The sequence below is a fragment of the Leucopleurus acutus genome (assembly GCF_964270905.1).
Source record: "Leucopleurus acutus genome assembly, chromosome: 20".
NCBI classification, from domain to species: Eukaryota; Metazoa; Chordata; class Mammalia; order Artiodactyla; family Delphinidae; genus Leucopleurus; species Leucopleurus acutus.
Window position 1 is genome coordinate 51,517,055 of NC_139162.1, and position 68,352 is coordinate 51,585,406.

Here is a 68,352-nt window from a genome sequence, read left to right on the forward strand (position 1 = left end):
TGGCCCTTCTGTCTTCTTCTCAAACAACCTGAACTTGTTCTCAAAGGCCTGTGCATGTCCTCTCCCTGCCCCGCATTCAGATGACTCCCGTCTGCAAGTCTCAGCTCAGATGTCACTTCCTCAGAGAGGCCTGGCCAGATCACCCTTTTAAAGTAGCCTCCCATCATTAGCAGTCTATTTTATTTCCTTCAAAGCCTTTATCACTATCTGAAATCTATCTTCTTCACTGATGTTTTGTCTTTATCGTCCCTCTCCCTCAACTAGAAGGGAAACTCCATAAGAGCAGCAGGGCTCCCATCTGTTTTCTTCATTATTAACTCCTGGTTCATAATAGATGTCCAATGAATGTTTGATGAGGAAAGGAATAAACATGTTAGGTGTGCTAGTGTACTGGTATTACCTTATTCGTTTAGAATAAGTATCAGAATTATTATCAGTATTAGTATATTGTCAGTATTATGAGTAGTATTGTACCCACCTCATAGATTAGGAAACTGAGGCTCAGAGAGTTGAAATAATTGGTCAGGGTCCCCCGGGCAGGAAACAGTAGCCCTGGGTTCTTAACTTCCACCTCCTGCCCCCTTCTGGAGTTCCACACTTCCTCATTTCCCATCCCCTGACCCCCACCATGGTGCCAACGCCACCAGCCCTCACCTCACTCCACGCTGCAGGAATCTGGCCTCATCCCTCAGTCTCCCATCCCTCTGAGGATTCATTCCTAAGCCGCATCAAGGAAAGCAGACATCAGTCTCAGGACCAGTCCCAGAGCAGAGGCCTGAGAATCAAATCCTCCCACCCCTGATGCTTGCCCCACCTGAGGGCCCCAGCTCTGTTCCCTTCCTGCCAAGGACGCATCATCTCAACCGCAGGAGGGAGCCCCAGAAGATGCCTGTCTGGGGGCAGTGGGTGGGGGCCCAGAGAATGAGGAATCCGAGTGCCTGGGCCCTCCCTCTGGCTGCAGACCTCAGCTGGGTGTGGTGAGGGTGGGTATAAAAGGGTCAGTATATATTGAGAGGAGCAGAGAAAGAGAAACCAGGAGAGTGAGGAGAGAGAGGAGGAAGGAGGTACAAACAGTGAGGACAGGACCGAGAGAGACGAGAGGCAGAAGGAGAGAGAGAGGGAGAGAGGGAGACGGGGAGAGAAAGAGAGTTCCGGGATTGGAGGGGAGAAGGAGGGAGAGAGCAAGAGGGGAGAGGGAGGGAGGGAGGGAGAAAGGCGGTGAGAGGCGGGGGCCTCGACAGGGTGGAAGGAGGGAGGAGAAGGGCGGGGCACGGAGGCCCAAGCGAGGGACCAGACTCAACTCTGACTTTTTCCGCCGCGCTCGGTAAGTTTCCAATCCGTTATTCAGACTGGGATTCTTTCTTTACCTGGGTGTGCAGCAGTTTAGAAAGGAGACCCCCAGCTTGGGAGAAGCTTGGAAATCCTGGTAATTTAAGAAGTGATCTCTTTGCACTTGGGGTGGAGACTTGGGAAGGGGTGGAGCCCGGCAAAGTTTGAGGGTTCCCAACAGAGCCTTCCCACCCGAAAACTTCCTGCCGTTTTTTTCCTGTAGCTGTCCACTCCCCCCGAGGACCCTGAGGTCAGGGCTTCTCGTGAGAACAAGCAGAGTCTGGGGACCCTTCAGCCACCTCCCCTCACCCCTCTCCCGCCCTTTCTGGACACTTGAAGGGTCATGGGAAGCTGGCTCCTCCTTCTTGGGCCTCTCCCCACTCCCAACACGGATCTTGTCCACTTTCCCTACAAGGTGTCTAGTAGACACTAGTCTGGCAGCAGGGTGGGGTGCGGACATCATGGGCATAGCCAGGGGCTGGGGTTTCCCTGGTGTTTGGGAGGCAAGGGGGCGAGATGAGTCACCGACCAGATGACTCACCGGGTCCCCCGTCCTCCCCCCACCCCAGGAGAGGAGTGGGGTGACTCAAGTATGCCTGATTCTGGGGGCAGACCCCAGCTTCTGATGAATCTGAACAGGCGGCAATATGAATTTTCAGAACCTGGCCCATAGGTGCCCAGGGACAGGGCTCTGAGGAGATGGGGGCCACATTGCTAGTCTTACTCATTCCCGACCCGAGAGTCCATCCCTGGCCCCCTGCAGGCCCTGGGGAATTCAGGAGTCCGGGCCCCGGGCCCCCAGCCCCCTCCTCCTTCAGACCCAGGAGTCTGGAGCCCAGCCTCCTCCTCTCTCAGACCGGGAGTCCGGGGCTCCTAGCCCCCTTTTCCATTAGACCTGGGAGTCTGGACTCAGCCCCCTTCTCCACCAGAATTCAGACATGTCCCCCGCCCCTGTGCCAACCTCTTGACGTGATGGTCTCCTGACGTCCCCACCCAGGCTTCCAGCGCAGCCATGTCACTCCTCCTGCTGGTGGTCTCTGCCCTTCACATCCTCATTCTCATCCTGCTTTTCGTGGCCACTCTGGACAAGGTAAGCTTACTTGGAGTAGGAGCCTCCCGCTCTCCTGCAGACTCCTGCCACGCCCCTCCGCTAGTCACTCTGGCCCCGCCCCCTTTCCCTAGCACTCACCCTTCTGAGCTCTGCGTCCACCCTACGTGCCTCCCCCCGGCCCCACTTTCCTACTAAATCCATGCTTTCCCATGGCACCTTGCCCTTTTCCTAACCCTTCCTAGTCTCCCTAACTTTGTCCTTGTTCCTCTGTCCATCCCAGTCCTGGTGGGCCCTCCCCGGGAAGGAGTCCCTGAATCTCTGGTACGACTGCACATGGAACAGTGACAACAAAACGTGGGCCTGCAGTAATGTCAGCGAGAACGGTGAGGGGTGAGGGGCATTGGAAACTGGTCTGCAAAAGGGAGGGGTAACCCCAAGTATCCTCCCGGGACCAAGGATTGGGAACCCCCCAAGGTTTGAGTGGGTGGGTCTGGGTCCCCATGCTGAGTGACCGAAGCTGATGTATGATGACCCATCTATCTGGATGGTAGGGGGAAGTATGCTCATATTCTAAAGAGGATGGGCTAAAAGCCCCACTCCCTGTGATTCAGAAGGAATGGAGGCCACATGCTCTAGGTTTAAAGAAAGGGGGAAAAACTCCCAAGATTCTGAGAAGACATGATTATGTTTCCAAAGTTCTAAGGAGACAGGTGTTCTGAAGGGGTGGCTGGGAACAATCTTTCCAAGTTACAATGGGGTAGACCACATTACGTTTCTAAAGAGGTGAGGCTGAATCCTTCTAAGGTTCTAAAGAAGTGGGGCCAGGTGCATCTGAGTTCTAAAGGGGCGGAGCTGCGTCCATAGAAATTTTGAAGTCAAGGTGAAAGATTAAATGCTTTTTGCCTAAGAGCAAGTAAGAATTTTTGCTCTTCTTCTATACAACATTGTACTGCAGGTAGCGAAAGCAACAAGGCAAGAAAAAGAAATAAAAGGCATAAAGATGGGAAAGGAAGAAGTAAAAATGTCTTGATTCCCAGTGAACATCTTTATATAGAAAATCCTAAAGAATCTGCAAACAGCTTCTAGAACTGATAAAGGAATTTAGGAAAGCTACAGGAATTGAGGTCGATATAAGTGATACTACTAAGTATCTAAGGTTGTATGTCTCTAAATGGAAGAAGGGTTGGTGGGGGCAATGACGAGCAAGCAGGTGGAGCTGGAACTCTGGACCTGCTGTGACTTCCACCTCTGTCTCCTATTGCAGGCTGGCTGAAGGCGGTACAGGTCCTCATGGTGCTTTCCCTCATCCTCTGCTGTCTGTCCTTCATCCTGTTCATGTTCCAGCTCTACACCATGCGGCGAGGAGGGCTCTTCTATGCCACTGGCCTCTGCCAGCTTTGCACCAGTGAGCACTGTTCCCTGGGAATTCAAGGGAAGGGAGGAGGCCTGTGAGGATGTGGGGGGGGGGGGGAGGAGCTGAGAATGGACATCTGATGAATGAAAACAATTCTCAACAACCCAAAGACCACCTGAGCTTCCTCCCTTGGCTACCTCTCTGCCCCAGGGACTTAGGGGAGTTGTAGTTTTCAGTGACTTGGCGGTTTGTGGTGTGCAGCTCTGAGTTATGGGGGAACGGGCACTTAGGGCTTCAAGGAGCCAGGGCTGGGGAAGGGGGTGTGGACAAATAATTTAGATCCTAGGGATGAAGGGGTGCCAGCAGGGATAGGTAGCTAATTAATACACCAGGAGAGAACTCTGAATCATAATAGTAGTGTCAGCCAGCTGCTGTTTCTTGTGGACCTACTATGTATCAGACACTTTAGGGAGTTTTATGTACTTTTCAGTTTTTTGACTTCAGGTGCAAAGGACTAAGTTAATCATAGTCATCAGTTTGGGGGAACATTATCTTTCTAGGTTCCCTCTCGTTCTATTAATTCACTATCTGTGCACTTGGCTTGTAGAAAGGTGCTCAAAAGTATTCCTTGAATGGATGGATGGATGAGTAGGTATTTTCGTCCCATTTAACGGATGAGTAAGGGGGGCCCGAAAAAATTAACTAAATTGCCCAAGGCCAGTCTGCAGTGGCCCCGAGACACGGCGCTGGGGGAGCGAACCACAACTCCCAGCAGGCAGCGGTGCTGCGCACTCGCCCTCCCGCGGCTTCTTTGGCCCGTGGGTTGTTGGGAAATGCAGTCTTCTTGTGCGGGTCCTGCGTCACGCGTGGTTCCCATCTCCCCACAGGCGTGGCGGTGTTTACCGGGGCGCTGATCTATGCCATTCACGCCGAGGAGATCCTGGCGGAGCGCGCATCAGGGGGCAGCTTCGGTTACTGCTTCGCCCTGGCCTGGGTGGCCTTTCCCCTCGCCCTGGCCAGCGGCATCATCTACATCCACTTGCGGAAGCGGGAGTGAGGGCCGCGCGTCCCCTCGTCTCCCCAGCCGGCTCCCGGCCCCTCCACCTCACCCCGAAGCCCCCACCCCGCCTCCAGAAAATAAAACCGTTTAACAGCTCGTTCTACCTTTGCCTCCTTCCTTCCTTCCATCTTCTGGGACCCAGGCTGCTCGTGTCTGATCTTTCCTGAATGGGGACAGCCCCCATCAGCAGCAGCTTGGTCTTCAGAACGTCTAGCTCCAGGCCCCCATCTTTCTCTAACTTGGGATACAGGAGCCTGCGGTCCCAGCAGCCCTTCTTCCCCTTCCACAGACCCGAGGCCCCCGGGCCCTCCGGTCTCAAAACTCAGGATTCCTCCCAAGACTAGACCTTCAGGCACTTCTAGGTAAGAACCAGGAATCTGTGTTTCCAGTCCTCTCTCCTTGGCCAAGGGTCTCTCTCAACCAGCGAGGCTGTGTGTCTTGTTCTAGATTGCTGTTAGACAGGCTGGGACCTGGGACCCTTTGCTACCTTGCTTGCACCTGGACAAATATTTCCTCCAGCTACAAAATACAAAGAAACTATAAGGGACTAACTGCGTGCATGTGCACTTGGGGCAAATTCTGGACAACAAGATACGAAGAGACCAAAAAGCCCAACTGCCACTTCTGAAGAACCAGGAGCAAAAGCAGGGTACTGCGCGTGCCCACTGCACACACCACCGAAGAGGTGGGCAAGCCACCTAAGCCACTCCTCTGGCCCAAACCCTGGACACACCCCTACCCTCACCCCATAGAAGGGGCAAGCTCACCCCACTTCAAGGGAAACTGTTGTTTGTTCTCTCTCCCCCCTGCTGCAGCAGGAACCCCAATAAAGCCTCGCCTGAATTTCTTATCTGGCCTCTGGATTAAGGAGGCCAAGAACCGTGGTTGGTAACAGTTGGGTCTCTTTTTTTTCTCCCTCTGACCCTTCCTCTGAGAAGACTCTTTTCCATTTCCCTCTTGGAACCCAACCCCTCTTCTTCCCCCACCCTCTCCAAATGCCGCCTCTAATCCATATGACAACTTAGTAAGAATTAGATGACACCCCCCCTTCTCCAGGCTTACTCAACCCCACATCAAGACACACGTGGGACGGGGAGAGGCTGGCTTTTACACCAACCCGTCTCCTGGCTGTGTGTCTTTGTGCAGTGAACAATCTGTCCTATCTTCTGTGTTCAGAAGACTCAGTCTTTTGGGGAACCAGGGCTCTGCTCAGGGGTCAGGTCCTCCCTAAGATCCTCTTCTGTGACCCACAGCCAGTCTATTTCACCAACTCCAAACCCAGACTCTCTCTAGGACTACAGCTTCCTTTGCCCGGGACCCACCCAAAATGCATTCCCCCAAGACCCAGAGTCTCTTCTTTCCAGGATTCCAATGCCTTCCTTCCCTCCAACCGCTGCGGCTACCCCACTCATCCAGATTTATGAAACATGATTTATTCCTTTGCGAGAGGGGACAGGGGAGAAATTGATAGACCAATAAATATTGCACAGGCCACTGGTGGAGGCAAGATCCAGGCTGAGGTAGTTTCTGTAGAAAGGCTGAGGGACCTGGGCAGGGAAGGCGCCTGAGTTTTGTTGTTGGGCCTGAGTGGACGTGAGCCTTGGGGTGAGGATAGTTTCTGGTTCCTCCTGGCCCAGCTTTCTGCCTGGCACAAGGCTCCCAACCCCTTCAGCCTGGACAAGCTGATCCACAGTTGACCAAATGGCCTGCCTTATAAGTAGCTGCAATTGATAGAAAGATCAGGTCTCCTCTAAAAATTCTGATTGGTTTCTTCCATGCAGGGACAACTGGCTGCCCTAGGTTGGTTGTGCCCAACAGCTGTCATTGGCGGTTTGCCAGAGAACCGGGCTAAAAGGCTCTCATTGGACGTGGGCTGGAGCTCCGCCTCGGTAAACACGATGGGCAGTCTGCCCGGTACAGGCTAAAAAGACAGTGATATATAGCCTCGGGAGGGCACAGTTTAACAGCTGTGCCTGGTGGTTTGTAGCGTTGCACAGCTGTGATTGGCTGGCACCACGTTTAAATGTTTGTGGGGCGGGGGACCAAGATGGAACAGAAGCTGGGCCTAAAAGCTTTGATTGGCTGTTCATCCGAAGAGGGGGGCCTAGCAACAGCAGGCTGCTTTGATGGGCGACTTTGTTTAAGAAAACAGAGTAACGTTAAGTAGTAATGAGTAACTGGAAGTTGTGGAGTGGTGAAGCATCGTAGCCATGATTGACGGCTTGTCGAGGAGGCGGAGCTTAGTTCCCAACCAGCTGGCTGGGCGGGGCGGGACAGAGAGGTTTCGATAAGGGGTCATCAGTGCTGGGTGGTGCGGCCTTGGGGGAAGTGATAGTAGCCAACGGGTCTAGTTTGGGAAAACCCGGGGGCGGGTACATCCCGATGCTGGGGGTCAGGGCTTGCAGGTGGGCCAGGGCCCGAGTTCCGTTGAAGGCCACGTCACAGCCTGACTGGGCTAGAAGCCAGTTCTCCACCTCCGACTGGAGCCACTGGGAGGTCTCTGCAGAGGGAGGCAGGTGTTGTGAGGAGGTCAGACAGACCTGGAAGGACTGAGAGGGGGCAGCAGGGAGGGCGCAGCACAACGAATAAGAGGGGTCTGGGTTTGGGAGAAGCCTAGGGGAGCGGGACAAAGCCTAGGAGGCTCCGCTTTGGGGCTCTCATCTGGGGACAAGCCAGGGACTCTTGCTCAGGGCGCTTACACAGGTAACGGATAAGGGTGTCTTGTAGGAAGTGTTTGGGTTCACGTATAGGAAGAAGCGGGCGGGGAGTGGGGAGTATGCCACAACAGGAGCCTGATCCAAGACTCCTATCGAGGTTGAGGTTAGGAGAGGGAGGTCACCCCAGGGAAGAGCAGAAGCTGGGTCAGGGGTCCCGAGTGCTGAATCGGGTTCACCAGTGCGAGCCGGGACTGGGAGGTGGGCATCGTGGGGATGGTGTCTCACTGGGGCAGGGCCACTTGGGACTAATGGTAGTCTCAACCCGGTAGGGGCAGGGTGGAGTTTGCTCCAGGTGGGGCCACGTCTGAGCCGGGCAGCATTGGGATGGGGCGGGGCCTCGCGGGGGCGGGGCTGAAAAGGGGCGGGGCAGTGTGGGGCCACCTGGCACTCGCAGTCCTACCTTCTTCCGGCTGGCCCTGCGTCCCCCGGGGCCGCCGGGCCAGGAAGCTATGCGCCAACATCACCTCCTTGGTGTGCTCGTCCTGCGCGCGCAGGGCCAGGGCGCTGAGCAGCTCCGAGTTGTTGGACGTGCTGCGGTAGTAGAGCATGTGCGCCAGCTCCAGCGCCTGCACGTTGCGCCGCTGTCCGAACATCTGCAGGCCAGACGAGATCCGGGAGGGTCAGGGCCGTGCTGGGGCTCCACACACACACCCCCCAACCCACCCAGCACGCACCCTCACCCATATACACACCCCTGGGTCACTTACGCTGGTACAGTCCTTCCCGAGGGCTCCAGGGACCTCCCCAGACGTCTTCGGTTCAGGTCCCCAGGACTGGCCTGGGTATTTGGATGTTTAACCCACATGCTCTCGCCCCTGGTTTGCTCATTTGAGCCACGTATTAATGAATGTGTTCGAGGATTTCCGGACCATAGGAGTTTTAGTGTCGGCACTTTTTGTTACAATGATTTTTTTTTTTTAATCCTTATCGTCTAGACACATACTGAAGTGTTCCCAGATGACGCGTGCAGGATCTGCTTCAAAATAATCCAATGGTCGGGGAGGCGGTCTTTAGGTGAAACCTGATTGACCGTTGCTACCTGTTGACGCTGGTGCTGGCTACAAGGAAGCTTATTATACTATTCTATTTCTGCATCTGTTTGCACTTTTCCATAATTAAAAAAAAAGGTTTTAAATGTTAAATTGTCAAAGAGAAGTGTTAACAGACAACAAATACTTGATGAGCCGTTTTCAGAGAAGAAGGGAGGGAGCGCCAGGTCTGCGGCCCAGCTGTCTATTGGCTGCCCCCCTTCCCCACCAGGAACAGCACATGCAAAGGGAGAGAAGAAAAGAGAAGCGGGGGGGGGGGGGGGGGGAGGAGCTACAAGTATATTTTGGTAGAGCTGAAGCTTAGAATTGTGTCAGATGAGGCTGGGGAAGCAAGGTCTCCGATGCCAAGTTGTGAGCAAGGGAGAAGCAGGGCCAGCCCCGGGGCCAATGGGGATGGGCCGGAGGGGACCAACGGGGGGGCTAGGAAGAGGGTCTGAGCTGGAGCCAGGATAGAGGAAAGGAGATGGGCACAGAGACTTGGAGAGGGGGGGCAGGAAGGATGGGCTGAGGACTGACGGGTTGGGGGGCAGGGCCAGGGCGACTTCCAGGGGTCTAAGCAGTGACTGGGGGACAACGGGGTCCACCACAGATGGAGAACCAGGAGGAAGAGCAGGTGTGGGAGAGATGCTGCCCTCCACCTGGCCAACTTGGCTGCTTCAGGCTGAGCACAGAGCACCCCGATCTAGGAGATGATGGGGAGCTGCTTGTGGAAACCACGGAAGTGGACGAGATCTCTCGTGGGTGGAGGGGTGGAAGGAGAAAGAGGGACGTGTATCCTGCGGCAAAATCAGCCTCCCAGGTGTTTGATCTGAGCATCTGTCCCAAGACGGGGAACTCGGGAGGACAAGGGGGTTTAGGGGAAGATGGATGCTGTGCGGGCAGCTGGACAGAGGCCAGGGAGACCCACATTTAAGGCATGGAGGGAGTTCCCTGGTGGGCTAGTGGCTGGGATTCAGTGCTTTCGGCGCCATGGCCCAGGCTGAATCCCTGGTTGAGGAACTGAGATCCCACAAGCCAAATTAATAAATAAATAAATGATAAAGTTAAGGCATGGGGGCTCAGCCTGGGGCATGGGAAACTGTCTAAGGGATGCAGTAAATTAACTAGTGAACTGGGTTAACTAGTGAACTAGTGAACCGGGTGCTTCAGAGCCCAAGAGGCTCAGGACCCTCCATCCCCACAGGCCACTGAGAGGTAGCACGGATGGTCCTCCCTGGGCTAGAACTGTGTATGTCCTCCCCAGAGCAGCTCGGCACCCTCCCCTCTGTTGTCCGTGGTTGCCACACACCCTCTATGCTTACAGCCCTTCCATAGCCCCCTGCCCTGAGGATGAAGTCCAGGGCCACTGCCTTGGCATTCAAGGCCCTCGCCACTCCCTCTGGGGCCTCGCTTCACCACGCTGCACCCCAGACTCCATCACTGTGAGATCCCCCCAAGCTGTGCTCACCCAGCCCCCTGAAAGGCTCAATCCCCGCCTTTCAGAGCTTCCCTCCAATCCCACCGGACCCTTGGTTCTAGGTAGGAAGTGCTCCCCCCACCCCTGCAACCCTCTCAGCCAGCGCAGGCTGGTTATTATCTGTGGGATTTATTAACCAACCAGGCTTCCTACGAGCCCATTGGGATGGCTGAAAACAGCCTGAAAACCAAGGAGCCAGCAAGTAAGTGATCGGGCACAACAGCAACTTCATGCCAGTCCACGTTCCTGGGGCCAATGCCACCCCTGGGGAGAATCAGTAAAAGGCAGCCCCTTGAGGCCACCTCAGCCTCGAGACAGAGCTCGCGGCTCAGCAAGCAAAGCACAAGCTGGAGTCCAACCCCCAGCTGTCCCTTCGGCCACGCATCCTTGGATGGTGAACAACCTGCACAACTGGATGAGGCGGCCCTGCGCTCACATGTAGCGGAATCAGGAAGGGAGCTTGTTAATAATACAGGCCCTGTTCCCAGAGTTTCCAATTCAGTCCATATGGGCTAGAACACAGGAGGCTGCATTTATAAAATAGCTCCCCTGGTGATAGTGTCACCTGGCCAGGATGGGGAAGCCCAGACTCAGGAGACAAGAGCACAGTCAGTAATAACAGTAATAATGGTAATGGCGAACTCTCATATAATGCCTTCTGTACTATGTGCCAGGCTCTGTTCTCCGCACTGTAGTATGCGCATCAATTCATTTACTCCTCACAACAACCCCCACTGTCATCTCCACTTTAAAGAGGCACAGAGAGGTTAAGCAGCTTGTTCAAGGTCACACAGCTAGGGACTTCCCTGGAGGTTCAGTGGTTAGGACTCCACGCTTCCACTACAGGGGAATGGGTTCGATATCTGGTCGGGGAACTAAGATCCCACATGCCATGCGGTGTGGCCACCAAAAAAAAAAAAGCTAAAAAAAAAGGTCACACAGCTAGAACACGGTAGAACTAGATTCAAACCCAGGCAGTCTGGTTCTAAAACACACACCCTTCCCACGTCACTAAGCATGCAGTGAGTGGCCGTGAACACTTGTATCCCACTAGCCACATGCCAGCCCTGTATCCAGTGTTCCTCACAGATTCACTCATTTCCTCCTCACAACAGCCCTACCAGGCAGGTCTTGCTATTACACCCATTTTCCAGATGAGGAAATCGAGGCACAGAGAGATCAAGAAACCTGCCCAAGGTTGTGTTGAGTAAATAAGGAAAGGAAAGGAAGCACAGCATGAAGCAGGAATAATCCACAAAAAGAGAAACAAAACGATAGGGTGGCCTGACCTGGCTGAACACCAAGGAGCAGGCTTGGTGGGGTGGGCCGCTTACCTTGGAGGCCCGCAGGCCCATGAAGGCAGTGAAGAGCAGCAGCAGCAGGGAGGTGGCCATCTTGAGGTCGGAGAGCACCACCATGCCCACATTGACGAAGAACACCACACCCGAGACGACCAACGTGAAATTGAGCAGGGCCCGCTGTAGGGTGGGCGTGCGCACCTTCAGCTCGGGCAGCAGCTGCTCCAGGCCCTCCAACGGTATGTCCTTGAAGCTCTTCAGCACCAAGTGCCCCCGCTTCGCTCGGGCTGCTAGCACCACCCGCTTAAAGTATCTCCTGATGGCCAGAGATGGAGGGGCAACGATGGTCAGGACCACCCCAGGGTGCCCCACTCCAACCCTAGGACACTCTCTCTGGCTCTGTAGTCACATCATCATTTTAAAACCTAATTAACAATGGTGGGAGGAAAGTCAGACATAAGTGTCCAACAATAAGGGATCAGTGACATGATACAATCCCTTATTATTGGACACATAGGTTGCTTCTGATTTTAAGAACTTGAAAAATGAGAGCTAAGATTCTTTAGTTAATTATCTTTTTTATTATTTGTTAATTGAAGTATAGTTGATTTACAATATTGTGTTAGTTTCCTGTGTACAGCGAAGTGATTTAGTTGCACAGGTAGTTTATTACTTTAGTTAATTTTCAGATTCAAATTCTGTACATATTTCAGAGTATCTGCTAGGTGCCAGGGAGTGCTATTTAGCTCTGGAGAGACAACACTGAATTTGTGGAGCTGCCTTTGTTGAGCTTATGGTCCAGCATGAGAGACAGATAATTAAACACAGAGTCTGCGCATATAAGTATGTCCTTGGAATAGATTCCTGGAAGTGGAACTACTGGTTTAAGGGATATAAGAGACTTTTTGTCTTTGTTTTTTTTGTTGTTTTTTTTGTTTTTTTGTTTTTTTTTGCAGTACGCAGGCCTCTCACTGTTGCGGCCTCTCCCATTGCGGAGCACAGGCTCCGGACGCACAGGCTCAGCGGCCATGGCTCACGGGCCCAGCCGCTCCGCGGCATGTGGGATCTTCCCGGACCGGGGCACGAACCCGCGTCCCCTGCATCGGCAGGCGGACTCTCAACCACTGCGCCATCAGAGAAGCCCTTGTCTTTGGTTTTTGTTGTGTTTTGTTTTTGGATTCGTAACTGTATTTGATACACTGATTTCCAGAAGGATTGGGTGATTGACAGGTCCATTGGCCGACTGTGAGAAGGTCTGGCTCTCCTAACCCTACTCTGTATTTGAATATCTATTAAAAACATAATGTTCATCAGAATCCTGGCGGTACCACTTTTTCAGAATTTGGTCTTCCCTCTCTGAGCCTCAGTTTTCCTCATTTGGAAAATGGAGAAAAATGTCCTTACCCTTTCTCTTACCCTGGGAATTGTAGTTCTTACTTCTCCTTAGAAAGAAAAGGCAGTATTTGATTCACCTCTCCCCCTTTCTTGGCTTCCCACCCGGGTCCCAGACACCCAAATCCAGACACTGACCTGTCAGTCCCCTCTCGACTCTAACCTTGCTCCCTCTCGCTGTAGCTGGGGAACAAAGGGCCGCCTCACCTCTCTGCAGGGGGCGACTTGAAGAAGCCATGCTTGAAGCCCACGCTGGACTTACGGGGCATCTGCCCGACTCGCTGGCCCAGGGCCCAGAACTGCATGTAGATATACTGGTCCAAATTTATCGTCACCTGCCAAGGGGGAAGAAGGAAACAGGGGCAGCTGAGCATAAGCTAGGGTGTGAGTGTGGAATACTCGAATTAGATGCCCCTGCCCCCGATGATCCCCTGCCCCACTTCCCAGGCTTATCATCAACCAGTGTGTAGGCAGAACAGCCATGTATGGTTGTTCATGTTGTATACTGCACAAGGGCACACCACCCAAGATGGTGCCATTCACATCACAGTCATCTTTATTACCGTATTTCCTAGAATCTAAGATGCCACTGATTTTAAGATACTCTATAATCTATTATTTTATGAAGCAACTAAAAGGGAAAATATATTGCCAATTAAACTATTTCACACTACCCCCCCCCCTTGTAAGTCACATCCCAATTTCAGAGACAGTAAAGTATGACTTCAGAAAAAAAGCACATCTTAAAAATCACTAAAATGTGGAAATCTGGAAGATTTTAGTATTTTTATTATAATTTTGTTGACTTTCTTTTTTCTTTTGGCCACACCCCATGGCTTATGGCATCTTCTTAGTTTCCTGACCAGGGGTGGAACCTGCACCCCAGCAGTGAAACCGCTGACTCCTAACCACTGGACTGCCAGGGAATTCCCTAATTTTGTTGACTTTAATGGTATTTTGTACTGATATTATTTATTATAGTCAGCCCTCCATATCCGTGAGTTTCACATCATTGATTCAACCAACTACGGCATGGAGAAAAAAATTTTTTAATTCCAGAAAGTTCCAGAAAGCAAAACTGGAATTTTCTGTGTACCACCAACTACTTTACATAGCATTTACACTGTATTAGGTATTATAAGTAATCAGAGATGACAAAGTATGCAGGAGGATGTGCATATATATAGGCAAATACTATGCCATTTCACATAAGAGACTTGAGCATCCGGGGATTTTTATATCCACAGGGGTCCTGGAACCAATCCCCCCCATACCAAAGGACAGCTGTATTGGTTTTCTGGCAAATGGTGATAAAGTCTCTAGTCCTAAGAAGACCTGTATCTTATGATACTTTTCCAACAGATGGCAGTGAAGTGACCTGAGAAAGAGGCACCTTTTTCTAATTCACCAAAGGTGCCACAAGAGCTGGTGCCCTGTGTTCAGGACTACAACTCCCAGCAGCCTCTGCTTCCCAAAGGCTCCACCCCTACCCCAAGGCATCCTGGGAGTTTTGGTTCTCCTCTGGAAGACAAGCACCTGGACCACATCCTGAGGGTGATGGACCACCAGAGCATAGGCCAGGGTGTCCTCTGAGAGCGGGGAGAAGTTGGCCTGGGCCAGCAGGGGCTCCAGAGCCCGAAGCACCTCCTGTTCATTGGACAGACGCTGGGGGTCTGTAAGTGAAGGCTGCTCAAGGGTCTCCCTGTCAGGGTTGATGGGGTCATACAAGGCCTGAGGAGAGAGTCAGAGAGAAGAAAAATGAGCTAGGTCACTGCATGAGGGATTGTGGGTACACATAAGGATGTTCCTGGCCCCATCCTTTAAATGATGGGGTACCCCATGGCTTGATTCTAGGCCCTCTTCCCTTCTCTTCCCTCAAGCTCACTCTAAGTCGCCTTGCCATCCCCTTGCCCTTAAACACCACCTCTGCGCAGATAACTACCTAACCCACATCTCCATTTCGGACCTCTCCTCCAAATTCCAGACCTAGCACCCATTTCCAGTGCATGAGCTCTGTCCTCCCCTTCTGCCACAGTAATAGAGGTGAAGGTGGCCATGGGGCTGCCCAGATGGACTACATTTCCCATCTTCCTCTGAGAGGCTAGGTGTGGCTAGGAGAATTCATCAATAGAATGTGAGCAGAAGTGACAGGTACACCTTCTCCCTCACTTCTTGCCCCCCCTGCACTTTACACTCTTTCCTTGTTCTACCAGCTTAGAATGCTCTTCTGCCTACAACCCAGTTCTGAGCCCACAGAGATGAAGACTGTGCCCTAAGGGGATGGCAGAACAACAAGATGGAAGGAACTTGGATCCCGGCATCATCTCATGTGGAACAGAGCTGCCTATCCACCTTGTCCCACTTACCACAAGGCTGTTAAGTGGAAGAGAAAGAATCCTCCACCTCCTTTAAACTATTGCCTTATGGGGTCTGCTTGTTATAGCAGCTAAGCCTTTATAGGAACTAATACAAACTCTCCACTTGACATTTCTTTAGGGATGTCACAGTTGCCTCAAATCCAACATCAAGCCCACAAAATAACATCCTCTAATCCCTATCTTCCAACAAAATAACCATTCGAGGTGTCCCCTCCCAAAGGTACCAGACCTAAATTGTACCATTGTAGATGCTGCAGACCTAGACATTTATCTTTTCATAAGGAAATAAAGGGTATAGAACAGCGCCATCCAATAGAACTTCCTGCAATGATGGAAACATCTCCATGTGCACTATCCAATAGGTTGCAGCTGGCCACAGATGGCCACTGGGCACTTGAAACGTGATGGACGTAATTGAGGAACGGGATTTTAAATTGTTATTTAATTTCAATTATTTCAAATTTACACAGCCACGTGTAGATAGTGACTATCATATTAGACAGCCCCAGGCTAGGGTAAGGGGTGCTTTCTTCTAATTTGCACAGAGACCCTGGTACAGACATCAAGGTCAGTGTGGACATCCACTCACACAGAACCTCGCCTTCACAGCCTGAATTCATCCCTGCACAGGGGGGAGAGTGTCTGACTCATGACCGTCCCCACCACCCCGCTCTCAGGCCCTCTATGTCCCACACTGGGGTCCTGAAACTCCTCCCCAATCCCCTCCCCCACTCCACCCCACGGTGCCCCCCATCTTCTCCATCTCAGAAGAGGCCAAGCCCATCCTTCCAGGTGCTCAGGCCCAAAGCCTTGGGTCACCCTGGACTTCTCTCTTTCTCCAGCCCATCAGCAAATCCCGATGGCACCACACTCAGAATATTGATAGATCCAGAATCTGAGCACTTCTCACCCCCTGGACTGCTGTGGTGGCCTCAATGCAGGACTCCCAGCTCCCAGCTCCCATCTCCCATCCTCACCCCCGTCTGTTCCCGGTACGGCCACCAGAGGGCGCATGTCGTCATCTAAATCTGCTCACGCCTATTTTCTGCACAGAGCCCTCCCCTGGCTTCCACCTCACCTAGAGTCAAAGCAAAGTCCTCACTGTGTCCCACAAGGCCCTGCAGGATCTGGCCCCAGGTCCCCTCTTTGACTTCATCTTCAGCCCTGTCCCCCTTGGGCACTCAGCTCTAGCCCCACCAGCCACCTTGCTGTTCCTCCTTACACACCATGCACACCCCTGCCACAGGGCCTTTGCACTTACTATTCCCACAGATCTCCATATGGCTCACTCTGGCCTCCTTTAGGTCTCTGCTCAAATGTCACCCCCTCACTGAGGCCTTCCCTGACTACCCTACCTAAAATTGCAAAAATACCTCTGATTTCTTTTTCTTCTTAATTAGGGTTACCAGATTTAGCCAAAAAGAAATAAAATGCAGGACATCAAGTTAAATTGGATTTTCAGATCAACAACAAATAATTTTTTAGTTTAAGTACGTCCTATGCAATATATAAGGATTCTATTACATGGACATAATTATACTTAAAAAAAACTATTCATAGCTTATCTGAAATTCAAATTTAACTGGGTATAGAAGGTTGAATAGTATCCCCTAAATATTCATGTCCCCTTGGAACTCAGAATATGACCTCGGGCTTCCCTGGTGGCACAGTGCTTGAGAATCTGCCTGCCAGTGCAGGGGACACGGGTTTGAGCCCTGGCCTGGGAAGATCCCACATGCCGTGGAGCAACTAATCCCGTGTGTCACAACTACTGAGGCTGTGCTCCAGAGCCCACGAGCCACAACAACTGAGCCCGCATGCCACAACTACTGAAGCCCGCATGCCTAAAGCCCATGCTCCGTAACAAGAGAAGCCACAGCAATGAGAAGCCCACGCACTGCAATGAAGAGTAGCCCCTGCTCGCCACAGCTAGAGATAGCCCGCGTGCGGCAACAAAGACCAAATGCAGCCAAAAATAATAAAAATTAAATAAATTAAAAAAAAAAGAATACGACCTCATTTGGAAATAGGGTCTTTGCAGGTATAATTAAGGTAAGGATCAAAGTGAGATCATACTGGATTAGGGTGGGCCCTAAATCCAATGAGAATGTCCTTATAAGAGACAGAAAAGGACACACAGAGAAGAAGGCAATGTGAAGATGGAGACAGAGATTGGAGTGATGTGTCCACAAGCCAAGGATTGCCGGCACCCACCAGAAGCTGGGAGAGAAGCAAAGGATGGTTCCCTTCCTCCGAGCCTCCAGAAGAAACCAACCCTGCCAACAACATGATTTTGGACTTCCAGCCTCCTGAGCTCTGAGAGAATAAATCTCTTGTTTTACGCCACCCAGTTGATGGTAATTTGCTATGGCAGCAGTAGGAAATGAGTAAACTGGGTGTTCTGTACTTTATCTGGCACCCCTATCCATGGTACTTAGCACCTCTTAACATATTTTACTTCTTTACCTTGTCAAGGGTCTGTCTCCCTCACTAGAACATGACGCCATGAGGCAGATACACACATCTCAGGCTCACCGCTGTGTCCTGGGGGCTGGAACCATTCGGGGGACACAGTAGGTGCTCAGTAAATATCTAGTGAGTGAATTCAATGAATAAATGCGTAGGAGAAAGGAGAAGCAGAGAGAGGTCACCTACCAAGGTCACCCGCACGCCTAGTGAACGACAAAGCTGGCGCCTGAACTGGGCTCTTCTTGTTCTTTGCCTGGTTCCTCAACGGACTTAGGTCACCAGCAAATGGTCACCCAGTGCGTCTCACTCTCCTTTGGTGCTTCTACCCAACCCTCTCAGTGTCTCCATTTAAAATCTGCTGCCTCAGTGAGAATGTCTGTCTTCACTGTATATTCTTTCTGTTTCAATATATTTAAATGTTTATATAATGATATATTTTTAAATAACTTTTTGAAAAAGTGCCCCGAAGAAGAGCTTGGAGGCCAGGAGACAGGGGTGCAAATCCGAGCTCTGCCGCTTGGGACCTGTGTGATCTTGGGCACATCTGGGCCCTCTTGGAGCTTCAGTTTCTGCTTCTGCGAATGGGGCTGATGGCAGCTGCTCCTCGGTTCTGCAGGAAGGAGTTGACGAGCCTGACACAGAGGGGCCGATGTTGCCCCTCATCGAAGCAAAGAGGAGAGCTATAGGGGGGCAGGAGTGGTAAAGGGTTAACTCGGCAGGCCTGGGTTGTCCAAACCCTGCACATTCCAAAGAACTGGTGGGCTCCTGGGAGGGAACCTCTAAGCCCTTGGACTATCCTGCCTGATGGGAGTAGCTTGGTTTACCAGGGGCTTGGGCCACACCTGATAGTCTGTGCTAACAATGTGATTCACGGTGGGGCCATGAAGTAGCAGTGTGACCTCTGGAGGGGCCGGAGACTAAGTAACTAAGATCAGCCACGTAGGCAGTCAGCCACGCCTGCCTGACCAACCGCCATTAAAAACCCTGGACACCAAGGCTCAGGTGAGCTTCCCTGGTGGGTGATACCCTGCGTGTTGTCATGCACCACTGATGAGAGAATGAAGCACTGTTCCTGTGACTCTGCTGGGAGAGGACAACCGGAAGCTCTCACCTGGTCTCTCCCGGACCCCGTCTCCTTGCCTTTTTCCTTTGTGATTTTGTCTGTTCTCCTTTTGCTGTAATAAACTAGTACTGGGAGCATAACAGCTTTACTGAGCTCTGTGAGCCCCTCGTGAAAATCAGTGAATCTGAGGGTGGTCCTGGAGATGCCCAACACAAGATCCTAGAGCAGGAGGAGGATGCTGAGAATTTGGCTTCCACCGTTTCCTGGAGTTCGGCTTCTCTCTGACTTCTCCTTGTCCAGCCTTCTCACTGCTTCCAGTTCCCCTTCCCGACCTCCGGACTGGCACTCACTCCTCAGGACTAATCCCCCTGGTGGTTGCATGCAGTACCATTTGATACTTCCAGGGTTATTTCTTAGCCCAGCCCCTTCCCTTGACCTCCAGCCTGTGGGCATTCAAGTCCCTCTCTCTACCGGGCTGTCCAATAGGCAGCTCACATTTCTGAGTCCAAAACTGAGCTCTCAATCTTCCCCACAGACCTGTCTCCTGCCCCCGACTCTGTCTTCCACGTCTCAGTAAGTGGCAGCTGCATCCTTCGGGAGGAGCAGACCTGAACCGCTGGAGGCCCCCTTGACTCCTCTCTCTCTCAAGGCCCCACCCACACAGCCGAATGCTGATGCCTTCGGACCATTAGCAACGTCTGACCACTTTTCACCACTTCCACTGCTATTACCCTTGTGGGAGCTGCCATTATCTCTCACTTGGACAAACATAATAGACTCTTTAATAGATCTCCCTGCCTCTGACCGTCTTTTCCCTACATGGCAGCCAGAAGGATCCTATTGACACCCAAATCAGCTCATGACCCTCTTCTGCTCAGAGCCCACCTGCGGCGGCTCCCAGCTCACTTAGCATAAAAGCCAAGTCCTCTGCATGGCCCACAAGGCCAGGCACAATTTTCCCCCACTCCTTCTCTGCTCTCACCTCTTGCCCTCTCTCCTTCCAGCCAGTGGTCCCATTGCCATTCCCCCAACACTCCAGGCCCTCTCTCACCTCAGGGCCTTTGCACTTGCTTTTCGCTCTGCCTGGAATGTCCTTCCCCAGACACCCATGAGGCTCGCTGCATCGCTTCACTCAGGTCTTATCTCACCTGTCACCTCCTCAGAGAAGGCTTCCTTGACCACCCTGTCTAAAACAGATGCCCTTCTCATCCCTTTCTATTCCACCTTCAATAGCACTTACAACTCCTGGGTATCATATTTTACAATTATTGATTTATCATCTCCCCAATTGGAATGTCACTTCCACAAGGGCATGGCTTCATCTCTTCTGCTTACTGCTGCATTGCCAGTGCTTAGAACAGGGCCAGGCTCCAAGTAAGCCCTCAGAGAATTTTTGCTTAATGAATGGATAAGCAAACAAGGATGACAGGGCCAGAGGGGCCCTGTCCTCACCTGCAGCTGGGCCAGGATGTGATGGTAGTGGAACAAGGTGCAAAAGTTCACGTGGGCCACGAACTCCTCCAAAGCCGCCTTCTCCGCAGGACTGGAATGGAACTCCTGTTACCTCGGGAAGCAAAACTTCTCTTTAGGCCTCTCCCTACTTCCTCATGGGGAGGAATTCTTTCCTGGGCAACCCAGACAGACAATCAGAGCTCTGGGCTCTTTAAAATTTGGGCGTGTTTTAGAAGGGACAAGGGTTGATCAATTTCACTGGCCAAGTAACTGAGGTAGCTCCAGAGAGTGAAAAACAGATGACTTGAAGAGCTAGACGTTCAGGTTCCCGCTTTGACACTTACTGGCCAGGAGTCACTCCTTATTTGTGTGCCAGGCGCTGTTTGCTGGCATGATATCATCCTCTAGAGGATGCAAGGAGGTTGATGGAATTATAACCCTCATTATTCAGAGGGGACACTTAGATTCAGAGAAGTCACTTGCTGAGGGCTACACTGCCTGTATAAAGAAAAGCTGAGACTACAATCCAGGCCTATCTGACTCCAGAGCACACATACGTAACCACTTTTTTATGCTTCCTGTCTCGGTGCCCGGGGTGAATGTCATCACTTCTCTGAGCCTGTTTCCTTATCGGCAACAGAGGATCATACCCTCTTTCTCAAAAAAGCAGTGGTGAGAATGTGATGTGATTATGTGTGTCCGTATATATCCACGTGTGTTTATGTGTGTGTACATATACTTTTGTGTATGGATAAAGCCCAGCACAGGACTTAGTCCATACAGGTGTTTAATCAATAATTATTAAATGAATGAATGATAATACAGAATAATCACAAGTATGATGGCAATAGTGAGGTAAGCTGTTAGGGTCGAGCAAGTGCCTACTTGCCTCACCCTTGTCCCCGCCCTGCTGTGGAGTCAGATCTGGGCCACTAGTCATGACCTTGGGTGAGTCACTGACCTTTTCCTGATTCAGTTACCTCATTTGTAAAATGAGAATGATGGTGGTACCTCTCTTATTGGGTTGTTCAATAATTCAATAATATGTGGGAAATGTTTAGCACAGTGCCATATAATAAGAGCTCTGTGTTATATCATTATAATTATAGCTTCGTGGGTATAATAATTATTATTAGGCAGTAGTAATAGTAATGATGAGGATGATTATTATACCCATTTTGTAGAGGGAAAAATCATGCCCCAGTGAGTGCTTGTTCCAGCCCCCAGAACAAGCCGGAGTCCGGAACTGCTGCGCCACCTATCTGCATCTCAAAGGTCAGTCCCCTGCATTCCAACTCACTCCACGCCCACCTGGGCCTATAAAGGGAATAGGAACTACAACTCCCAGGGGGCTCCAAGGCAGCCCTCTATAGCATGAAGGGCTGTACCGCCGCGAGGCCTGCCGGGATTCGTAGTTCCAAGGCTCTTGGACCCGGGGCGGGCTGTACCTTTATCAGGAGGCGGAGCAGCTGCTCTTTAGAGAACGGGATGAACCGCTCGCGGTACTGCTGGGACCAGTTGCGGGGTTCCGTGAGGTTCCACATCTTGCGGTACTCCCCCATCTTGGCCGCCAGCGATGACAGGGCCCGGGGGTGGTCGAGGAGCGCGGGCAACAGGGGCCATACTCGGACCCTGGATCCCCAGAACCCTCGGGTCACATGCAGCATGGCCAGACCCTTTCCCCGCAGCCTAAACGAGGGAAATGGGCATAAGTCAATGGTCATCTGGGGGTAAAGGCGCCCTCTCCACCTCCGTGTCCCCACTTCCAGGGGCCGTTTCTACCCCAGGAAGGGCGCAGAGCCCATCCGCCCGCCTCGTAGGCCCTTGCTGTGCGTCCCCTCCCACAGTGCTCAGTTGGCCTGAGTCCTAGGCAGGGGTCAGAGGTCTTCAAGTCCTGGAGCGTATTGCGGTCCCAGAAGCCCTGTGGTGGCACAACTAGTCTCTGCGGGGTCTAGGCGGCAGGTGGATCTTAAGCGCATAGAATATGCTCGGAAGGCTGCATAGGGGTGCAGGGCCGCCCACCCCCGGCTAGGCAATCCTTCACCCTTTCCCTCACCTTAGCCAACGTTCAACTGTCATTGAGCCTCCTGCGCATGTGCAGAAAAGCGTCCTGGTCCTTCGAGGTTCGGCTTCAGTCCGCAATAAGACGCATGCGCAATGCCTAGGTCATTGAGAGAGGTCCATTTCCTTCTAACGCCCTGTGTCGACTGCGCACGCGCAATCTGCCTGCCTCGGTCCACAACTCGCTTTCCTTGGACTTGGCGCATGCGCTGCAGAAGTATCTCCTTGTCCAAGAGCTTCAAAGGGAAAGAGGCGGGGCGGGCGCCAGACTCCCGGGACTTCCGGGACCGTGCAGGGCTTCCGCGCGCAGCCTGCCAACGGCGGGCGGCCCAACGTCCGCTGAGGCCACGCCCCTGCTCCTGTCAGCTCCAGAGTAGGCGGGGAAAGAGAGGGGGCGGGGCTTTGGCTCAGCCAATCAGCTCCAGCAGAGAAGGAGCGAAAAGGCGGGAAAAAGAGGAACCAAAAGAAGGCTGAAATGGTGCCAGGACCAGGAGGGGAAGGTGGGCGGAAGGAAGAGCGGTCCTCCAGGTGACGTTGACCCGGCCTCCAGAGTAGGGGTGACCCTTTGTCAGGCAGCATCACCCCCAAGTGTCACCACCCCCATTCCACGTCCTTAAAGGGAAGACCCCGATTCTCTGAAGGTAGCTTAGTGCCGGGGGCACGGCCTCCTCATTCTGAGGGGGCAGCTGAGTTCCGAGCCCATGTTCCCTACACATCTGAGGTCCAGACCCCCGACTTGAGGAAATGCACTTTTATGAAGATGGACCTGAACTCTAAGGGGAGGCCCTGATTCTAAGGCAATCACCCGCAATCACGAGGACAGCCTAAAATCTACCCTGAGCTGCTTGGGGTCTACACTACGGGTGCTGTCACCCCAAAGCCTGAAAGGGATCCCCCTGTTTCAGACCTCCCCGGGGTTCTGTTCGCCATTCCAGCACCCCTAGTCCCTCGAAAATCCCATTAACACAGTCCTTAAAATGGGCCCTCTGGCTCCTGTGTCAGGGCATCACCCCAGTATCCTGCCTTCTCCCCGCTCCTCCCTAGCCTGGCAGGCATCTCCCCACTCTGCACCTCCACCTCTGGGGCCCTCCTCAGCCTGCATTCCTGACTCCTGGGACCCCAGCAGCTCCCTCACCCTGTGCCCCTACCTCTGGAATTCTCAGAAGCCCCCTCCCCCGGCACCCCAATTCATGGGACCCTCTCATCCTGTGCCCCGATCTCTAGGACCCCTACCCCAGCATCTCCTTCACCCATGCACCGACTCCTAAGAACCCTCACCCTATATAACCCCATCCTGGGACTACAAGGACCCTCCCATCCCCTGCCCCCTACTCCTGGGACCCCTGGCAGCCCCTTTACCCCGCACCTTGGACTCTAACCATCCCCCCTCCATCCCTCTTGTCTTGCAGCTGCTGAGCCCCGGGGTGGGCCTAGAGCCTCTGGACGGTAGTGCCCAGCAGGCAGCGCCCAGCATTACTGCTCCGGCCTCCCAGGGCCTGGGCAGCAGAACAGCAGGCATGCACATCCCAGAAAGCCTCCAGGACCTGGCCAACAGTGAAGCCGTGCAGTTTCTCAAGAGGCCAAAGACGATCGCACGGAGCTTGGCAGGGGTGAGGCCCTCCTGTAGCCCAGCTGCCCCGTGGGTGACAGGAAGCAGGTGTCTCACCTCCCAGACCCAGTGCAGAGAGAGTGGGGGGGGGGGAAGAAGGGGTTAGATGGGGAAAATGAAGCCAAAGGGAGCTCATAACGGAAGTCACCCTTTACTGAGCATCTAACTGTAGGCCCTGCGCTATTCTGAGCACTTATTAACTCTCATGGGAAGAAACAACCCTGCAAAGGGGGTGCTGTGGAGCCCCATTTTTGAGAGAAGAAAACTGAGGATCAGAGAAAGTTAAATAATTTTTTTAAGGCTGTGCTGTCCGATTTGGTAACCACAAGCCACATGTGGCTATTCTAATCTAAACTAAATAAAATAAAATATTCAGGGAATTCCCTGGCAGTCCAGTGGTTAGGATTCCGCACTTCCACTGCAGGCGGCCCAGGTTCGATCCCTGGTGGAGAAACTAAGATCCCACAAGCTGCATGGTACGTCCAAAAAAAAAAAAAGAAAGAAATCATTCCTCAGTCACAGTGGCCACATTTCAGCCTGGCGGCTCTCATATTGGACAGTAAGGATCTAGAACATTTCCATCATGGTGGAAGGTTCCATTGGACAGCGTTGGCTAAGGTCACACAGTAAGAGGCAGGGAATCAGACTGGGGTCTGTGAGATGCCAGAGCCCATTCATTTCCACCTCTCAGACAAGGGACCAGGAGAGGAGCAGGGGCTGGGGCCTCTGGGGGGAAAGCTGCACGGAGGTAGGAAGAGAATAAGAATATATAATGTAGACCTAAGATGCCAGAGGGTAGGTGGTCACTATGGCCAGGCACAGTGCCAAGCAAGGGATTTACCTGCATTCGTTTCATCATTACCACATTCGCGAAGAGTCAAGACACCTGGGGTCAGATCCTCATTCAGCCCCCGAATTTGCTGTGTGACCTTGAGCCGATCACTGCTCCTCTCTGGACCTCAGTGCTTGAGGAGTTAAAGCTGTGACTGTGGGCTTTACGCTGTGCAGCCTCCACGGCACTCCTCTGACAGAGTTGGGAACCGAGGCCCAGGGAGATGATGAGATTTGATCGGGGTCAGGAGAGTAGGTGGGATGCCCGGGATTGAATGCAGGGTCCTATTCCAGAAGGATCGATCCGGCCTGACTGAGAATCCTGGTTCGACCACATGGTCTCCATGTAGAGCGACATCCTGCCCTGCTTGCCTGGGTTGGTCCTGGCATAATTATCAGCAGCACCTCCTTTGATTCTCAAAAGTGCCCCGTTTTATTTGATAACTTCCCCGGTGACCCCAGGTCTGTGTGACCTTGAGCAAGTGACTTGATTTGTCTGAACCTCCACACCCTCCTATGTATAGTCCTTCCCGCTCACCAGGAAAGACTGTGTGTGAAAATGAAATCAAGGCCCCTAAACTGATTAGTGTGCACCTGGCAAGTAGCCATCTTTCCTTCGATAGCGATTATTATTGGGACCAACTTGTGATCGAGGAGAGAAGGATGGGTTTGGGGGCCATAGGGTGGTGGGGACTCGTGTCCATCGTCGTTCTCACCCAAAGGAAGAGGTGAAAAACGCATTCCACATCCCAGTTCCAAGTCCCTCGCTGGCCTCGCTCTTCGGCTCCTCACCACGACCCTATGTCGTGAGCATCATTACACCTGTTGGACCCAAGGGGAAACTGAGGCTCACAGAGGTTGAGCGACTTGCCCAAGGACGTCACCCAGCTGGAGAGCGAGTCAGAAGGATGCACGGGCTTGGCTTCCGATGCTTCAGAAGGAGGGGCGGGTGGCGAGGGAGAAGGGGGTGGGGAAGGGCTGGGGGGAAGGGCCTCCGACTGTGCCAGACGTTTCAGTCACGGACTTTGCCTGCCACCTCCCTCCTCCCTCCCGCCCGCCCTCTCCTCCTTCCCCCCTGGCCCAGTTCCTCGGCAGGGAGTCTCCGGGCAGCTGGTCCTCCCATCCTTGTCCTTCTCACGGCTGCCTGCCAGCTGGTGCTATAACTAATGAATCTTTGCTCCCTCCCTGGGGACAGGCCAGGAGGGGTGTGGAAGGAGGTCTGCCTCGGGCTTCAGACGCTTAGGGTCCCTCTGGCCCAGCCAAGCCCCCTTCTTGCTTGTCCAAGGTTTTTTGGGTCAGTGGACAGACAGCCCGCGGGCCTGGAAGTCAGGGGGGCTGGATTCCAACCCCCTCCCCCCATGACTAACCTTGAGAGGACGCTTCCCCTCTCTGGCCAGTCATGAGAATTGCCATCAGGGCCAGGCGTCCGCGTCTTTGCAGCATAGAGACAGACTGGGAAACTGAGGCTCCAAGAGGTGAGCAATTTGCCCAAGGCCAGCCACACAGCTGTCGGAGTCAGACGCGGCTGGCTCTTCCCACTGCACAGTCACGGCTTTCGATTTATCACCTGTGAAAGGGCGATGGATTAGTAACCGCGACCACGCGGGGCCCGCGGGGCTGCAGGGAGGGGGCGCAGGTAAAATGAATCCGGGCTCAAAAATGATCAATGGGCCTTCCCGTCCTTGACCTGGCTCTGCCTCGGACCAGCAGGGCAAGACGCTCCCCTTCTGCAGACTCAGTGCTGCAGCCCTGAAATGGAACGGATGTGAATACCCTCCCTTAATGCTAAAGTGCTGGACAAAAAGAGGGACAAGTCATTATTATTATCTGTTCCTTTTATTCAGAGAAGGCAATTAAGGCAAAGGAGAGAGGAGAATGGACAGAGGCTGTAGAGTTTAGGGGTCCATCCTCTGCCTCTCCCGTCCCCCCTCTGAAGGGCAGCGCAGGAGCAAAAAAGAAGGGCCAAAGTCATTCACTCTTTCAACACATTTGCAGAGGTCCAGTCTGGTGCTGGGTGCTGGTTGTAGAGAGAAGGGGCCCACATGCACCCTGTCCAGGAGGAATTCAAATTCTAATGAGTTACCTTCCCCTTGTCTCCTCCCCTCCCTCCTGTCCCCAACACTACCACATCCAATCAATCACCAAGTCCAATGTTGCGTCCTAAATATCACTGGCTTCCCCAGAGCCCTGGCCTCAGCCTTTCTGCCTGGGCCCTCCCATCCATCATGACCAGGGAGATTTTCTCTAACTCCCTGTCTGACGCTGGCCATCCTCTGCTCAGAGCCCTTCCATGCATAAAATTAAGTCCAAGCTAGAAAATTAATTTTTGCCAGGCTCCCAAGTCCAGGCCCCTCGGTGTGGTGTTCAAGGCCTCAGAGGGTCTGGTCCTTGTGTTTCCAGCCTCACCTCATACCAGACCCCTCAGATGAGATTTGCCTCCAGCCCCTGCAGGAGCTTCCCTCTGCAGCATCTGGCATTCGCACCCATGGTTTGGCCTGCCTGGAATGCCCTTCCTCCTGTCTGCCTGCAAAACTCCTCATTCTTTTTTTTTTTTAAGTTTTATTGGAGTATAATTGATTATAGTTGATGTTGTCTTAGTTTCAGGTGTACAGCAAAATGAATCAGTTATACCTGTACATATATCCACTCTTTTTTAGATTCTTTTCCCATATAGGCCATTACAGTCTATTGAGTAGAGTTCCCTGTGCTATACAATAGGTCCTTATTATCTATTTTATATATAGTAGTGTGTATATGCCAATCCCAAACTCCCAATTTATCACTCCCCAAAACTCCCCGTTCTTTAAGGTGCAGTTCAGGTCTCACCTTACTTCTTCCTAAATCCGGCCCCCTGACTTCAGTTCCTGCTCAAACCTTGACTCTCTCCCTGAGCGTAGGCCCCAGCCTCCTCCCCAGACTCCCAGCCTCCAGTCTCACTCACTCCAGTCCACCTCTGCATGGCCCCACAGGGCTCTTCATACACCCGGAGCTGACCCTGCCCCTCCCCTGCTCTCAGCCATTCCATGGCTCCCTACTGACCCCCAGACAAGATCCCACTCCATAGCCTTTCTCACCCTGCAGCATTCCTTACAGACCTCACCGCATCCAGAAAGCCCTCCTGGACCAGCTCCCACCCCCATCACATACACACCAGTTCCTTCCATATCTGGTGTGGCCCCTGCCACGCTGCATTGTGACCATCTGGGACAAATCGCTGGGGCTTCAGATCGTCACTGAATCTCATTGATGGGAACCTCTGCCCTCGGGGCTTCTGGTCCAGCCGGTGGCAGCATATACAGCAGGGGTTAAAGCAGACTCAGGAGCCAGACAACTTGGGTTCAAATCCAGGCACTGCCTGTCACTAGCTGACTGACTTTGGGCCACTCTTCACCCTCTCTGTGCCTCAGCTCCATTATCTAAAAAAACGAGGGTGTTAATAGTGCCCACATCCTAGGGTGGTTGTAAGGGTGACACAGGCTAGTGCTTGTGGAGTACATCGGTGGTTTCATAAATGAACAGGGTTAGGTGGACAGTGGTACCCCCGTGTGCTATGTGCAGTGTGTGCACAGACAAAGGTGACAGGGCTAGCATATCGGTGAGGCTGCATTTGCTTTTTTTTTTTTTAATTTTATTTATTTATTTTTGGCTGTGTTGGGTCTTCGTTGCTGTGTGCGAATACCTAGTTTCTCTAGTTGTGGAGAGCAGGGGCTACTCTTCATTGCAGTCGCAGGCTTCTCATTGCAACATCTTCTCTTGTTGCGGAGCCTGGGCTCTAGGCGCACAGGCTTCAGTCAGTAGTTGTGGCACACGGGCTCAGTAGTTGTGGCGCACAGGCTTAGTTGCTCCACGGCATGTGGGATCTTCCTGGACCAGGGCTCGAACCCGTGTCCCCTGCATTGGCAGGCGGATTCTTAACCACTGTGCCACCAGGGAAGCCCCGCATTTGCTTTTTTTTTTTTTTTTTTGGGGCTGCGCCGTGTGGCATGTGGGATCCTAGTTCCCCAACCAGGGATCAAACCCGTGCCCCCTGCAGTGGAAGTGCGGAGTCACCACTGGACTGCCAAGGAAGTCCCAGGCTGTATTTGCTTTAAAAAAAAAAAGCCTTGGGAGTTCCCTGGTGGCCTAGTGGTTAGAATTCAGCTCTTTCACTGCCGTGGCCCAGGTTTGATCCCTGGTTGGGGAACTGAGATCCCACAAGCTGTGTGGCGTGGCCAAAACAAAATATATTAAAAAAAAAAAAAAAAGCCTTGAAGCAAAAGGTGAATGTTCATTAGGTACTGAGTGTTTATTACACTTCTCTCTGTACGTTTGGAATATTTCACAAATTCCTTTTTTAAAATGGAGAGGAATTAATGGAGCTGGGAGAGAGGAGGAAGAAGTGGCTGCCAGAGGGAAAGACTTGAAGGCAGAGATATTTATTGCCCTCTCTTCCCGAATCCCGGGCACGGTGCATTTCATATTGGTACTTGGGTTTGGGGGCAGAAGGTGAGCGTGAGCGAGGCAGGGGTGAGTGGGGGGGAGATGAGGGGCTGGGACTCTGTCCTGGGGGTGCTGGGGAGTCATGGGGGTGCGGGGCTGGGAGCTGGGAGGGGCAGGGTGTGGAAAGAGCCCCTGTGGGGCCGTGTGGGGAGACTTGGAGGCAGGGAGGCCGGGGAAGAGGCTGGGGCAAGGGCCCAGTGGGGAGGATGAGGCCTGAGCTGGGATGGAAGAGAGGGGCCGAGGGGCAGCGGGAGGATGGCTCTGGGAAGCTCTGAGGATGTGACCGGGAGGGAGGGGTCAGAACCACCGGGAGGGTGTACGGCAGGGCCCCCACGCCCAGTGATGGGGACCCACCCGGGAGGATGAGCCGGTCTGGGGAGACGCTGAGCTCTGCTCCGGCCCCTGGGGACCCCCATCCCGCACCCACAGGTCTTCTCCCTCATCGTCTTCTCCTCCGTGCTGACTGACGGCTACCAGAACAAGACCAACTCTTCACAGCTCCATTGCGTCCTCAACAGCAACAACGCGGGCTGCAGCTTCGCTGTGGGAGCTGGCCTCCTGGCCTTCCTCAGCTGCCTGGCCTTCCTCGCCCTGGACGCCCATGAGGGCCGCACCACCACCAGCCGCTTCAAGACGGCCTTCCAGCTCCTGGACTTCATCCTGGCCGGTGAGCCCCCCGGGCACTGCCCTTGACCACCCAGTCGGCCCCGACCGTCCTCCACACGTGACCCAAAGCTTTGCCCCTCACTTCTCAAAGCTCTTCTGCGCCCGCTGTTTCCTCCCAGGGAATCATTGCCCATCCCTTAGACTCAGGGTAAGGGTCATCTCTTCTGACCCCCAGACTAATTCTAGAAGCCTCTCTCCTGCCCAGCTTTTTCCTCGCATTCACCTCCCTTCTTCACAACCTTTGTTGAAAAGCCACCAGTGGCAGTGGCCAGCGGTTGGGTGCAGAGCACAGAGTCAGACAGACCCAGGTTTGAAATCTCACCTCTGGTGCCTCCTCAGTGTGTGGGTTTTCTCCCCTCTCTGAGCTTCTGTAGAAGCTGGGATGAAAACTCCCACCTTCAGGGTTTTTCTGAGGATGAAGCTCGAGAAAGGACTCCTGCAGTGATGTTGATATTTACCAGGCATATCCCCTGTGTCAGGCACCGCTTCAAGAGCTCCCCGTGGCTCTCTCATTTCTTCCTCAGAACCACCCAAGGAGGGAAGTCCTGTTCAGATTCCTATTTCACAGAGGAGGAAACTGAGGTTTGAGGAGGTTGTGTAATGGCTGCCGACTGGCAGACCCAGGCTTCCAAGCCAGGCCTGGCCTCCTCACCAATGCTGAGCACCCTAGATAGAGCCCGGCACACAGTAAGCACCAAATAAATGCTTGTTCCTTTTCCTCAGGCCCCAGGCTCCTTCCTCTCCTTTTCTGCACCTGCCCAGTTCCAGCAACTTAGGGCTGGGAGGGCCCCTAAAGGTCACCGAGTCCAGCGCTGTCCAAGAGAAGGTTCTGTGAGGACAGGAATGTTCTGTGCCTGGACTCCCCAACACGGGAGCCACGGGCCACGTGTGGCCACCGAGCACTTGAAGTGTGGCCAATGCCACCAAGGGGCGGAATTTTTTTTAATTCTATTTTAATCAATTGGAATTTTTGATCGAGTGAAACATAAAAAGCTGCAAGTGGCTGGCGAGCCCCGTAGTGGACGGCACACCCCACTCCAGGGGTTGATTTGCGGCCGGCTGGGAGGGAGAGGCCACGGCAAGACCTGAGGCCCCAGCCACCCTTCCTGAGCGCTCTCTCCCCAGCTCACGCCCCTCCCACCCCACCCCTGCCCCTCTTCTCTCCCTCCACCCCCCAGCCCTCTGGGCAGGCATTTGGTTCGTGGGATTCTGCTTCCTGGCCCACCAGTGGCAGCATTCGCCGCCCAGACAGTTCCTCCTGGGGAGCAGCAGTGTCAAGGCCGCCATCACCTTCGCTTTCTTCTCCATCCTCGTCTGGGTGAGGAGCCTCCTCCCTGCAGGGCAGGGTGGTGTGAGTTAAGAGGGCTACAACCTTCCACCCAGCTCCCCAGGACCTCCGCAAGCCCCTTTTGTGACTTTGGGCAAAGAGGGAAGAAGGCGCCCCTTCCTCCCAGCAGACTCAGCCCAGTGTGGGCATCATCCAGTGAGCTGTGGCACAGCTCCCACCTGGGCCGACCCCACCCAAGCCAGCCTCCAGCTCGCCCTCCTCTGCCCACAGATACTCCAGGCCTACCTGGCCCTCCAGGACCTCCGAAATGATGCTCCAGTCCCCTACAAGCGCTCCCTGGACGACGGCGGCGTGGTGGTGACCTCTCTCTCCCCGCTGTCCGCCACCAGCCCCGTCAACACGCCCACCACTGGTTCCCACAGCCTGAGCTACACCAGCTCCGCCCTGTCCCCCCATCTGACCACTCCGAAGGCCCCCCGCCTCACTATGATGCCCGACACCTAGACAGCCTCATCCACACCAGTAAAGAGAGACTCCTCCCTCCAGAAGGGTTTCTGAAAACTGCCCTCTGTCCTTCTCGTATCTGTTTCTCTCCGGTCCCTCGAGTGCCATGGGGAGGGGGGAAATCCTATGGGGTCTCCTCAGGGGTTTCTGTAGCGGGTCCCACTTCCAATCCACCTCCTGGACTCTCCCTCTGGGCGCCACCTTGATAGCTAGGGGCGGCGACGGGAGGGAAACCCTTTTTTCAGGCCTGTGACACAGCAAGCCCTTTACTCCTTGCACTGGCCACGGGAGGGAGGCACGAGGTGCCCCACTGTACAGCTGAGGAAGCTCAAGTTCAGAGACAAGATGCTTCCGCCCGTGGAGAGGGCTCTAAGGAGAACCAGGGCCAACACTGGGACCGGCCCTGTCTCCAGGGCCCACATCCTTTAACTCACCCCAGCTGACAAGGGACCCACTCAGACCCATGCGGTGGGAGGAGTGGTTAAAGGAACAGGGGATGGCAAGTCCATGACTGAGGTCAGGGGAGATCCTTGTCTTCAAATATTTGAAAGCTTGTCTTAGGGAGCCCCGAAACTAATCGGGGACTCGTGCTTGGGCCACAAAACGCTCCTGCCTGCAGGGAACCAGCAGGTCACTCCAGTGGGTGAAGTACCCATGAAGCAAGTGGGGGGGCAGGGGCCGAGTCTGGGAAGGGGCAGCCTTCACTCAGCACCCAGCGTTCAGTACCACAGCCCGGGGGTGTCCAGAGCAGCGCTGTCCAGGACTTTCCTAGTGGTCTGGCGGTTAGGACTCCACGCTTCCACTGCAGGGGGCACAGGTTCGATCCCTGGTTGGGGAACTAAGATCCCACATGCCACGATGCAGCCAAAAAAAAAAAAAGTTATAGAGCAGCGCTGTCCAATGGAAACAAAGTGTGAGCCATGGGGGGTAGCATTTAAACTTACCAGCTGGCCACGTGAAGAAAAGTAGAATGAAACAAGTGAAATGAATTTTCATATATTTTATTTAACCCAGTATATCCAAAATATGATCATTTCAACATGTCATCAGTATAAAAAATTACTAGCCAGGTAGCTTACATCCTACTGCACTAAGTTTTCGAAATCCTTCGCCTATTTTACAAGAACAGCACATCTCAATTTGGGGTCACCACATCTCAAGTGCTAATGGTCACTGTATTGGATAGTGCCGCTCTAGAACCTTCTAGTTTTTCTAGAACAACCGGACATCCGTTTCTTTTTATGTGGAATTAGTTGGCAAGGAATACAAAAAAAAAAAGCTTAATGTTAGGCTGGCCAAACCAAACACACCCACACAGGGGCCACAGTGGCTGCAGAGCGTTCATTTACAAACTGGGAAAAGCAGTGTGAGTTGTGGGGAGGCAAATGTGGGCTCCGTGGTCCCCTTTTTGGGTTTCCTGTGTGGCAGTGCTCAGGGTGCAGAAAGAAGTAGGCCGTGGTCCCTGTGGGCACTGGAGGAAACGGCAGCCATGCGGTGGAGTGGGCAGGGTTCCGGCATGGCAAACGGGAGGACCCAGAGGTCTGGTCCTCGCTCTGTCACTAGCTGGATCACCTGGAACGTGTCACTGAATCTCTCTGGTCCTGAGCGGGGCTGGCTGTCAAACTAGAGACTTGGACCAGATTTAGATCGATGGTTTGAGGGCTGCGTTCAAAGAGGTGCCCCCTCCCGACCCTGAATCAACCCAGGCAGCCCTGCTCCTGCATTTTCCATATGAGGCTTCTGGACAAATTCCTCTAAACAGAAGGTCCGTTGGCTTAGCTTACAAGAAAGAAAGAAAAAAAACCTTTGAAAAACCCCACAGCAGTGGCTAAACATACAGGATCCAGCAGCAGAAAGCCAGGGTACCAACCCCACCCCTGTGGCTCACCCGGCTAAGCCTCGATTTCCTCCGCAACAAAGTGAGGGTGCTCTGAGGGTCCCACGAGCTCACCCGTGTAACGCACATTGCCTGGCGCTTACGAGACGCTCGGAAACGCCAGCTACCTGCCTCCTGAAGCTTCCAGAGCCATCCTACGGCAGAACTGGAGGCGGCTAAGGAAAGTCTCAGCAGACATCTAGGGCATTTGGCGAAATCAGGGCGCAAAACTCCAAAAGGTTACAAGGGCCAAGCAAGTAAACCAAGTGAAGGAAACAGGCCAGGTGTGAAGCCAATCTGGAGGGAAACATGGAAAAGATTTGACTTTCCTTTGAACTTCACAAAACCACAGAACAACAGCGTCAGCCCAGTAAGAGATGGTATCAAGCTCTCAGCCAAGTCCTGGGGACTTGGTGATGGAGGGAGGGGAAGTTCACGTCCCAGCCATTCACTCCAGCCATCTGCTGCTACCCAGATACGAGGACCTGGCATTGTCAGACTCATGGGGTTCTTTTCAAGAGAAGCCAGAAATCCCGATTTGAATGTGAAAATCTGGTTTTTAAAGGCTCTCTAGGGAGAATTGTCAGGGAAGTTCTGTGCCAAGATAAGAAGAATCTTCGAGATTTTTTTCCTCCACAACCTCTTCCCTGGTGGAGTCATGAGGAGTCAGGGTGCAGCTCAGAGTCTCAGGAAGCCCAGTTTCTCATCTCCCTGCTCCTCTCAGGCCTGGATCGCCTGCGGATGGCAGACGGGATAAAGCAGAGGCAGAGAGAGGGGCTGGGGTGCCGGGCGGACCCCACAAACGCCAGAGAGAGGGCAAGGAGTAGCCAAAGAGAGGCATCGTTTTCCTCAGTTTATTTCAAGAGAACAAAGAATCAACCATCAATTCTGTACAAAAACATGGCCATAGAGCCACGGTGACCCTTGGGCCAACCCCCTTCCCATGCACCCCTAAATTGCCAAAAAACAAGGACGTGACCAAAAAACCCAAACTCTGGAAAAAACTATTATGAAAAATCAGGGGAGAACTTCCCTCCCCTCTTCCCTCTCCCCAATGCAGAAGTTTGGGGGGGGGATGGGAGGTTGTGTCCTTGACAACGGTGGGAGGTCTGGCAGGCGGGTGTCGGCAGATTTAGTGTTTGGCAACCAGTGGGGCTGATGGGTTAGGATCCAGAAGGAAGCCAGGGGGCTCGGGGGAGGGAAAAGATCTCCAACCCTGCCGTGCCCCACAGGACACTCGAAAACAGTTTATAAAAATTGGGGCCAGAGAGTAGAAAAGAAAGGAGTCATCAGAATCAAAACCTAAATAGTGGAAAGATTTTTTTTTTTTCTTCTCTAAAAGGCAAAAAAACTACAAACAGCCCAGGTCCTGAGCTGCCCCAAGACTTGGGTCCTCCACTGCCCCCTGAAACCTGGCAGGAGCAGGGCTGGGGAGTACCGAGAGGTGGGTTCTTAAAAAAGTTCCCCTGGATGGGAAGGCTCTTCGTCTTTCGTCGCCTTCCTCTGCCTCTCGCAGCTGCCCCGGAGAGGGATGGCGAGGACCAGGGCTACGCCGGCAAACTCAGCTTCTTCCCCTTGAGGACTGGGGGGAGAGAAAGGGGGGCGGGCATGACCAAGGGGTCCCTCGTGGAGGGGACAGCCTCCCACGCCCACAGCAGGGGCTTGGATGCTGGGCTAGGCAGAGATGCAGGAGGGGCAGCCCCAGGACTCCGGATTATCAGCTGGGGGTGGGGCCGGGGACCAGGCTCCCGGCCTAGGGGCTGAGCCATGGAGCCCCGGAGGAGGCCCCATTTCCCCTAATGCTGGCTGCTCCCCTTCCATCCTGGAAGGGCTGGAGGCCTTGGCTCTCGGGGGGCGCTGGGGTCAGAGGGCCTGGCAGGGCTGGCTGGGCGAGACCACCCGCTTCTGCCCTCCCCGCCTTAATCCTCAGGGGGCGTGGCTGCCTTCAGGCCTCTGTCCTCCTGTCTCCTCTTCCCTTCACACAGACTGACTGAACTTCCAAGGTCTTTGCTTTAATCATCGTCTCTAAAAGGCCTCCTCCCGACCACACCCTCTCCATGTAAAGTTACCCCCTCACCCTCCACCACTGTTCACCAACACATCCCTGGTTCCTTTCTGTCACTGCCCTTCTCACTGTCAGCAATCATCTCTCTTGTTTATTCACCACCTCCCCCGACTACAATACAAAGGGAGGGGAGGGCCTTGTCCATCTTTTCTCCTAAGCTCGTATCCCCAGAGCCTAGCCCCAGCCAGGGACATAGACAGTGCTCCATAAATTTGTTGGTTGAATGAATGAATGAATCTTGGTGGGCCTGAGTCCCTGAGGGTAAGGACAGAGGTCCATGAGCAGAGAGGAGGCCCTCCATTCTCTGAACGCTGCTGGGGCCTGGGAGACGGGAATTCTGGATCTGTTACGGGTGTGAGACTGAAAGACTTTGGATCTGGAACCTTGGGGCAGGAGGAGGGCTTAGGACACATTCCAAGAGAGGAAAAGTCAGAGGCCACCCCTGCCTGCCCCTCTCTTTGTCCTGTCTTCCCTCGAGGGATACGGGGCTGGGGAGATGAAGCTGGGGCCCCAGGGAGGGTGGGAGCTGGGGAAGGAGCAGGCTCCCTACCGGCCGGCCCCCCACGCTGGCTACCTTTGGTGATGTAGAGGTAGAAGAAATCACAGTAGAGGACCGTCTGGACCAGGCCTGCCACGATGGCGATGAGGTCGAAGAAGCCTTCGAAGTGGTAGCGCCAGATCCAGTTGAAGAGATAGAGCGTGCGGTAGACCCCCAGCGCAAACAAGTAGTGGCTGGTGATGGTCTCCGCCTCGCCTGTCTTGCTCACCATGAACAGCTGCGGCAGGATGGCCACGGACTCCAGGTAGATGGAGAAGGTCCAGAGTATCTGTGGGGAGGCCGGGGCGTGGGAGCAGAGGGCAGGACGAGGCGGGAGGGGACAGGGCAGAGGAGAAGGGTGAGGATGGTGGACATTGTGGCTACAGGTGCAGTGATGTTGGAGAGTGGGTGACAGGTACCACAACGCCTGCCGGGCACTCACTGTGTGCCAGACACCGCTTTCCTGCCCCGCCTGTATTCTCTCGTTTAATCCCCACGATGACACCATGAGGGAGGTACTATTATCAGCATCCCCTTCTTTTTTGTTTTTTTGTTTTTTGGTTGTGCCGCAAGGCTTGAGGGATCTTAGTTCCCCGACCAGGGAGGGAACCTGGACCCCGGCAGTGAAAACACCAAGTCCTAACCACTGGACCACCAGGGAATTCCCAGCATCCCCTTCTACTGATGAGGAAACTGAGGCCCAGAGAGGGTAAGAGGCCTGCCCAGGACGTAGCTAGGAAGCGGCAGAGCTGGGATTTGAACCAAGTGTTCTGAGCCGGTGTTTGTGAGCACTTTGAATTTACACCCCTCCCAAGGGCAACCCAGGTTGGGATCTTGGCTGTGAGATGTCCCTTCTATGAGATCTTGGGCAAGAGACCCAGATTCTCGGAGCCTCTGCTTCCTCACCTCTAAAATGGGGATGATTCTGGGAATTCCTTGGCGGTCCGGTGGTGAGGGCTCCGTATTTTCACTGCTGAGGGCCCAGGTTCAATCCCTGTTTGGGGAACTAAGATCCCACAAACCACGTGGCACAGCCCTGCCCCCCACAAAAAAGGGGATGATTTTCCTGCCTTGGTAGGGGCGACATTTAATGTGCAATCTTTAGAGACATAAATCAGACTGAGTCACTCCCTGGCTTAAAACCCTCTTGTAGCTACTTCTTATCACATCCAGAATAAAACCCAAGTTCCTAACCTTGGCCTTCAAGGCCCTCCTCAATCCAGCTTCATCTTCTACTCCCTCCCCTCGCCCTCCAGGCTACAACTACCTGGGCCTTCCATCTGGTCCTCCAACACACCAAGCTCCTTCCTGCCCCAGGGCCTGTGCACTTGCTGTTCCTTCAGCTCTTCCCCCAGACAGTCACATTCTGCGTCTTCCACCTCCTTCCAATCTCAGCTCATCAGTCACCTCCTGAGAGAGGTCCTCCCTGACCATCCTTCCCCCTGGATGGTCACATCCCCTGTCTTATCTTCCTCCTGGCAGCTCTGACCAGACTGTGAGCTCCGTGAGGTCCAGGAGCCTACATCTTGGGCACCCTGTGGGCCCAGCACCTGGCACAGTGCCTGGCACATATTCGATGCCTGGATGAATGCATGAGCGATTGGAAGCAAGGTCCCCAAGTGCTTGTCACAGGCCATCATTTAGGGAGCAGTGACAAGCATCATTCGTAAGCAGGGCAGGGCATCCCAGGAGGGAGAGACGAAGAGATGGCAGGCAGCTGTCAGCCCCTTTTCAGTCCTCAGCTCCCTGAAAGTCCCACCTGGGGTGAGTTGTGATCTGCAGACCCACCGAAACCTCCGCTCAGACAACAAAGCCAGCTGGCAGGTGTGGTTCCTCCTGGGTTGTTTTGGTTTGTGGGAAGGAAGTGGGGACCTTCAGGATGTATTCCTAAGAACTGACGTTTATATAGCATTTACTACATCCAAGGCACTGTTCTATGCACCTTATGGGTATTAACTGGCTTATGCCTTAACCCTATGAGGTAAGTCCTATTGTTATCCCCCTTATACAGATGAGGAGACTGAGGCCCACGGGATCAGTAACTCGTCCAAGGCCACACAGCTAAGATGTGGGTGGAAACAGATTCCTACCCAGGCAGCTAGACTTCAGGGCTTGTTCCCATAATTACTCAGAATCCACCAGCGAGGCTCTTAGTGTATCAGGTTAGTTGAGGCTCTCGGGAAACATACCCATTACATTGATACATACCGATTGTTAGCCTTGCGGAGTAGAATCATGACGTAAGAGGAGAGAGAAGGTCTATTGCATTTTACTTTATCTATTTGTGACGTCTGAATTTTTAAAGAATTGTTTCCTTCTATGATTAAAAAATAATTTTTCAGCATGCCCCTATTGATAGCATGGGCTTTGAAAGTAGGCAGACCTGGGTTCAAATTCTGTGAGGTCTCCCCTCTGAGCCTCACCTCAGTCCTCCAAGAAATAGGGATGAGTATGCCCACTTCCCCAAGAGGCCGACAGATCAGACGGGATGATGATGGATTTGGAATGGCCAGCTCAGAGCAGGACACACAATTGGTGCCAATACTTTGCACAAGTGACCTCCCCACCTCTGAATGAGGGAACCACACAAGCTGGAGTCAAGAATCCTGGGTCCTGGTCCGGCCTCCTCCACCTGGAGCAAGCCCCACTGCCTTCCCCCAGCCTCGGTCTCCCCATCTGCAAAATGGGCCCAGCTTAGTGGGTGCTCCATGCAAGGTGATGCTGATGATAAATTTGCAAAGTCCAGGCCCTGCAGCCAAGCTTGGGGTTCCTGCCACAGTGCAGTGCAGCCTCCCTCTGACATTTCTGGGACCCCTGGGTCAAAGTCACCCTCAGTCACCCTCAGTCAGATTTGTCTAGCCTGCAGGGTGCTTTTAGAATAGATCTGGAATCTGTAGCCAAAACTGTAAAGTTTTCCCTCAGGAAAACTCCTGAATTGTGGCTTGTGTTGAAAACATCATCACATCTGGCTGCTCAGGGGCGGCTTGCAGAATCTTAGTTCCCCGACCAGGGATCGAACCCATGCCCCCTGCCTTGGAAGTGTGTAGTCTTAATCACTGGACTGCCAGGGAAGTCCCAGGGCCAGCTTCTTACAAGGCAGGAGTGAGTGGTCCTGGGGGAGGAAAGACTGCTCTCTGAATTTGATTCCTGCCAGCCCCAGGAGGCAGATCACAGATTTAGCAAAGGCCCTCTCGAAATTCCTCCCAGGAATTTGTACAGGTCCCACCAAAATGCCATGCAATAAAAACCATGACAGCTAACGTTTAGGAGTAAAAGGATCCACATGGTCCTAAACACTGCAAGCACTGAACAAACATGGACCGCACTTCCTACCTACTGCCAGACACTGTGCTTTACCAATATTAACCCCTCATCAAAGCCTATGAAGTAGGAACTGATTATCCCCATTTCACAGACAAGAAAACTGAGGCACAGAGAAATTACATGACTTGCCCAAAGTCTCACAGCTGCTAAGTGGGCTTCAAATCCCAGTTCTCTGGTTCTAGAGTCTCTGTGTCTAACCACTACGTGATGCTGTCTAATCTCAGTAAATCCTCACAATGACTTGATCTCGACTTTACAAATAGGGAAACTGAGGCACAGAAAGGTCAAGTTCCATGCCCAAGGTCATGGTAATAGAAAGTAACAGATCCAAATCCAAGTAGCCTGGCCCCCAAGAGCCCCGTTTCCAACTCCTGAACTATTCATTAGGCCAATGACTTTGGAAGAGTCATTTCAACCCCCTAAGCCTCAGTTTTCTCATCTATAAAATGGGGCTGCTATGAAAAGTAATGAGTTAATGTATGTGAAATGCTGAGAGCAGCGTCTGGCACATAGTGAGTGCTGCTGCTGTTACATTACTATCATCTGACTCCAGAGCCCCTGTTTTTTTTTTTTTTTTTTGCGGTACGTGGGCCTCTCACTGTTTCGGCCTCTCCCGTTGCGGAGCACAGGCTCTGGACGCGCACGCTCAGCGACCATGGCTCGCGGGCCCAGCCACTCTGCGGCATGTGGGATCTTCCCGGACCGGGGCACGAACCCGTGTCCCATGCATTGGCAGGCGGACTCTCAACCACTGCACCACCAGGGAAGCCCCAGAGCCCCTGTTTTGAACTTTATGTCCTAAAAGAAGGAAGTCTGAGCAAACCCTACAGAAGGAAGCCTCTGAGTGGGTCCACTGTCAACTGCTCTTCTCCCACAGCCCACCCCACCACTACAGACCCTGCAGGTGGCCTACCTCTAGAGGAGTAAAGTCATGGTTGACCAAGAACGCCAGGATGGCCGTGGGGACAACAAGGAACTCCACTCGGAACGTGTCGTGGTTCCCATCGTAAGTGGCTTTGAACTTGCTGTAAATCATCCAGACCGTGGTGAAAGAACAGGCGATGTAGACCACCTGTTGAAGGGGAGGATGCGGAGGGTGCTTCAGCTCCAAGCACAGGGTCCGAGCCCCCAGTAGACTTAGACCCAGCCACAGGAGTCCAGGCCCCCAGCCTCTCCTCCCTCAGGCTTAGCAGTCTGGACCCCTAACCCCATCCTCCCTCAGACCCAAAAGTCTGGGACCCATATTCCCTCCTCCCTCGGACCCTCCCCGGCTCCCCCCTCAGGAGGGCTCGGCAGGTTAGGAAAAGCCTTTACCTTCATGCACGTGTTGTAGAGTGAGATGTAGTTGGTGAAGAGGTCCAAGTAGCGGGCAGTGAACACCACAGCAAACAGGGCCTGGCTCTTCCCCGAAATCCCTGTAGTCCAGAGAAATGGGGATGGGGGAGGCTGAAGGTGGGCTGCACGGCCAATAACCCGAGGCCCAGGGCCCCGGGCGAGCCAGAGGGGTTCTGGAGTGCAGCTGTCCCTGGAGGCCTCCCCAGCTCCCCCGGCCTAAGCAGGGCCTTTTCCCACGGCCCACAGCCAGGGGGCAGCCCGGCCCCAAAGCTACTCCAGCCCGAGGCTCTGTCCCAGGCTAGGCCTCGTGGCCACCTCCGGCCCGCTCAGGGTCCTCCCACAGTCCAGATCCAAGGTGGAGCCTTGGGAGGACCCCACTTGACCTCAGCCTTCCGGAACAGGTCGCCTACCTCCCGCTCCCTTTCTGGCGGCCACAGTCCACGTCACCAACTCCCAGCCGCCTCCCTGCCTGCCACAGCTCCCTGTTCCCAGCCCTGGGAACCCTAAGGCCACCCAGATGGGGCCGGGGGAGGCTGAACTGGGTTCCTGGAGCCACCCCCACCAAAATGGATGCATCTCCAGTTTGGGGAAAGGAGCTGACCCCCTGGTGACCCCGGACCTGGAAGGGGGATCCCCAGCAAGCAGTGGTGGGGAGGAACCCGTCCCCCTATGCCTCCAAACCCTTCCCCGAGTCCTGGACTGTCTCCCGCATTCTCCCCCCTTCTCCGGCCCCGGTGGGCGTCTCACCGGCACACGAGCGGGACTTCCAGATTTTGAGCAGCAGCAAGATGATGGCTAGGAGATGGGAGAGATCTCCCAGGAATCGGAAGAGATTCATGGCTGAGGGGATCTGGCAGGGCTGGGTTGGAGGGAGTCAGGCTGAAGGGGGGCTGCCCCCCGGGGCTGCTGTTCTGGCCGGGCGGCTGGGCTGGGGGGCGGGAGAGGTGCCCTCGGGTGGGCTCCGCTCCGGGGAGGGGGCTCTGGGCGGGGTCGCCGAGGCCGGAGCTGGTGGCCGAGCCAGAGCTAGGAAGAGGGAGGCCGGCGGGAGGGAGGGGGAGGAGTCCGGGCGGGAGGCTCCGCCCCCGAGGGCGGAGTCCCGGCTCTCCAGCGCCCTCTACCTCGCACACCCCCCCCACCCCCACCCCCGCTTGCAGAGTTGGCGCCGAATTTACCCCCCTAAGGCCGCCTCCCAGGAACTTGCGGGGTCGCTGGGATCCGAAACTCGCAAATCCGGCACCAGTTCCTCCAGGCAGTCCGTGCCTCTCTGTAAAGGTTGCAGCCCAGCCGCACAGATTCTGCCCTTGACATCGATTCGGGAGGCAGATCTCTGAGATTTAAAAATCTTAGACAGGGACCCAGAGGCTGGCTTTTCAGGGGCCTCCAGCTCCAATGCACTCAAAAGACAAGAGAGCAGTCCCCAGTCCCCCTCTCAGACTCAGAAGTCTGGGTCCCCAGCACCTTCATCCCCCAGGAGCCAGGAGTCCAGGACCTCAACCCCCTCCTCTCCCAGGACCCAGGAGTCCAGGACCCCAGCCCCTCCTCCCTCAGACCCAAGAGTCTAGCCCCCCTTCCTTGGGACTTAGGGTCCCACCCAACAATCTTGTGTCTCAAGCATCCTAGACCCAGGAATCTAGATGCACAATCCCTTCCTCCCTCTGGGACCCACAAATTCAGGTGCCCAGTCTCTTCTTTTTCAGAAATGTAAGGCTTCACTCCTGCTCTCCCAGACCCTGGAGTCAGCAGCCCACAGCTCTGGCTCCAGCCCCTCCTCCAGAGCCGCCCCCTCACAGGCACACATACACACCCTCAGGAGCCCAGGTGTCCTGCGCCACACTCCACCACAGCACTTTATAGAAGCGCTGGGCTTAGCCTCTCTAGCAGGAAGGGCAGGAGCTGGACAGCTGGCCTTGAGGGCCAGGAACAGGCTGTGTCTAGGAGGGGACACACATTGCTTTCCTCCTGGATGTCTGAGTTCCCACGGGTGATGGATGTTAGGGTCCGTCAGTAAAAGAAGGGGTACAGAGGTAGTAGTTTCCTCAGATTGCTGGATGGATTGGGTGCCTGAGGGTGACATCCATCAGTCTTGGATTTTGGGCCGCTGAGGGTGGTTTGTGTTAAGGGGTCAGTTTGTCTGAGTGCCTAAAAGGGACTCAGGCCTGGAGGAGGGGGCCCAGATTACTGGGTAGCAGTGGAGAAGGGAGCTAGGGGCTTGGACTCCTGGGTCTGAGGGAGGAGGGGGCTGGGGGCCTGGACTCCTGGCTTCATGATGGAGACCTAGTTTGCAGGCCTGGCCTTCCGGGGCACTAGAAGCCAAAAGATGGGTCCTAGCACGGCGGAGAACCAAGTCTGGGAATGGCCTCCTGCTTCACAAGCGTCAAAGTGGGGAGGGGGCAGAGGGCGGTAGCCCCTGGGCTCTGGAGTCCAAGTCCCAATCTGATGTCTCAGTGCCGGGGCCTGAGTCCCTGCCTGTTCCCCACCCCTTCCTCCCCGTTTTATTTGCAGCCCCTCACTCTCTTGTCCCAGGAGGAAGGCAGAAGCTGGGAGCTGGGGAGGGGGGTGGCCCCCTCCCCCAGCCCTGGCAGGAGGAGGGGTCCCCAGGGAGGCCAAGAGGGGGGGCTGTGGGTCTCCCGGCAGGGGCGGACGGGGACTGAATGTTAATCACATCCCGAGCGAGTGTGTGTGTGTGAGAACAGAGCGAGTGTGCGAATCCCTCCCGCTCCAGCTCCTCCAAGCTGTGGCCGCCGCCCTCCGCCCACAGCCTCCCACGGCCACCGGTGCCCAGCTGGGGGGGTGTCGGCCCGGGTGGGTCCGCCCGGCCCCCAGGGATCTCTCATGCGTCTGCCATCTGCCCGGTGAGGATCTGTGTGTCCGGGTGTCTGGGGCTGGGCTGATGGGGGGGGGGTGTGTCTGTAAGGGCTGCGGCGGCTGAGGGAGGGAGGGAGGGTTCTGTCTGTCCGTCTCGACCCTGAGCCACCTGCCTGGGTGTCGCGGGCCCCCCAGTTTCCTCCCTCCAAGCCCCCCCCCAAACCCGGATGGATGGTGTGTACCTGGGCTCTGTGCCTCCTGCCTTCGTCCGGCCGGGCTTCTGGCGTCCCCGGCTGCCTGTGTCCTCCTGTCTGTCCGAACAGCCCCTGACGGCAGTGGCAGCCCGGCCCCATCAGACCCGTGTGTGTGTGTGTGTGTGTGTGTGTGTGTGTGTGTGTGTGTGTGTGTGTGTCGCTCCTCAAGCTCCGGGGGTGTTGAGGGGAATCCCAGGGAAGTGAGGTGGTGCGTGTGTGTATGGTGTGTGTTTCTGCCTGTATTTAAGAGTGGGGGAACGAGGGGGGTCGTCTGGAGGTGGCCAAGCGAGGAAGGGGCGAGCAGTCCCCCCGACAGGCAGTCTTCCGCCCCTCAGGCGCACACACACACACACACACACACACACACACACACACACACACACACGCCACCGGCTTCAGAGGTGACCCAGACAGACAGACAGACAGACACAGAAGCGGGAGGGGGGGAGCGCTAAGGGCACAAAGGGGGGGGGATGCGAATGAGCCAGGGAGAGGCGGGACCGGACACATGGACGGGGGGGAGGAGCCGGGGCTGAAGCGGCAGAGGGGGGCACCCCGGGTGGGCGGAGGGGGGATCCCCACGGGGTCGGGCAGCGAGAGGACACCCCGACAGCCTCTGCAATGTCCGGGGCCCAACTTCCAGCGCAACATGTGTAGCAGCGTCCTCGCCTAGTCTGAGTGGCCGCAACCTTGGGGGACAGACAGGGCAGGACGGACCGAAGAAGAGGAGGGAGAGCTGGAGCCAGGGACGGGCAGGAGGTCCCCGCCACCGCCGCCGCCCCAGGGCCTGCCCCCCCCACCCCCTCCGCGGCTCCCTGAGCCCTCCGCGGAATCTTCGGGTCGCTGGACTCCGGTTCCGTTCCTGGCACCCTCGCAATACCCCCCACAGAACGGGGTCATGAAAAGGTAAGGCTGGGGTAGGGGATGCAGGGGTGGGGGTGGGAACGCGGATCCCCAAATCTAGGACAGGGAAAGTTGGCCAGGGGCCTCCGGGAAGGACGGGGATTGAATGGGGAATAGGGGTCTCTGGGGGCCTCTTTGCCCCCTATCTCCTTCTCCCTCTCTGAGCCCTTTTTCCCAGGTCTCTACACCTCAGGTCTCCTAACCCCCCATTTCAGACACTTTGATCCCTCTCCCCAGCCCCATACACCTGACGCCCCATCTCCCTCTCTATCCCCCATCTCTCCATCTCACCTTCCCTCTGCCCCACCCCACCCCCTGCCCGCATCAGTCTCCCCCCCACCTCGCCTGTCCTCCTCCCTCTCTCCTCTCCATCTCCCCTCCCTCCTCAGCTGTGAGTCTGCTATTAATACCTCTACCAAGGACCTTGAGAGCATCCAGGCCCTGGCACCCCTCGCCCCAAGCTACCATCCCTTCCTCAAGGTTCTGGAATACCCTTCTAGCCTCTTCCAAGCACCAGGATTAGGGTGGGGAGAGAACAGGGCTGGAGGGGGGGAACGGGACGCCGTCTGCAGCACGACGCGAAGGTGGGGGGGCGGGCTGTTGATCGAAGTGGCCTCTCCTCTCTTCTGTGATGGATGGGGGGGAGTGATGGAGACAGGGACACACCAGGAATCTCTGCACCCTCCTCCTCAGCTGAGGGACAGGCTGTACTGTGCATAGGACCTGAGTGGGGTGACTCGGGGCGACTGGAGCTGGGGGGTGCCCAGGATGATGGGACGAATGGGGCTTGAGACCAAAAGGGGTCCTTTAAGGGAGGAGAGGGCTATGGGCCTGGATTCCTGGGTCCTGGGCATAAAGGAGGCTGGGCAGCTGGATTCCTGAGTAGGGGGCAGGAGTGAGCCGGGACTCCTGGATCCTGGGAAAGGATGGAACTGAGCACCAGGACTCCTGGGTCCTGGGGAAGGAGGGGGCCCAACAGCCAGGACTCCCGAGTCTGTGGGAGAAGTTGGAGGATAGGGCTTCTGTGTCTGAGGGAGAAGGGGGCTGGGGGCTCAGTATCCCGAGCCCCTGATGGGGAGGGGATGGTGGTCTGGACTCTTTGGCCCCCTGGGGACGGAAGTGGGGACAGAAACTCATGAGGAGGTGGAGATTGGAGGCCTGGACAATGTGATCCCTGGGGGTGTAGGTTTGGGGGGTTGGAACGCCAGAGTCCCTCAGTGGCTGGGGATACTGCTTCTCTATCTGTCCCTGGAGGGGTGGGAGACTGGCGAGAACTTGGCATCCAGCCTCCTAAGAAGGGTGGGGCTGGAGCTGCCTTCTTGGGCTTCAGCAGGAAGTAGGACCCTGGGGTCCCCAAGGCCAGAGGCCAGGCAGGGGTGAGTCTGAGAGAGGCAGAGGGGCTGAAGGGGTGAGCAGCCACCAGGAAGGGTGGGGAGAACGTGTGTTATCCTGGGGTGGGGGTGGGGGCGCCAGGCCACAGCTGTGGGTTATTTTGGGGCAGAGGGGGGCTATTCTGAGCACTGATTGAGCCAGCTGCTTGGGGAAGGGCAGAGGAGAGGAGGGGCGAGGGGGAGCCAGGATTTGGGCATGCTGGGAGCCCCTGCCCCCATCCCTAGGGAGACAGTGGCCCAGGGTCCCTGGGAAGGCTGGAAGGGTGTGGGGGGTGAGTTCTCTAGGCAGCGGAAGGGGTGTGGGCCTTTCCCCTACCCTAGCTGTCTGTGGGGTGGATAGAGGCCTGCACTACCATGGCAACCGGACAGGAGCCTGATTGACAGTAAAGAGTGAACCCTTCCTTGTCTGGACCCTCACCCCTTCGAGAAGCCCCTTCTGTAGGCTCTAAATCCTGAGAACCAGGAGTTCAGGCCCCCAGTGCCCTGCTCCCTCAGATCCAGGAGCCAGGAGTCTGGGCTCCCAGCCTGACCACCCCAAGCAGCTAGTATTCAACAGGGACACAGGAAGAGACGCTGTATTGCCTCTCATTTACTAAATTGCTCTGGGCTGGGAGCCAGGGACCCCCGCTCCCCCCAGCTCTCCACAGCTGTGCCCCCCAACCCCGCGGCTCAGACTGGGCCATGACTCTTTCTAGCTCTCATTGAGAATGGGGGGACAGGGACAGGAGTAAGGGGCCAAAAGTGGGTTGGGGGTTGTGCTCAAATGGAGGGGTAAGGTCGTGGGGGGCATATTCTCTCCACAGGATGCCCCACTAATTTCTTTTTCTCTCTCTCTCCCCCCACACACCTGACCCCTTTTCCCTTTCTCTTTTTTTGTTCCCCTTCACTTTTTCTTCCTTTTATTTTTGATCCCTCCTGCCACTCGCCTTCCCGGCCTTCCTTTCATGTCTGTGCTGGGCACCTCCCTGGCGGGGGTCTTGCTCTTTGCCTCTCTATTTCTGTCTTCCTGTGTTTTCTGTCTGCTCTGCCTGCCTTCTCGCGCAATCTCTGATTTTGCCTGTTTCTCCATCTCTTGTGTGCGTGTCTCTTGGTGGCTGTGGGGTCTCTGTCTCCATCTTCCTGGGTTTCTTTCCATCTTCCTCTCTCTGTCCAACTTTCTCGTTCCTCTTATGTCTCCCACCTTCCTTCATCTATCTCTGCATCACTCCTGCCTCTCATTCCCTCCCTGTATCTGTCACTCCGCCTTATCTCTCTCTGCCTCTGTTACTCTGAGCCTCTCTATCCCTGTCTGTTTCTCCTTCCACCTACCTCCTTCTCCCCATCACTCTCTCTCCCTGACCATATCTCTGTGACTGTTTTCATCTCTTCCTATCTTCCTGGGTCTCTCTCTGCTCCTGTTCTGATCCCATCTCTGTGGGTCTGTTTCCCATCTGTCCTGTCTCATTGTCCTCCCCCTTCCTACCTTGTCTATCTCTTCTCCCTACCACTGTATCTTCTCTGTCCCCATTACCCACCTCCACTCTCTTTGCCTCTGTATCTCTCCCTCGGTCTCTGTCTCTCCTTTGCTTCTGTATCTCTCCCTTTGCCTCTGTATCTCTCTGTCCGTGTCTCTCCCTCTATCACCCCAACCTTTCTCACTTCTACCTGAGTCCCTGTCTCCTTGTATCTCCCCTTCTCCCTGTATCTCTTCCTATACCTTGTCTCCCTGTCTTTCCATCTCTGTGTCTCTCATTCGTATCTCTCTCTGCTCCCCGTGTCTCCCCGTCTCTGCGTCCCACCTTCCTCCGTGTCCCTCCCCGCGTGCCTGCGTGCTTAGAGGCCGCCCGGCAGGGCCCGCAGGCGATGCGCGGCGCCGGTGGCCCCCGCGGCCCTCGGGGCCCCACTAAGATGCTGCTGCTGCTGGCGCTGGCGTGCGCCAGCCCGTTCCCGGAGGAGGTGCCGGGGCCGGGCGGGGCCGGCGGGCCTGGCGGGGGCCCCGGCGGGGCGCGACCTCTCAACGTGGCGCTCGTGTTCTCGGGGCCTGCGTACGCGACCGAGGCGGCGCGACTGGGCCCGGCCGTGGCGGCGGCCGTGCGCAGCCCGGGCCTGGACGTGCGGCCGGTGGCGCTGGTGCTCAACGGCTCGGACCCACGCAGCCTCGTGCTGCAGCTCTGCGACCTGCTGTCGGGGCTGAGGGTGCACGGCGTCGTCTTCGAGGACGACTCGCGCGCGCCCGCCGTCGCGCCCATCCTTGACTTCCTGTCGGCGCAGACTTCGCTGCCCATCGTGGCCGTGCACGGCGGCGCCGCGCTCGTGCTCACGCCCAAGGTGCGCGCAACCCGCGGGCGGGGCGGGGGCCAGAGGCTGAGGGGCGGAGCCGGGGCCCGTCGTGGGTGGGCGGGGTTGTAAGGGGGCGGGGCCAGCCCTGAGGGCCCCCATCGGGGATGCGGTGGGGACACGTGTAAGGGTCAGGTCTAAGTAAGAGGCGGGGCCGACTTGGAGGGGCGTGGTCTATTGGCGGAACGGAGTGTGCCGGGGAATCATCTAGAAGCAGGGTCTGGGGTGATCAGGCTACGGGAAGAGTTGAGAGGCTGCAAGAGAGGTGAATCAGGGGAGGGGGTGGGATCTGGGGAAGAGGCGGGGCCGGCCAGTGAGGGGCGGGGACTGGGAACGAGAAGGGACACGCCTGAGATGGCAAGGTCGGAGTGAGGGGTGGGCTCTGGGATCAGCGAGGGGGAGTCAGTTGAAAAGGAATGGGGTTCAGAAATGGGTGAGGGCTAGAGAGGAGGCGGGAGCCAGGAAGGCAGGAACAGGGACCAGGAAAGAGGGGTATCAGGTACTGAGGGAAAGGGAGGTCCCCGGCCAGCTGGGCATGGGGTCTAAAGGTCAACGAAGGAGGACAGAACCATCTGGTGAAAGGACGAGTATGAGAAAGAGAGGTGACCTAAGTGAGCGGGCGAGGGAGGGGTAGAACCCTGCAGCTAGGAAGTGGGGAGAGGCCAGTCAAGGAAGGGGTGAGTCAGGGAAGGGGCGGGGCTCGCCGGTGAGAGGGGAGGCCAGGGAGGACAGGACCCCTGCTCTGTACTAAAGGGGCGGAGTCTAGAGAGGAAGACGGTCTGGGAGTGGTCTCACCCAACTGTAAGTCTTGGAAAGCAAGAATCCAGGGGGTGGTCCTGGAAAGATGAAGGCCCCCCAAAGAGGTAGCCTCAGCCAATGAGAGGTCAAAGCCAGGAGCCTACAGGGAAGGCGGGGTCAGAGGCTGGAGCTGGCTGTGGCCTGGAGAGAGGCCTGCCTCCCGAGGGCACAGGAGGGGCCAGCTGGAGTGGACTTCTGGTAGGGAAAGGCAGAATTTGAACAGGCCTTGTGTGCGGACTAAGAAGTGGTCAGCTAAGAGGAGGTGCCTGAGAAGGGGCGGGGCCTATTCAGAGGTGGAGCCAGTGTAACTGAGAAGTGGGACTCGCCTGAGGATGGGGCCACCTGAGTGGGTGGAGCCTAAGTCTCCACCAATTCCCTGCTGTGGGGGCCGGCGGCTTTGCGACTAGATCACTATTGGAGGCTGGGACTCGTAGTTCTCTCGTGTCCAGGGCACTCTGGGAAAGATCTCTGTCCAACTTTCTTCTTCTCTTTGGCATGGGGTTGTCCAAAGCTTTGAAGGCAGATCATCTGAGAGATGAACTTATTACTTCCTGGCTGCCACCTCCTTGGCATACGGAGAGACGTGGTCCCTTGTACCTCCATTGCTGCTTAGAAATGTGTGCCCCTCTGTTTCACTGTCTGCTAGGTGCACACACATTGCCTTCTGGGAAATATAGTCCCTTTAGTGTTTCTGAATGGAAGAGTGGTCCTCACAGCTGCATCTGTGCCCCCATTGAATACTGGGAATGTGGTCCCCTGAGCACACCTCCACCTGCCAAGGGTGAGGGCCCCTCAGTGCTCTCATGGCATTCTGGGAGGCCTCATCCCCTCAGGACAACAGCCCTAACCGGTACACATTTAACCACAGGCACATGTCTAGGGAGAAAGTACACTTGCTTGTCTTATCGCATTACTGGAAGATTTATTGGCTGATTCTGTGCCAGGGCTGTTTTAGGTTCTGGGGAATACAGTTATGAAAGGTTAAAAAAAAAAAAAAAAGACAAGGTCCCTGCTTTTACAGAGCTTGTATTTCTAATGGGGAGACAGAAAAAACAAATAACAGAGAGTTGAAATCTGTCCTGAAGGAGAGGTAATGACCGAGGACATGGCTTCAGTAGATGGTGGTCAGGGGAGGCCTCCCCAAGGAGTTAAAACTGAGCTGGACCTGAGGACTGAGGAGGGGAGGAGCTGGGGGGAAAAGTGTCCCCGAGAAAGGTGACAGTGAAGGGCAAAGCCCCTGAGGCCAGAAGGAACTTGAGGTGTCTGAGGAAGAGCAAAGAGGTTGGGGTGATGGGAGATGAGGTCAGAGAGGCGACAGGGACGAGGTCATGCGGGGCCTTGTGGGCCACAGCGAGGACTTTGGCTTTGATTCTGATGTAGAATTATTGGAAGGTTTTCAACCAAGAAGGGAGGCAATCCAATTACTATTTTGAAAAGATCACTCTGGCTGCTGTCTGGAGAATGGAATTTGCGAGAAAGGAAGTCAAGATGGGTTAGGATGCTGTTGTCGTCTAGGCAAGAGAGTGGTAACCATGAGGGCCGTGACAGGGCCCGTAGTGAGGATTGAACAGCTGGGGTCATGTTTTGAACAGAGCCGAGAAGTCTTGGAGATGGTCTGGATACGGGCCCGAGGGCTGTCCAATAGAATTCTCTGCAATGATGAAGGTGGTCTTCATCTGCTCTGTCACATATGATAGCCACAGCCATGTGTAGCTGTTGAGCACTTGACGTGTGGTTAGTGCAACCAGGGAACTAAGCTTTGTTTAACTTTAATTGATTTTAATGTGAATAGTCATGGGTGGCTAGTAGCTACCATATTGGAGAGCACAGGAGACAGTGTTTAAACCCATGGATTTGGATGAGATCACCAGGGAGAGAGGACAGAAGAGGAAACAAGGGCACCCCTATGTTTAGAATTCTGACTGAGGAAGAGAGTCCAGCAAAGGAAACAGAAAAGGAGGGGACAGGAAGGTAGGAAAAAAAGCAGAGAAGGGCAAGTCTACTCAGCAAAGCTTCCTCCAGTTGGGAGAGACTACCTTCAGCACCCTCATGGCCTGCTGGGAGATGCAGTCCCTCTCAGTGGATGCTGGGAACTGTAGTTCCCTCCCAGGATGGTGAGTGTGTCCACTACAGTAATGTTAGCTGCTGTAACAGATAAACCCCAACTTCTCAGTGGCTTAACCCAATAGAAGGTTGTTTCTCACTCATATAAAATCCAAACAGGTGTTCTTGTTCCAAACAGTCTCGCCTCCAAGCCGTGACTCAGGGACTCAGGTTCCCCCGTGTTGTGGCTCTGTAACCCCTTAGGTTTCTCCTCTGGGGCCTCTGCATCTGCCCTCAGACAGGGAAGAGTAAGGTGCATGGGGGGAGAGGTTTTTATGGATGAGCCTAGAACTCAGTCCTGTGGTTAAACATAACCCAGGTCTAGCTCTGTGCCCCAGCAAGGAAAGGAGATGTGTTTGCCGAACGGCTAGTCAGCCTGCCATGTCGAGAGCTGTGAGCTGCCTTTGGCCGTTGGGAGCTGTGATGCCCTTATCAGTTGCTGGGAGGTGAGGTCCCCTTTGGACCCCTGGGAGCTGTGAACCCTTCACTGGTCACTGAAGGTCCCTTATTGACTGCTGGGAGCTGAGGTCTCCACGTGGGGTGGCCTGACATCTTCCTCCTCCTCCCCTGCAGGAGAAGGGTTCCACCTTCCTGCAGCTGGGCTCGTCCACAGAGCAGCAGCTTCAGGTCATCTTCGAGGTGCTGGAGGAATACGACTGGACGTCTTTTGTAGCTGTGACCACGCGTGCCCCCGGCCACCGGGCCTTCCTGTCCTACATTGAGGTGCTGACTGATGGCAGCCTGGTGGGCTGGGAGCACCGCGGGGCATTGACGCTGGACCCTGGGGCTGGCGAGGCCGTGCTGGGCGCCCAGCTCCGTAGTGTCAGTGCGCAGATACGCCTGCTCTTCTGTGCCCGTGAGGAGGCTGAGCCGGTGTTCCGGGCAGCCGAGGAGGCTGGCCTCACTGGGTCTGGCTACGTCTGGTTCATGGTGGGGCCCCAGCTGGCTGGAGGCGGGGGCTCGGGCACCCCTGGGGAGCCCCTTCTTCTGCCAGGAGGCGCCCCACTGCCTGCCGGGCTGTTTGCAGTGCGCTCGGCAGGCTGGAGGGATGATCTGGCCCGGCGTGTGGCAGCTGGCGTGGCCGTAGTGGCCAGAGGTGCCCAGGCCCTGCTGCGTGACTATGGCTTCCTGCCTGAACTTGGCCATGACTGTCGCGCCCAAAACCGCACCCACCGAGGGGAGAGTCTACACAGGTGAGTGGGGCTGGGCTGGGAGGGCTGTGGGAAGATTCCTGAGCCTGAATACCTGGGGTACTTGTGCCTGAGTGGCCTCAAATGGGTCACGTCCCCTCTCAGAACTTCAGTCTCCTTTTCTGTAAAACGAGCGTAATTGGGTCTCCTTTCTGGGGTTAAATCAGGTGATTTGGAAAAAAGCACCTGAGATACGGTGAGTGTATTACTATATTTCCTGATTCTAGGATGCGCGTTTTTGCATAGTTTAATGTCTTTGAAACCAAGACATGTCTTACAATTGATAGCCTACCAAGGTTTCATGGGCAGTGCGTTTTTTTCCTTTGTGGTAGGTGAAAATTGTGACACGTCTTCTAGTTGATAGCATCTTAGATTTGGTGAAATACCCTAGTTAGAGTAGGAGTTGAACTTCAGTAACAAAAAGACCCGACAATCCAATGTCCCAAACAAGGTAGAAGTTTGTTCCTCTCTCACTTAACAATCCAGAGGTGCACGATTCAGGCTATCAGGAGACTCCATCGCTCCATGTGGTCATTCAGGGACTCAGGACCCTCCCACCTTGTTGCTCTGCCATCTCCTTTCCGCACAGTCGAAGCTGGGTGGTAGGCCATGTCTGAATGAAAAGGGGGAAAGTGAGGGGTGAACAAGCCATTTCCTTTATGGCCAGTGAGGTGGAAGGGACGAGTCTTACATCCCATCGGTGAGAATGTAGTCACTGGGCCAGGACTGACTTATTGGTTGTGTACTGCCACATCCATGCAGATTGGCTAGACATCGATTCTGATTGGGTAGTGCCTGTGCTGCACTGATGGTTAGAGTTTGAATATCACCTGCCCATGCCCTGGGCTAGCTGCAAGGAATTTCGGGGAATGTGGGAAATGTCAATTCTAGCTGGGCAGGTGTGTGCCCAGCTGACACATGATTGTTTTAGAAGAGGAGACCAGGATTTGGTGGGAAACAGCATCTCCACCCCAGGAAGCTTTGGGAGTGAGAACTTGATGAGTTTGGTGACAGACAGTGGAAGGAGAGGACTTTAATGCTGAAATGAGGATGGGCTGAGTTTGGGAAGGGGCGATGGGTGGGGAAGAAAGCCTAAGGGAGGAGAATTGAGAAGTGGGGAGGTGGGGAGTTGGGAATCGGGATCCAGGGGCAAGAGGATGAGAAAAGCATCCCTTGTTCATAAATACTTACTGAGCGCCCGCTAGGAACTAGGGCTCATGCTGGGCACTGGGAACGCAGAGATGAATAAGACCATGGACTTCTCTTGAAAGAACACAAGGTCCTGTAGGGGTAGCAGACAGGGATGGGATAATGACAACACAGCATGTTATTTGCAATAATGGAGGTTGCACGGACTTTGTGGGAGCACTGGGGAGAGTACTGAAAAGCCAGGACATTTTTGGTTGCAGGAAGCAGAGTCTCATTCAAGTTTCCTCGGGGAAAGAGGGGTTTATTGGAAAGATAAACATGCACAGAAACCCAGACATCAGGAATTGAGGCCAATTCCTCAATTCCAGCTACTCTTTCAATTCATTCTGATTCTCTCTTTCTGATCTTCTCTGCTTCTGTGTGTGTGTGTGTGTGTGTGTGTGTGTGTGTATCTATCTTTCTCCCTCCCCTTCTCCATCACCATCACCATCTCCATCTTCATCACCATCTTCATCTCCATCTCTATCTCTGTCTCTGTCTCAGGCTTGCCACTCCCAGGGGCTGTCCAGTTCTTCTGCTTACCCAGAATTTCTGTTCCTTCATGATACTCATCATTTCAGCCCATCCTGTCCATCACCCATGCCTCCAAATCTCACAGCTAACTTCCTCCCAGGAGGGGAATTGTGTTGGTCCCAGTCAACCCTCCAAACTAGGCTATACAAGTCATGGGTCAGGCTACGGAGTCAGGGAGGTTTCCAGGAGGAGGTGGTTTCTAAGCTGAGACCTGAAGAATAAACTGCTCATTCATTCATCCACTCATTCATTGAAAAGCCCTTTGTCAAGAGTCTGTGGTGTGCCAAGCCCTGCTTTATGAACAGGGTATAATGTTGAACAAGGCCTCTGCTCTCACAGAGCTTACAGTCTCATAGGTGAGACAATCAGTGCACAGACAAGAAAAGAAAGGAAGAAAACATCAGCAGGTAATAAGTTCTGAGATGATAATAAAGCAGGTAGAACGTATAACAAACGTCTGTGGTGCTAGGTCAGGTGACGTCGTCAGGAAAGGCCTTTTCAAGTAGGTGAAATTTGGAGTTTTAAAAAAAAAAAAAGAGAGAGCTTCCCTGGTGGCGCAGTGGTTGAGAGTCCGCCTGCCGATGCAGGGGACGTGGGTTCGTGCCCCGGTCCGGGAAGATCCCACATGCGCGGAGCGGCTGGGCCCGTGAGCCATGGCCGCTGAGCCTGCGCGTCCGGAGCCTGTGCTCCGCAACGGGAGAGGCCACAGCAGTGAGAGGCCCGCGTACCGCGGGAAAAAAAAAAAAAAAGGATAAAGAGAAAGATCCAAGGGAATTCCCTGGAGGTCCAGTGATTAGGACTTGATGCTCTCTCTGCGGAGGACCCCCACAAGCCGCGCAGCACACCCAGAAAAAGAGAGAGAGAGAGAGAGAGAGAGAGAGCCAGCTATCTGAAGATCTGAGTAAAGAGAGGGAGGGGAAACAGCAGGTACAAAGGCCCTGAGGCTGGAATTGCCTGAAATAAACCCAGTGTGCCTGGAGCACAGTGGGCAAGTGGGCAGCGTATGGTGGAGTAACAGGGGGCCCAGCTCAGGTAGGGCATTTAGGCCAGGTTAGGGGTTTAGATTTGATTGCAAGGGCAGTTGGGAGTCCACCAGAAATAGATAATCCAGGCAGGGGGAAGAGCATTGGGCAAAAGACCAGAGGGGAGAAAAACCTGGGCAGGTTGATGAGACCACAATAGCTCAGGGTGGAGAATTAGGGGTTGGGAATGATGAGGCTGGTTAGGTGGAGAGGCCCAGGCCGTGAGGGCCTTGAATGCCAGGTTGAGAGGCTTGGACTTTGTTCTGGGGCACTGGGGAGCCATGGGTGGGCTATGAGCAGGGGAGAGGTGGAGTCAGTTTGGGGTATAGAAAGACCTCTCCGGTGTGGGGTGGGGACAGACTGGAGGAGAAAGATTGGAGGCTGGAGGCCAAGTAGGAGGCTGGGGTAGGGGTCCAGGAGGGCTGTGGGGACAGAGAGGAGGGGATGGGGCAGAGATATCCCAGGGGCAGGAAGGACGGGGCTTGGGGACTGGTGGCCTGGGTTGGGGGGAGCGAGGAGGCAAGGATGGCAGCTGAGGGTCTGGTCCAGTGACCCGGGTGATGTGACAAGCATTCAGCGCACAGGGTGCCATTGTATAATAGAGATACCTGGGAGTCCAGAGACCCTCCCGGGGCTTCTGTCCGGAAGAAGGGACACGTGAGCTGAGTCTTGAACACCTAAGAACTAGTCAGGATGAGGAGGGAGAGAATAAGGGTTTTTTTCTTTTTCTTGGGCCGTGCTGCGCGGCATGTGGAACTTCCCTGTCCAGGGATCGAACCCGTACCCACTGCAGTGCAAGCGCAGAGTCTTAACCACTGGACCACCAGGGAAGTCCAAGGGTTTTTTTCTAGGCAGAGAGAAAAGCACCTACAAAAGCCTAGAGATAGAAAACCACTTGATATTTTGGGGGACACCCTGCATTCAGTATTTGTGGGGCAGAAAAAGGGTTTGGGCGGAGAGAGTTTGACGGTGGGCAGTGATCAGAGATCGGGCTGCAGAGGCAGGTGGGTCCCCTAGAGCCTCAAACCCAGGCTGAGGGTCTGGGACCTGGTCCTGGAGGCACCGAGCTGCCAAGGGAGAGTGCCTAGCAGAGGAGAGGCGCATTTGGGTTTTCCAGAACTTAGAGGAGAGATTCACACTGGGCGCTGGGGTTGGTCAGTAGACAGGGGACTTTCTCGGCCTTCAGCTGCCAAGGTGCAGTTCAGGCCCCCACGTGTCCCCTCCCTTCCTGCTGGGCAGGTACTTCATGAACATTACCTGGGATAACCGGGATTACTCCTTCAATGAGGATGGCTTCCTGGTGAACCCCTCCCTGGTGGTCATCTCCCTCACCCGAGACAGGACGTGGGAGGTGGTGAGTCCTGGCGCTGACCTCAGGCACGGGAGAGGGCCTGGATTCCTGGGTCCTGGGGAAGAAGCAATGAGGACCTAGACTCCTGGCAGAGGTGGGGGCTGAGGCCCTGCATTCCGGCCTCTGACGGAGGAAGGGGCTGGGAGCCTGGACTTCTAGGTCCTAAGGGGAAGGACTGGGAATCCAGACCCCTGGATTCTGGTAGAAGAAAGCCCAGACTCGTGGGTCTGAAGAAGGAAAGGGTTCCTGGGTCCAAGGGACAGGTGGGGGAGGACGCCCAGACTCCTGGATCTGAGGGAGAAGGAGCTGGGAGCTCGCGGCTACGAGGAAGGCAGGCCATGGAGGCCAGAACATTCTAGAAAGTCCCCCTCAGGAAGCCTGAATCCCCTGCTCTTGGCCAAGGTGGGCAGCTGGGAGCAGCAGACTCTCCGCCTCAAGTATCCGCTGTGGTCCCGCTATGGCCGCTTCCTGCAGCCAGTTGATGACACGCAGCACCTCACCGTGGCCACGCTGGAAGAGAGGCCTTTCGTCATTGTGGAGCCCGCCGACCCCATCAGTGGCACTTGCATCCGAGACTCCGTCCCCTGCCGGAGCCAACTCAACCGCACCCACAGGTGACAGCCCCGGATCCAGAAGTTCCAGCTTCAGAATCCTCTCTTGAAGCCTAGTAGTCCTAGCCCAGCCCCCTCCTCCCTTGGGACCCAGAAAGCCGTCCAGCTTGGTGACCTTGGACAAGTCATGTAATTCCTTTGAGCCTCAGTTTCCCCAGAAAGCGATGCCCACCATAGTTTTAGCGGCTGCTCGTCCCTCCCTCCATAAGGCGGGGGGGGGGGAGGGGGCGCAGGGATCCCCAACATCCCCAAGCCTGCTCGCTCCCCGCAGCCCTCCGCCGGACGCCCCCCGCCCAGAAAAGCGGTGCTGCAAGGGCTTCTGCATCGACATTCTGAAGCGGCTGGCGCACACCATCGGCTTCAGCTATGACCTCTACCTGGTCACCAACGGCAAGCACGGCAAAAAGATTGATGGTGTCTGGAACGGCATGATAGGGGAGGTGAGGTGGGCGGGGACAGGGTGGGGGCGGGACAAGACAGGTGGGGGGCGGAGTCGGGACCAGGTCAGGGCCGAGAAGCGGCTGGGTCAGGCTTCTGAGGGGGCGGGACTATGAAGGGGCGTGGCCGAAGGTGAGAAGCCTGGATTTGAAGGGGCGGGGCCACGAGGAGGACCCACCTTGACGGAGGGCCCGGGCCAGGAGGAAGGACACTTGGGGCGGAGGAGGCGGGGCTCGGAGGGTGGAACTATTAGGAAAAGGGGGCGGGGCCTGGAGGATGGAGCCCAAAACTTTCAGAGGCTTGCTGGGGGAGGAGGATACAGCAGGAGGCCACTCCTTCCCACTCTTGTTCTCGACACTCACCTCCACCTTTCCTGCCCCATTCTGCCTGCGTCCCCCTCATCTACCCCGCCACCCTCCTAGCCCTTTCTATCATCCTGTCACTGGTCTCCTCCTGGGACCCGTCTTTGTCCTGAGCCAGCCGTGTTCCCTCACTCCCTCCCTGTCCTCACTCCCAGGTGTTCTACCAGCGCGCGGACATGGCCATTGGCTCTCTCACCATCAACGAGGAGCGGTCCGAGATAGTGGATTTCTCCGTCCCCTTCGTGGAGACAGGCATCAGCGTTATGGTGGCGCGTAGCAATGGCACTGTGTCCCCCTCGGCCTTTCTCGGTGAGCCCAGGTCCTGGAATGGCAAGGGGTGGGGTTTGGGGGCAGCTGTGTGTCCATTTCCCAACCTGCTATTGCTTGTACCAGCAGGGTGACTCTGGTGAACTGAGGGCCTCAGTTCCCTAACCTGTAAAATGGGAGAATTTCCCCCACCAGAAGCAATTTTACAATGAAGCTAAGAAAGTCTGAGCTTCAGAAGCCTTCTGCACAACCCCTTCAAGGCCCTGTACCTGGTCTTGTATTCATAATTTTATTTTCTTGTCTCTTAAAGAGAACCCTCCAAATTGTATAAGCGGCAGGCCCCACAAAAACCATCTTCCCCTGTACATAAGTATGAGATGAGGAAAAGAGATGAGCATGGGCCCCATCAAACAATGTTTACTGAGCACCTACTATGTGCCAGGCTCTGGGCTGCACAGGAAACCTTGCCCTTTAAGAGCTCTCCCAGGGCCTCATGGGGGAGACAGAAAACAATCTCTTAAAGATATACATGGGCAAGATCATTTCATATGGTGGTGAATATTACGAGAAATTAAGCCGACGGAAGAAACAGAGAAGAATAGGATCAGTGTTGCTGTGGGTGGACAGGCGGGTCCATCTGAGCAGGTGACCCGGTCCTGCATAGATCTGGCTGGAAAAGTGTCCCAAGCAGATTAACATTAAGGGCAAAGGCCCCAAGGTGGGAATGTTCGTGGGGTATTTGTGAACTATCGGGAGGCCTGTGTGACCAGGGGAGGGGGCAGTGAGTGATCATGGGAGAGGTAGGAGGTGAGGGCTGAGAGGGAATCAGGTGGTGGATCGAGCAGGGCCTTGGTTGCTATGGTAGGAAGGTTGGGTTTTACTTTTATTGCAATGGCAAGGCTTTTAACTGCAGGCGGTGGTGTGAGGATATACGATCAGATTTAGGCTTTTAAGATATCCCACTAGTGGGTCTGCGGATGCAGGAGGCCCATGAGGAGGCTACTGCAGAGGTCCGTGCAGAGTGAGTTTGGGGTGCAGGATAGGAAGATGGCCAAGAGGGTGAGACAAGTAAACAGGCTTAGGATGCGGTTAGAAAGCTGGCACACAATGGGTTGGTGGCTTTGAGGTAGATTGGGTAGAGATCTCATTTACTGAGCTTGGAGAAGACAAAAGGGAAAGCGTACATCAAGCCAAGGGCAGCAGTTCACGTCCGTTCCCTCCTGCTCTCCAAAGTCTGAGCAAAGCTCCTGGGAGGGGGAATGGCTGAGAGGAGAAGGGACAACCCTTCTCTGGTGTTTTGTTTTCTGTCTATTTCCCCAGCGGTGTCTCTTGTGGCCTCCTCTTTGCACCAAGGTCTCTGCAGGGCACCCTGACAAGCACCACATGGGGCCCCTGCTTTCAGAAAGGGAGTGACAAGGTCATGTTTATGCCCCATCACGTGGCCCAGTGGAGGCGACAGGCGTGTCCCCAGATACTGCTGTGACAATCCAGGCTGTGACCCTACTGTGACAGGGGCAGTCCTGGCCGCTTACACTTGGCCCAGGAAGGTCAAATCCCGGGTACTGATCTCAAGAAAGAGTGATTTGGGTTTGTTGTCAGTGAACTCCCGGAAGCAGTGTGAGGAGGGGATGCAGGAACTCAGGTTTGGCTGATGGACAGGTCAGGGTGGTGCCTCTGGTAGGGGAGCTATTGAGAAAGAGGCAGAGAGGATGTAGCTTGTTTGGGGAACTGTGAGTTCTGGGTGATTAAAGCAATGGGTTCTTGAAAAAATGATCAGTCCAGAGACGAGAGTGGAAACAAGTCTGAGAGGCAGGGACTTTGTCCTGGGGGCACTGGGGAGCCACAGAAGTCTGTGAGCTGGGGAGAGGCCAGGTCATCTCTGGGTGTAGAAAGAGCTTCTAGGGCCGTGGTGGGGGGAAGGGCTGGAGAGGAGAGGATGAGGAGATGGTCCAGGGGACAGGATGTGGCCTGAGCAGTGTTGGCAGAGGGAATGGAGAGGAAAGGCCGAGGTGGGGGTGGGTGGGGGCAGGACAGGAGGATAGGGCTGGGGACTGACAGGATGCTGGTGAGGGGGAGGGAAGGAGGGAGTGAGGGTGGCAAATGCGGGAGGGAGGGTCTGGGCGGTGACTGGATGGACAGGGAACTCCCAGGGTGGGGAGCCTGGGAGTCGGTGCTGGGCTCTGTGTGGGACATGAATGGCCTGGAGGGATTGCCAGGAGGAGGTGGAGAAACAGGTCTGGGGCTCAGGAAACATAATTAGGAGATAGTTTCTATATGGTGGTTGAAATCACAGAAATGATTGAGATGATTTTCTTTGGGAGAGACCGCCCCGCCACCCCTGCCAGGGGTCTGGGTGGGCAATGAGTCTGTCCCCAAGAAGGGGGCAGAGTAGGACGGGGTCAGATCTGGGCTGTACCCTGTTCACATGTCTGTGGGCACCCAAGCCTTGGCTTAGCTGAGTCATGGCCACACACCCCCTTGCCCTTAGAGCCATACAGCCCTGCCGTGTGGGTGATGATGTTCGTCATGTGCCTCACTGTGGTCGCCGTCACCGTTTTCATCTTTGAGTACCTCAGTCCCGTCGGCTACAACCGCAGCCTGGCCACGGGCAAACGTGAGTCCCCTTCCTCCATCACCCTACCTCGGAGTGCCTGGACCACAGATAGAACTACGTTTCCCAACAGCCCCTGGGATAGAGTTATGGTCTCCTGAGAGGCAACAGGGGCCTCAGGGGCCACTGGGAATTGTAGTTCTTTCTGCTCCCTCATTGAGCATAAGGGATTTGGGGTCCATGTCCCCCTCCTGGCCCCCTGCAGGCCCTGGCGGCTCAACTTTCACCATTGGGAAATCCATCTGGCTGCTCTGGGCCCTGGTGTTCAATAACTCGGTGCCTGTGGAGAACCCCCGGGGGACAACCAGCAAAATCATGGTGCTGGTGTGGGCTTTCTTCGCCGTCATCTTCCTCGCCAGCTACACAGCCAACCTGGCCGCCTTCATGATCCAGGAGGAGTATGTGGATACCGTGTCTGGGCTCAGTGACCGAAAGGTATGTGTGTTTGGGGAGGGAGGGAATTGGCTGAGGTTGTAGGTGGCAGATGGCGGGGGAAGGGGGGGGGATTCGTGGGGGGTCTCTTCCTCGAAAGAGTCCCAGAATGGTAGAATGGAATACTCTGGAGGAAAATGGTTATGTTTCACAAAGAACTATTTAAATATTCCAAGGAGAAGAGAGTATCCCCAAATATTCTAGGGGCAGGAGTGCCAAATGGAATATTCTAGATCAGTGCTTCTCTCAAACTGTGATGAAGGGCTAATTTTTGACATTTCTAATCCAGTGGAGACCAGTGCTTTTATAAAATGTGACAGAAAGGAATTACTGGGAAAGTAAAATAAAATTTAAAACCAAGACGTGCAAAATTCCAACCCACATCTTTATTAGGTTCAACAGACGTAAAATTATTCTGTCAAATAGCTTGACTCTCTCGGTTTCTGTACTTACCTCATCACGGATCACAGTTCGTTCATGGACTGGTGGTCTGCACAGCACATTTTGAGACTAACGTGGTTAACTGGGTGTCATGACCTATTAGAAGGTTGCGGAACCAATTCAATGGATTACAACAGACATTTTTTTTTTAATGGAATGGATTAGAATAGCATAAAAAATATGTTTGGCTGCATTTTAGGTAATCAGGGTGAGTATGGTTGTATGAAACTTTTGTTTTAGTCATGTAGACACCCGACATTAGGCCAGCACACACCTATCTGGCTGGGTCTGTTGTTAAAATAGTGAACTATTTCTGAACAGATTGGGAACTGTTAGCAACTGCCCCCAGCCGATGCCATGCCAGCCCCTGCCCCAGGGACCTCTCATGATCCAGCAAGTTAAGGGTTAATGCCTGGCCCATCAAGGGCCTCTGGGACCTGTCTGGAGATTTGTTGCCTGTGTCTTTTCTGATTGGACCATGATCAGCCCATACTGGGGATTAAATATTTCAATATTACTCCTGACTGTGTGTGTGCATGTGTATGTATACATATCTGCATACATATGTACAGATAACTGCGGATGTATGTGATGGGTGAAGAGTAGTGTTTCCATGGGTCATGGTGAGCAAGTGTGAGAAACACTTCTGGACTGGGGTGTCTGCCAGTGTCCCCCAGAATGGAGCAGCTGGTTGAGGACATCTTGACCCAAATGCCCCCTGGGGGGGTGCCCTAATGACTCCCCATTCTGCCCCAGTTCCAGCGGCCCCAGGAGCAGTACCCGCCCCTGAAGTTTGGGACGGTGCCCAACGGGTCCACAGAGAAGAACATCCGCAGCAACTACCCCGACATGCACAGTTACATGGTGCGCTACAACCAGCCCCGCGTAGAGGAAGCGCTCACTCAGCTCAAGGCAGGGTCAGCGCAGACTGGGGGCCGGGAGGTGGGGGGTAGGGAGTGGGGCTGCTGGGGCCCCTGAGGAGGCTTGGAGATGGCAAGGGGTCAGGGGTTGTTCATCAGCCTCAGAGGTCAGCCCGGGGTGGGTCAGCTTGGAGGGCCGAGGTCATTGAGGGTGGGAATGAACTCCCCCTTCTGGGAGTAGGAGCCTTAGGATATTTTCAGAGAGCCAGTGGTTACGAATTATGGAGCCAGACTACCAGGGTTCAGATCCTGGCTTTGTCCCTTCTTGGCTGTGTGACCTTGGGCAAGTTACTCAACCTCTCTGAGCCTCAGTTTCCTCCTTTGTAAAATGGGGATGATTTATAAGAATTGTTATAGTTATTATTATTAGTTAATATATTATTATAGTCATTATTATTAAATAATATATATTATTATAGTTATTATTATTAGTTAATCCATGCAAAACACTTAGAACAGTGCCTGGCACACTGTAGGTATTTGCTGTTATTATTATTATTACTACCATCATCATCATCATTAGATCTGAACTCACTGGAATCAATACTTGTAGATATATATATATATATATATATATATATATATATATATTTTAACATCAGTTTCCCAAATCATGGGGAAAAGTTCAGTTCTGGCCCCAAAGTGCAGTCCAAGGTTACAACAAAGCTAAGCACAATGACTGCCTCTTCCCGTCCCTCACTGATTTAGTCATTCAACATGCATTTATTTTCTTAGCCTCAGCTCCATGCCAGGCAGTGAACAAACAGATCACAATTCCTGCCCACAGCAAGCTTAAGACCTAGAGGTAGGAAATTAACAAGAAACATGCAAACAGAAAAATCAGCATGACCATTTCAGAAAGTGATTGTGAGCTAGAGTGTGACTGAGCTGGGGTGTATTCACCAGGGTGTTGAGGGCAGGCCTCTGGGGGAGGTAACTGGAACAGAGCCCAGAAGGAGGTGAGGGACTCCTCCTTAGCTAGGTGGACTTGCCTAGCCTTGCAGGCAAAGGGTCTGAGCCCCGAGCGGTCTTGGCTTCTTAGAGGAACAGCAAGAAGCCATCATGACTGAAGGGTGGTGAGCTCAGTTAGAGCTCAGTTTGGAGGGTAGATGAGAGTAGAACACAGGGTGTGACCCCTGAGGCCAAGGTCAGCGCTGGGTTTTATTTGAAGGGCAGTGAGAAGCCATGGGAAAGAGGGACATTAAGTAGGGAGCGATGTGATCAGATTTCTGTTTGTAAATGCCCCCTCTGGCCTCCATGTGGAGAATGAATGGAGGGGGACATCAGAGGGACCAGTTAGTCAGAAGCTGTATTGCCCTCCTAACACCTTTCCCCCAGGCCCACTCTCTGCTGACCCCTACAGGTGCCAGTTGTAACTGGATCTTTTTTACCCCTCAGTCTTGATTAGAATTGTTGGGACATGTCACGTGGTTCCCTGCTCCACGCAGGTTCTCAAAGATGTCCGGGAACCTGTGGGGAACAAAGCCTCAAGCTTGTTTCCAGAACACCCTTCCTCCTGTCTTTCCTTCAGCTGTGAAGCCCGATGGACCCCCTCAGCCCCCTTCCCAGGGCTCCCCTGCCTGAGGACACCCCCTTTCTCTGCCTGGCACCCTTTGCCTTCACATTCCCAATCTTCATGAACGAGGTTTCCCCTTCCCAAATCTCTTTCCCCCTTCTCTTCAAAGGTTTTATTTACCTAACACACTTGTTAAAAATAATAAGGTAAAAAGTGAAGAGCTCTCCTCTCCCCCTCCTTATTCATATTTCCAGGCATTTCCTCCACCTTTTTTCTAGAGCAGAGCTGGGGAGCCACATATGTAATATTTTTCTTTTTTTGGGGGGTGGATGAGTGATTTTATTTTTTTCATTTATGAAATATTTTTAAATTGTATTTATTTTTAAGAACAGGCACATATACAGAATGGGTTTTTGTTGCGGCATATGGGATCCTAGTTCCCCAACTGGGGACCGAACCAGTGCGCCCTCAGAGTGGAAGCGCGGAGTCCCAATCACTGGACCACCAGGGCAATCCCATGAAACATTTTTTTTTAATTGAAGTATAGTTGATTTGCAATGTTTCAGACGTACAGCAGAGCGATTCAGTTGTATACACATAACTGAAATATATATACTTTTTCAGATTCTTTTCCATTATAGGTTATGATATTGAATATAGTTCCCTGGGCTATACAGTAGGTCCACATATGTAATGTAAATGTATCTAGGAGCCACACTAAAAAAAACAGGTGATATTAATTCGAATGGTACATTGTATTTAACCCAGTAGCTCCAATATATTATCATTTCAATATGCAATATCAAAATTAATGATGGGGAATTCCCTGGCAGTCCAGTGGTTAGGACCCCACGCTCTCACTGCTGAGGGCCCAGGTTCAGTCCCTGGTCAGGGAACTAAAATCCCACAAGCCGTGTGCCCACGGCCAAAAAAAAAATGAATGAGATGTTTCACTGTTTTGGCAGGGGGGCAGGGTGGGTACTTCAAATGTTACAATCACAGCTCATCTCAATTCACACATGGTCCAGTCTGGCTAGTGGCTGTCATATGGAGTTCTAGAACTCTGTCTTTTTAGCTCTTTTGTTGTTGTTTCCTTCTTTTCCTCTCTTTTTCTTCTTTTCTCCTCTCCTCTTCTTTCCTCGTCCTTCTTCCACTTCTAATCCCTTCCTGTACTTGCCCCGACCCCCAGATGTCGTCTGGAGTTTCCCACCCCTTAGCATCTAGATACCTTTAGCCCCGTAACCCCTTTCCTAAAAACTGTGCAAATTCCTGGGCTTCTCAGGGTCACCCTGGCTTCAAGCTCCCCTTTGTCAGATGGAATTCACTTTCTGGACCATCTCACAGGCCCATGTCTTCCAGCTCTGGAGCCTATTAGCTAAAATTGGAGCCCATCTCTCCTTAATCCCCACAGAAGCCCAGACCTCAAGCCTATGTGTGCTGGATTGAAGATTGGAAACGTGAAGGGCGTCAGTTTGCCTGCACTGTCCAGCAGAAAGGAAATGAAAGCTACTGTGTAATTCTCAATTGTTAGTAGCCACGTTAAAAGACACAAAAAGAAACAGGTGAAATTTGTTTTAATGATGTATTTTACTTAGCCTAGTATATTCAAAATATTATTGCAACACATAATCAGTATAAAAATGGTTGCGACCTTTTACATAATCCACTCCCCACCCCCACCAACACACACACCTTTTGAAATCCAGTGTGCATTTTATACTCACCACACATCTCAGTTCAAACTTGCCACCTTTCAAGCGCTTAAACCAGCCACAGGGACGTGTGTAGATACCAAATTGGGCGGCCCGGGTCTACATCATCTAAATGCCAGAAGCTTCATAGTGAAGGTTATGAACATGAAACATAAAAGGGCTCTGGCCACCTCCCCACCCCCCTGGGAATTTTCACTTCCTTACTCACCCCCAGAGTATCCTCCCCAGCCAGCCAGCTGACTCATCCCCGCCCCCCCCCCCCCCCCCCCCCCGACTTCACAAGTATCAAACGCCTTCCTCGGGAGGCAGGGGAATTGCCTTCCTCTTTTTTTTTTTTTTTTTACTTCTACAGGGAACCCTCACATTCCCAGTCTATCTCATCCTTACATTTGGAGAGTAAGAATTCCAAGACCTGGGTAAGGGTAGGACCCTCATGTCCCACATCTACTTGGTTCCTGAATTTTGGAGAGCAGTGAGAATGTGACCAGCAAGGGAGACCAGCCCCATCTCAAAAAAATGAATCCAAATCTATCCCACCCCTGAGTTAAAAGGAGGGATACCTGTATTCTTCTTTTCATCCAAATGTCAGCCACAATCCCAGCCCTTCATAAGAATAGCTTGAGGCTTCATCCCGTGTCTTTTTATATTGCATCTTTTTTTAAAATTGAGCTGTAACATACACAGATCTTTTTCTCTTTTTGTTGGAGTATAATTGATTTATTTTTTTTTAATTTTTTTTTGACGGTGAATAAAGTTTTATTGGAACACAGCAGAGGCCGTTTCAAGGGGTCCCCAACACACATTCTGAGCACAGAGGAGCCATAGATGCAGGAACTGTAAAAAAAAAAAAAAAAAAAAAAGCCTCTCTGCTAAGCCACATATTTCCTTGTAACATGGGGGTCGGTCTCATGTTAAAGTGGCCACCATTTCCTCCAAGGGAAATTTGATGTGGTCTCTCTATCTATGTATTACGTATGTATATAAATATGTATATATACTAGTATAGTTGATTTATAATGTGTTAGTTTCAGGGGTACGGCAAAGTGATTCATATATATATATATATATATGATTTTTTCAGATTCTTTTCCATTATAGGTTATTACAAGATATGAATATAATTCCTGTGCTATACAGTAGGCCCTTGTCGATCTCTTTTATATATAGTAGTGTGTATCTGCTAATCCCAAACTCCTAATTTATCCCTCCCCTGCTTTCCCCTTTGGTAACCATAAGTTTATTTTCTATGTTTGTGAGTCTATTTCTATTTTGTAAATAAGTTCATTTGTATTTTTTTTTAAGTTTTTTTGATGTGGACCATTTTTAAAGTCTTTATTGAATTTGTTACAATATTGCTTCTGTTTTATGTTTTGGCCTCAAGGCATGTGGGATCTTAGCTTGCCAACCAGGGATTGAACCCGCACCCCCTGCGTTGGAAGGTGAAGTCTTAACTACTGGACCGTCAGGGAAGTCCCCTGTATTTTTTTAGTTTCCACATATAAGTGATATCATATGATATTTGCCTTTCTCTGTCTGACTTACTTCACTTAGTATGATAATCTCTAGGTCCATCCAAGTTGCTGCAAATGGCATCATTTCATTCTTTTTTATAGCCAAATAATATTCCAGTGTGTGTGTGTGTGTGTGTGTGTGTGTGTGTGTGTGTACACACATACATACCACATCTTCTTTATCCATTCATCTGTCGATGAGCATTTAGATTGCTTCCATGTCTTGGCTATTGTAAATAGTGCTGTTGTGAACACTGGAATGCATGTGTCTTTTCAAATTCGAACTTTTGTCTTTTCCGGATATGTGCACAGGAGTGGGACTGCTGGATCATATGGTAGCTCTTTTTTCATATTTTTAGCTTTTCAAGGAAACTCCATACTGTTCTCTATAGTGGCTGCACCAATTTACATCCCACCATATACAGATCTTAAGTGTGAGGTTCATTGATCAGCTATACATTCATGTGACCATACCCAGGTTAAGGTATGGAAAATTTCTAGTTCCCCTCTGCCCTTCTAGTCACCATAGATTATCACTGTAAATTAGTTTTGCCTGGTTCATTGAATATTACATAAACAGAATCAAACAGTGTATATATAACAGTGTATATGATAGTTTTTGTGTCTAGCTTGCTTCATCCAGCGCTACTACCAAGTTTGTTCACTGCAGTATTCCACTGAGTATACCAATAGAGGAATATATCAGAATTCTTCCACTCACCTGATTGGTGAACATTTGGGTTGTTTCCGGTGTTTGGCCATTGTGAATATTCTACTATGAAGATTCTTGTACAAGTGTTTGGAGAACATATACGTTCATTTTTCTCGGGTAAATTCCCACGGGTGGACCTGCTAGGTCATAGGGAGGTGTCTGCTTAGCTTCAAAAGATACTGCCAGACATTTTCCAAAGTGGTTGTACCAGTTTACACCCTCATCGGCAGTGCAGGAAAGTTCCGTTTGTTCCACATGCTTGCCAAGGCTTGGTATCATTCCCATACCTTTTTAATTTACCATAGTGTTTATTATACATC

The 68,352-nt window shown here is 53.7% G+C and overlaps 5 protein-coding genes across 7 annotated transcripts in view; 3 read left to right on the forward strand and 2 right to left on the reverse strand.

The window, feature by feature from the left end:
- Positions 1-1,235: 1,235 nt before the first annotated feature.
- EMP3 (epithelial membrane protein 3 (MAM blood group)) lies at positions 1,236-4,883 on the forward strand. 2 transcript variants are annotated; one of them, XM_082861866.1, is made up of 5 exons: positions 1,236-1,324; positions 2,327-2,419; positions 2,661-2,763; positions 3,645-3,785; positions 4,622-4,883. In XM_082861866.1, the coding sequence occupies exons 2-5, from the start codon at positions 2,342-2,344 to the stop codon at positions 4,789-4,791; spliced, it is 492 nt and encodes a 163-aa protein (XP_082717992.1). In that variant the 5' UTR covers positions 1,236-1,324; positions 2,327-2,341; the 3' UTR covers positions 4,792-4,883. The 2 variants fall into 2 exon arrangements, with proteins under 2 accessions (XP_082717992.1, XP_082717993.1); XM_082861867.1 differs by having other exon boundaries at positions 1,290-1,324; positions 2,259-2,419.
- Positions 4,884-7,034: 2,151 nt separating this feature from the next.
- On the reverse strand, positions 7,035-22,147 carry TMEM143 (transmembrane protein 143; the record flags this gene model as incomplete). Of its 2 annotated transcripts, XM_082862367.1 has the most annotated exons (8): positions 7,035-7,294; positions 7,912-8,104; positions 11,351-11,630; positions 12,914-13,041; positions 14,243-14,437; positions 20,069-20,173; positions 21,517-21,757; positions 22,125-22,147. In XM_082862367.1, 8 exons carry the CDS (start codon positions 22,145-22,147, stop codon positions 7,035-7,037), a joined length of 1,425 nt encoding a protein of 474 aa, XP_082718493.1. The 2 variants fall into 2 exon arrangements, with proteins under 2 accessions (XP_082718493.1, XP_082718492.1); XM_082862366.1 differs by lacking the exon at positions 22,125-22,147 and having other exon boundaries at positions 21,517-21,831.
- A 1,487-nt stretch (positions 22,148-23,634) lies between these two features.
- SYNGR4 (synaptogyrin 4) lies at positions 23,635-31,506 on the forward strand (the record flags this gene model as incomplete). The annotated part of the gene is made up of 4 exons (XM_082862427.1): positions 23,635-23,739; positions 29,478-29,715; positions 30,893-31,032; positions 31,273-31,506. The coding sequence occupies exons 1-4, from the start codon at positions 23,647-23,649 to the stop codon at positions 31,504-31,506; spliced, it is 705 nt and encodes a 234-aa protein (XP_082718553.1). The 5' UTR covers positions 23,635-23,646.
- A 2,071-nt stretch (positions 31,507-33,577) lies between these two features.
- On the reverse strand, positions 33,578-41,608 carry KDELR1 (KDEL endoplasmic reticulum protein retention receptor 1). Its single transcript, XM_082862464.1, has 5 exons — positions 41,392-41,608; positions 40,624-40,724; positions 40,223-40,381; positions 36,022-36,274; positions 33,578-34,964 (listed from the first exon to the last, which is right to left on the reverse strand). Exons 1-5 carry the CDS (start codon positions 41,480-41,482, stop codon positions 34,930-34,932), a joined length of 639 nt encoding a protein of 212 aa, XP_082718590.1. The 5' UTR covers positions 41,483-41,608; the 3' UTR covers positions 33,578-34,929.
- Positions 41,609-47,839: 6,231 nt separating this feature from the next.
- GRIN2D (glutamate ionotropic receptor NMDA type subunit 2D) overlaps positions 47,840-68,352 on the forward strand; it is a gene marked incomplete at both ends in the record, with an annotated part of 29,191 nt that continues 8,678 nt past the window's right edge. Inside the window, 9 exons of the mRNA XM_082863183.1 lie at positions 47,840-48,304; positions 51,788-52,407; positions 56,388-56,502; positions 56,902-57,113; positions 57,382-57,550; positions 58,066-58,219; positions 60,666-60,791; positions 60,994-61,223; positions 62,418-62,578. Coding sequence (XP_082719309.1) covers positions 47,840-48,304; positions 51,788-52,407; positions 56,388-56,502; positions 56,902-57,113; positions 57,382-57,550; positions 58,066-58,219; positions 60,666-60,791; positions 60,994-61,223; positions 62,418-62,578 — 2,252 coding nt within the window. The remainder of the gene's footprint in view (positions 48,305-51,787; positions 52,408-56,387; positions 56,503-56,901; positions 57,114-57,381; positions 57,551-58,065; positions 58,220-60,665; positions 60,792-60,993; positions 61,224-62,417; positions 62,579-68,352) is intronic.

Excerpts from the sequence above, each read along its gene's own strand:
- KDELR1 (XM_082862464.1), bottom strand. The coding sequence starts at position 41,482 with ATGAATCTCTTCCGATTCCTGGGAGATCTCTCCCATCTCCTAGCCATC. Across the intron at positions 40,725-41,391 it reads GAAGTCCCGCTCGTGTGCCG|GGATTTCGGGGAAGAGCCAG; the intron begins GTGAGACGCCCA and ends TCTGGACTACAG. Across the intron at positions 40,382-40,623 it reads TCTACAACACGTGCATGAAG|GTGGTCTACATCGCCTGTTC; the intron begins GTAAAGGCTTTT and ends CCCCTTCAACAG.
- EMP3 (XM_082861866.1), top strand. The coding sequence starts at position 2,342 with ATGTCACTCCTCCTGCTGGTGGTCTCTGCCCTTCACATCCTCATTCTC. Across the intron at positions 2,420-2,660 it reads TCGTGGCCACTCTGGACAAG|TCCTGGTGGGCCCTCCCCGG; the intron begins GTAAGCTTACTT and ends TGTCCATCCCAG. Across the intron at positions 2,764-3,644 it reads CAGTAATGTCAGCGAGAACG|GCTGGCTGAAGGCGGTACAG; the intron begins GTGAGGGGTGAG and ends CTCCTATTGCAG.